The 60,948-nt window shown below is 41.9% G+C and overlaps 3 protein-coding genes and 1 long non-coding RNA gene across 7 annotated transcripts; 1 reads left to right on the top strand and 3 right to left on the bottom strand.

The window, feature by feature from the left end:
- Positions 1-1,885: 1,885 nt before the first annotated feature.
- On the bottom strand, positions 1,886-9,548 carry LOC147228071 (putative ATP-dependent RNA helicase DDX5). Its single transcript, XM_086156278.1, has 13 exons — positions 9,378-9,548; positions 8,358-8,529; positions 7,695-7,791; positions 7,459-7,592; positions 7,191-7,256; positions 6,853-6,994; positions 6,521-6,681; positions 6,137-6,309; positions 5,697-5,807; positions 5,463-5,524; positions 5,280-5,339; positions 3,612-3,833; positions 1,886-2,682 (listed from the first exon to the last, which is right to left on the bottom strand). The coding sequence occupies exons 1-13, from the start codon at positions 9,416-9,418 to the stop codon at positions 2,240-2,242; spliced, it is 1,884 nt and encodes a 627-aa protein (XP_086012404.1). The 5' UTR covers positions 9,419-9,548; the 3' UTR covers positions 1,886-2,239.
- A 235-nt stretch (positions 9,549-9,783) lies between these two features.
- Positions 9,784-16,713, bottom strand: LOC147228070 (uncharacterized). Its single transcript, XR_015106887.1, has 6 exons — positions 16,577-16,713; positions 11,238-12,315; positions 10,945-11,052; positions 10,708-10,848; positions 10,126-10,180; positions 9,784-9,998 (listed from the first exon to the last, which is right to left on the bottom strand). It is a non-coding gene; the product is annotated as an uncharacterized LOC147228070 (long non-coding RNA).
- Positions 16,231-23,212, top strand: LOC147228069 (mitochondrial glycine transporter B-like). 2 transcript variants are annotated; one of them, XM_086156285.1, is made up of 9 exons: positions 16,231-16,262; positions 16,601-16,702; positions 17,960-18,043; positions 18,707-18,831; positions 19,263-19,347; positions 19,861-20,040; positions 20,439-20,607; positions 21,062-21,225; positions 21,329-23,212. In XM_086156285.1, the coding sequence occupies exons 2-9, from the start codon at positions 16,619-16,621 to the stop codon at positions 21,449-21,451; spliced, it is 1,014 nt and encodes a 337-aa protein (XP_086012411.1). In that variant the 5' UTR covers positions 16,231-16,262; positions 16,601-16,618; the 3' UTR covers positions 21,452-23,212. The 2 variants fall into 2 exon arrangements, with proteins under 2 accessions (XP_086012411.1, XP_086012410.1); XM_086156284.1 differs by having other exon boundaries at positions 16,252-16,262; positions 17,957-18,043.
- A 1,920-nt stretch (positions 23,213-25,132) lies between these two features.
- On the bottom strand, positions 25,133-51,795 carry LOC147228068 (myosin-9-like). 3 transcript variants are annotated; one of them, XM_086156270.1, is made up of 43 exons: positions 51,692-51,795; positions 47,397-47,587; positions 46,821-46,961; positions 46,547-46,703; positions 46,391-46,418; positions 46,088-46,181; positions 45,752-45,772; positions 44,232-44,324; positions 44,086-44,149; positions 43,827-43,925; positions 43,563-43,706; positions 43,272-43,367; positions 43,084-43,160; positions 42,119-42,313; positions 41,572-41,745; positions 41,259-41,432; positions 38,854-38,968; positions 38,472-38,662; positions 38,059-38,180; positions 37,882-37,951; positions 37,632-37,792; positions 37,437-37,545; positions 32,831-32,962; positions 32,132-32,338; positions 31,910-32,047; positions 31,699-31,822; positions 31,385-31,556; positions 31,088-31,300; positions 30,738-30,882; positions 30,461-30,667; positions 30,268-30,372; positions 29,820-29,972; positions 29,433-29,681; positions 28,768-28,980; positions 28,441-28,653; positions 28,167-28,328; positions 27,894-28,022; positions 27,237-27,325; positions 26,980-27,103; positions 26,612-26,820; positions 26,374-26,482; positions 26,081-26,253; positions 25,133-25,916 (listed from the first exon to the last, which is right to left on the bottom strand). In XM_086156270.1, exons 2-43 carry the CDS (start codon positions 47,580-47,582, stop codon positions 25,802-25,804), a joined length of 5,892 nt encoding a protein of 1,963 aa, XP_086012396.1. In that variant the 5' UTR covers positions 47,583-47,587; positions 51,692-51,795; the 3' UTR covers positions 25,133-25,801. The 3 variants fall into 3 exon arrangements, 2 of the variants coding, with proteins under 2 accessions (XP_086012396.1, XP_086012395.1); XM_086156269.1 differs by lacking the exon at positions 51,692-51,795 and having other exon boundaries at positions 47,397-49,243; XR_015106885.1 differs by lacking the exons at positions 25,133-25,916; positions 26,081-26,253; positions 26,374-26,482; ... (1 more) ...; positions 26,980-27,103; positions 51,692-51,795 and having other exon boundaries at positions 27,306-27,325; positions 28,171-28,328; positions 47,397-49,243.
- Between the last annotated feature and the right edge of the window lie 9,153 nt (positions 51,796-60,948).

Below are 60,948 nucleotides of genomic sequence, written 5' to 3'. Positions count from 1 at the left end.
GAAATAGCACCTTTGCCATGTTGGAAATAATGCACAAGCAGAGAGCCCCTGGGTGGAGCACTGGCTGTACTGAATGTGGACATTAAGCCATTCTCTAATGAGGAATGTGATGCCATAAATCAGTGCAATGTGCTTCTGAGGCCATTAACTCGGGTAACAATAAAGTTTTCAAGGGAAAGATTGGTATCAGGGTTCAAAGTGATCCGGCTGGGCAAAATACTGAGGCATTTTATTGCCCGTCAGTGTGGCAAAATGGATCAGGGCATCGCTTCCATTCTTTCAAAAAATGTTATCAATTCATTGAAAATTCACCGAACTGAAAAAATATAACGCTGTCTCTGGCAACAATCTTGGACATAAGATTCAAAACAAGTGGGTTTTGCAACCTCACAAATGGCAGTGGAAAAGCTCACAAGCAAGTGCATCAGTCTTCTTGGTGCAGACTCATCAGCTGAAGAACCTGTAGAGCGTGATGTGGGCTTTACTGGACAGCCAGGTGGATGCCTGGGACCAAATAGGAAATGCCACTGCCAGGGTAGAAATCCAAAGGTAAGAGAACCAAGTGTTCATAAAGTGAGCTGGCTATATTTTTCCATCACGCATATTTTTCTGTCACTTAGGTATCTGAAGGAGCCATATTTGCCTCATGTAGAGGATCCACATAAGTACTGGACAACCCGCTCGATGCTGTATCCATACCTCCGGAGAATGGCCTGCGAATATGTGCATTCCATTGTCATCAGTTCCTCATGGAAGGATTTTTGTTATAGGCTGGTGAAGTGTTAATGAGGAGTCAGCTCAAGCAAGCAACTGCAGAGTTTTTTTTTTGAATAAAAACTTATGAAAAAATCTCCAACTTGTTACTTTTTAACACAAGCAAGTCCTCAGCATGGTAATTGAAAAAAATTACTGTTAAAAAAAAAGGACATACACTTGTATAATCCAAATTAGTTTGGAAAAAAGAAATTAACATAGCCTTTTAGCTCTTGTCAAAGGTGGAAAGGGAAAATACTTCATTATAGTGATAAACCTAAAACAATACACTTATACTGTAATTGGTAAGATTTAAACAGGACCTCTTCCCCTTGATTCACACCAGCTCTTGATGCAAATTGCCCTGAGTTCACCACTAAGTATCACTTTTTAGTTCCATCTGAAGCCCCACTGCTTTGGATCTTTTCTGGCCCAACTTGGTGCAAAGCCCCAAAGCTTCTTGGGACTTCATCTGCCCATCATCCATCCTGTCATTTGCCAATTGTAATGAGTCAATCACAGACCTCTGAAGAGTGCTAAAGAATAAAATGAGATTGAAATTCTAAAAAGTCTTCTTTATGTTTTGATATCTATTGTTTTTAAATAAAATGTAAAAAAAGAATAAAATAAAACAAAAGAATGTATTAACTCACCCTCTTCAATCATAGCTTTTCAGGTAATTAAATAATCATACACACTGGTACAGCTGCTTGGGCTATGAACATGTCGGCTGACATATTTTGTGCACTACAATTTTCAGCATATATTTCAAAGTAGCTTTTCTAATTCAAAACACAAGTGCACATAACCATTAAATTAAATAAAATAAAAATCACAACTCAGGATTGACGTTGAGGTTGAAAATTGGTGAAAAAACATTTCATAACTGGACTTCCTGATTTCTAAATTATGTACGCAGTTACACCTTAAGTAGTGTTTTAACTGTCGGTAAGAATCAGGTCCATTTCCACTTGAACAAAGTTCCAAAAACATGTTCAGGACCTATTTTCTGTCTGGGTCAATACTCACCCAATTATCTCAAATTTGTTCATGGACTATCTTCATCACCCTTATTACCTGACTACGACCTACCAAACCCAGCCCCAAATTGATCCAGCAAGATGACGAGAGGTTTTGAATTTCTTTTTATTTAAAAAGGACAACACATGCCCTTTTCATGTAATCCTCATTAACATCAATTTAACCAGACCACAAACTGAATACACTGCATTGCCTAGTAAAAATAAATTACTGAGGAATGTAACAAACAGTCAAGGAAAAGTGCACCAATCGTAGTTACACGATAGGAGACGTGCCTACGACTCCATATAATGCTCTGGGTTTATTGAACTAATTTCAACCCTGCTGTGAGCAAAACCAAGTTAAACAGTTCAAAAGGATAATAAGAAGAAAATGATTAAAAATCATCACTGTGAGATTTTGAGACTTAACAAAAAAGTTGGTTCCATGTATTGTGTGTACAGATCTACTGAGGGAAGGGTGGGGGTATGGGATAGGGCACCATTGGTGGTGGGGGTGGTGGCTGTTGGCCCTGTGTCAGCGGTGGCTGCGAAGTGAAAGGGAATGGGTGGTTCATTCCATTCTGAGAGGCCCTCTGCATAGCGCCGAACTGAGGAGGGCCCTGGAAATTTTGGCTACCAAAGGCTTGGTTTGCTGGACCAGCAAAATTACCCTGTCCATTACTGTTGTTGTAACTGTTACCGTAGCTACCACTAGAGTTACTGCCATTACCTCCGTAGTTGCCGCCATTTTGGGCCTTATTGCCACCAAAGGCCCCCTTCAGCCCACTTCCAAACCCCCTATCACTATCCCTGTAGCTACTACCACCAAAGTTGTTGCTCCTCCCACCTCCAGAATACCTATCCCGACGGTCATCTTTGTAGCCACTTCTCCCCCCCCTTCCACGACCTACAGGAGATCAAGATAAAAAAAAGACACAGGTTGTTTCAGACCGTTATTTCTGCTATCAGGGTTCAGGTGCAGGTTCAGATCAGGACAAGGAATCAAACCCCCATTGAGGCAATGCATTTCCAACATAGCCAACAACTAGCTTCTTATATCGTTTATTTTCAAATATGGGTGTTTTATTGACTGCCAAAGCACTTAAAATCCCATAAACATTCAAGAATATAGTACTTACCCAGCAAGCAGATTTATAAAAAGGCAAGGAAAAGCAATGTATTTGATCTTGCTGATTGTTCCATATTTTAGCTACAGCATCCTTCTCTGAATTCTGATGTCTAAGTTTTAAATGAGATGAGATGAGAACAACTTTATTAATCCCGAAGGAAATTGTTGTGCCAGAGTTTCAAGTAAAAAAAAAACCAAAACATAACAGTAATAGATAATAGTAGAAAGGAGGAATTATAAGAAATATAATGAAATATGAATTGTCCAACTGTTAGCAGTAACTACAAAGACTGAAGATTCCCTGCGGCTGAGGGAAAAAGAATTAAAAAGTCTGATAGCCTCAGGTAGGAAAGACCTCCTGTGGCGTTCAGTGGAGCTCTTTGGTGGTATCAAGTCTACGACTGAAAGAGCTCTGAATAAAATTTGAGAGGCTTTTTCAGTTCTAATGATCTGTGGGGAGTTTCAGAATACAACCGAGAACAGTTATATTCAGAAGCTCTCCACAGTTTATTCGAACGGAAGAGGCCTCTGAAATGGGGAGTGAAACGTCTTGAAGTGAAGAAATTCAAGTCCAGTTGCCAGGACAAGAAGATTTCAACAAGAAGTCAATACAACCTGGATGACTGAGAACCTCCACAGACATTAGCTTATTAATTGATCAATTTGAATCATATAATTAATAGATATTAACACAAATGTGGTTTTACCTCCTCTGTCCTCTGCCATTTGGATCAGCTTAGGGTTTATGGCCTGGTTGGCCTCGCGGAGCACAGAGATCAGGTCGCTGGCCTGTTTCATGTTGTTGGGGGTAAAGAAGGTGTAGGCTGTGCCCGTTTTTTGACTGCGGGCAGTGCGTCCAATGCGGTGGATATAATCCTCAGAGGAGTTAGGGTAGTCATAATTGATGACAAATTTCACATCCTCCACATCTGTGAAAGTGTTGCAGTGTGGCAAAACAAAACATGGAGGCCAAGCGGAATTTTGCACACCACAACAGCCAGATCAAAGGGAAAAATTAGCAACTTTAACAGCTAGGGGAAGAAAAAAAGTTGGTTAGCCTGTGGAGGAAATGTGTTAAAGCAATTTGGCATAGTGTTTACATCTAATCCATGGGAATACTACTGTGGGAAGAGAGAAACGATGCACACTCCGATTGCTTACCATAATCAAAATGATCCAAAAGACACTCACTCGCTCTCCCTTTGTTACCAAGGGAGAAAACAAATAGATTTGTCTTACCATTAAGGAGTATGCATTCACTAGTCCTTTCCCAATGCAGCGAAATCCCCCACAAATTGTCAAGTGACATCCAGGAGCTTCTACGCAGTTCGGCCAGGAAATGCACTGGGGCCACCTCATGAGCCAATGTAGGACCATTCAGTGGTACATTTTTGCAGGTCCATTTTACCCAGTACAGTCTCAAAAGAAGCTTGATATTAAAAAGGCCGCACTGCATGTCTTGCCAAGACCAAATAGACCAGGTACTAATTTGACAGGGGGCCCTTCAAACAAAAATGAAAAAGGCCCAAGCACTGAACTCTGTCAGACCCCCTCAGCAAGCACAGAACACTGTCCCCCCACCCATCCCTCATCAGTCTCATCAAGGCAAGATCTCCCAAGAAGCCAGTGTTCACTTGAGAAAATGTCTCTCGTTGGCAGGTCTCGACATGACTATAAAACACAGGCGAGGGAGGAACTTTAGTTTGAGCTGTCTCACTCTCTTACTCCTCTCACTAGATGTTCCCACTATACCCCTAAAACACATGTGCCAGGTCTCATTAATTTTCAGAGACAAATACAAGATTTCAAACTGCTCTCTCCATTTCAAGAAATCCAGCACTTTGACGGGGAAATAAAAAACTGAAAGGTTACAAGTACCCATGCTAAGTGATACAAGCTCCGAAAAGTAATAATTGTTCCAAATCTCAAACAAGTGACTTGCAATACAGCGCTCTCTAACACAACAGCATGCAAGGCAAAAGTCACAGCATCAAGCATTTCTTTCTTTCTTATTTTAAAAAGTTTGAGTTGGAAACAGCTGGATGGCGTTTGTCAGGTGAAATCCATGGACAGAGAACAGATGTGTCATGTCAGAGACAAAGGCTTAGCCACATAGCCTTTTGAAGATCACTGGCACACAAGAGCTTTCACCTCTCTAGGCCCACTGGGTGGCACACCAGTTGAGCACTTCCAAAATGTCATCCTTCTCCCTCTCGAGGCCTGGGACTGTCATGCCTAGCCCCTGCCACAAAGACTCCACCTTAAGGTGAGAAAAACTCAGAAAATGCATAGAGAAATTAAAGAAAGCAATACCACTTTCTTTAAAACAAGTGTAACACTGATAGAAAAGTAATGCTAGTCAAAGACATACTGACCTAAGCCACGAGAGGCCACATCTGTGGCGATGAGGATAGGAGCTTTACCATATCTGAATTCTGAAAAGAGGGGCAATATTGAATTGAATAAGGTAAGAGCATAAAAAATGGCATTTTTAAGTATGCCCTGTTAATCCTTAAAAAAACAAAAGTCTACATTGGTAACGGGAGATGAAATCTCACCATTTAGGACCCAGTCCCTTTCCTGCTGACTCTTGTCTCCATGAATACCCATTGCAGGCCACCTGTAACAGAGTGAAACACAGCCAGCTCAGTGTAACAAATAAATGCATGAATGTGATCAAACAACAGTTTGGGTTAATGGTGTCTATTGCTTCCATTAAGTCTAAGCAAACCTCAACATAAAAATCCTACAAATACTTATGACTTTGGTGAAGAAATCATTTGGGCCCTTACCCATCTCTCCTCATCCTCCGAGTAAGCTCATCACAGCGCCTTTTGGTTTCCACAAAAATAATGGTCTTATTCTCCTTTTCGCTCATTATTTCCTCCAGCAGACGAATTAGCCTGACAGACAGAGAGAGCGACTATTAATATATGGTTGAACAAAACGTTTTAAGATATAACATTTGTTCCAGGTCATAGTCAATTCTTGTCAAAATCTTATTGTAACAACTGGACTTGACTTTCTTCCCTTGAAGACGTTTCAGCTCTCAGTTCTGGCTTCAGAACTGAAGAGCCACTCGTATAAAAGATGAAACGTCTTAAAGGGCAGAACATCAAATTCAGTTGTTAGATAAGAAGAGTTTGACAGGAATTGACCATTAAGGGAAGGCTTTTCCAATAATATAAGCTGAACTACAGATGCTTTTGACAGGTAGGATTCATCTGTTTACTTGTCCTCTTTCTCCATGTCACTGCAAACATCAACTATCTGCAGGATGTTGTGATTCGCACTGAGCTGCAGCGCTCCAATATTGATCTGAACATAATCCTTCAGGAAGTCTTCAGCCAGCTGGCGAACTTCCTTAGGCCAAGTAGCGCTCCACATCAGCGTCTGGCGGTCCGGCTGATGAACACAGGAGGGGAAGTCGTCATGCTCTTGGAACTTTGAAGCGATGCAATGCTTACATTTCACACTATAAAAATAGCTATCAAATACCTGGCTTTACTAACTGAGTTGAATAAATTATATTTGTCGAATGAAAAGCTCAAAGATGCCAACATTCACTCTGAGATTTTCTTCACACTGACAATTAATCTCTGTGGATGGTACTTACCCGGATTTGGTCCACGATCTTGCGGATCTGAGGTTCAAATCCCATATCCAGCATGCGGTCAGCCTCATCCAGGACCAGATAGGTGCAACGACGCAAATTAGTCTTACCACATTCCAGGAAGTCAATGAGACGACCTGGGGTAGCGATGCAAATTTCAACACCTGAAATACAACAGAAAATATTTTCTTGTAAATTATCATTATATATATCTCAAAAGTTATGGTTCTGATATGGTTCTTAAACAAAGCAAACTAGTCTTTGGTAACTGAACAAATGTTTAAGAGGAGATGAATTGAGTAACACTGAGATAAGGACTAACAGTAAAATTATACCCCTTTCAAGATCCCTGATTTGAGGTCCTTTGGGAGCACCACCATATATGCAGGTTGTTTTGAGACGGGAGGCCCTGCCATACTCAGCAGCGACTTGTTGTACCTGCTGGGCAAGCTCACGGGTTGGCGCTAACACCAAGCACTGGGATACAAAACAAAGGCATATCAATGAGATCATATTTTTTTTATAGTAGCATTATAAAGGCTGTGCAATTCACAAATCTTGAAAGAAACTTGAGTGATAAGGTTTAAACTTTCCCTATTTAGGAACAGTTGTATAAAGTGGACCCTGGTATACACACACATCATTACAGTACATTTTTTTATAGTGTACTTACGATTGGACCGTCTCCATGCTCTAAGAATGGCTGATGTTGGATGTGCACAATTGCAGGCAAAAGGTACTAAAAGAAAAGACAATGAAAAATTCTTAAAATTGGTTTTAAGTCAGGTTTTCAACTAAACATTTGTTCCTACATGATCAGCTGGCTTGTTATTTTAAAGTATTCAAATGTGGGTTTGAAGGGCCTTGAGGACTAAACAAGGTGATGTAATTTTGTAGTTGAGAGGAAACATTTTCCATAATAAGAATTGAGCATCACTCACTGCGAGGGTTTTGCCAGATCCAGTTTGAGCGATGCCGACCATGTCCTTGCCACTAAGGGCAACTGGCCACCCCTGGGCCTGAATTGGGGTTGGTTCTGTCCAATTCTGTTTAACAATAACATCCATGACATAGCCTGAAAGAAAAGTTCAGTTAACTCATTAACTGAAAGATGTAAAGATGTGAAATTATGTAATTCTGAATTATTTGAGTCGTGGGGGCAAGAAATTTGGCTAACTTGGAAATGCTGCTTCATGGAACTTCACAATTGGTTTCGGGCAATCTCTGCCTTTGACTGTAACTTCTTTATTTCTTCTGTACTGCTCTACCTCTTGCTGTATGTTGGATTTTAAAAGAAAGGGAAAGTTAAAAAAGCCAATTCAGATAGCATAAACAATGCCACGCATGCAACCCTCGCAATAGATCATTAGAACGTTTCAGTGGCTGACGAGTTTCAATACACCAAAAGTTAATGCTGATGGCACATATTTTACATACTTTATCTACATCGACTGAATCAGAAAATAGGGCTCAAAACTTATATGGAAACAATAACATCAACTGCTGCAAAAAATACACTTTCAGAAATTATCTCCTCATATTTAAATGTCAATAAAAAGTAAACTGAAGAATTGTGTTGAAGAACATTTATTTTACAAGAACAGCATGTCACCATTTCTGAGAAAATTATGCCAACAAACAAAATAAAATGACAGAATAAACACTCTAAGGGCCCAGGGTAGTAATCTAACTCCTGAGAACATGCACGATTATAACAGATATAAAAACATACCATTAATGAACAATAAATTACTCTATAATACACCTTGCATGAAACAGCAATCAAAGCACCAAATTGTAAGAGTTGTAATGTTCTGTCTAAAAGCAGAAATAAACTTACAAGTGGTCTGTGAGTGACATCAGGATGCTCCTGGTAGAAGTTCTTTTGAAACTTTGGAAGCTCGTCGAGGTTCCAGTGCTTTTTTCGCAGCCTGTCACCAGGGTTGCCAAACTTTCCAGCTCCACCTCTATTGCCTCCTCCACCACCAAATCGAGGAGGTCCACCACCATACCTTGAGCCAGGCATAAACATGCAAAGCACAGAGTGCAGGCAGACAGGGGATTTGTTGTAGGACGTCGGATCAATTCCAAACGGTCTCATCAGAAATAAAAGTCACACAAAAATATTGTTGCTGATGAGTGTGTTGTTATGGCGTTTTGGCTTGAAGAATGCCTGGAATACTGCACGAATTAAAAGAGCAACTTTCATGATGCTGAGGAATATCAGTTCCGTTTACATTGACAGCATAAAATGAGCCAAATCAATGCCGAGAGCGGCTCAGTCGTTCGCCCCCGCACATACTGTTTACATAAAAGACTTTACTTGTACTACTGCTGATTTATAGATAACAAACATTCTGTCAGTTTGTCGAGTTAGCTAATGGGACGGCTTTCATTCTGACAGGACGTTGTGGATTCGTTTGAGAACTTGATAGCCAATGCTCTAAGGAATCCAACAAAGCTAAGAACGTGTTGTTAAAATACCTCTGCAACCATAATCTTTGACTTGAACGTGTATCCGCATGAAGACACACCACTGCGTCATATGTTGAGATTATAAGGCTGCCGTACAAACTGCAACTAGACGCCGACCTAAACCGGTTGCTCACTGCCATTTTACCCTCAGTCGCCACAAAAAAAACGGTAGGATATTGTGTGCAAACGAGTTATAACCCGCTCATTTCGTTCTCTATGTCAGAATGCATGAAGACAGTTGACCGTACTGTGACGACTATAACAACAAAGAAATAATGTCCAAAGCTAATGTTAGCAATGGTAGCTGTGGCACTAGCAGCAGTTTGCTAGCGAACGATAGTCATTTCAACAAACGTTAAGAAACAGCGACTGTCTCTCAACTTACCCCCGATCCCTGCCACGATCTCTGTCTGAAAACCCCGGCATTGTGTATCAGACTCTGGTAATGAAGACGGATCTGTCAAATTCCCTTCAATCGGTCAAGAAACAGGAAATAACGCTAAAGACGATACCGAGAAATTAAAAGAAAATGCCGACAGACAAAAGTCTGTCTTGAAAGACGGATATGACGTCACACGAGGCGGATAACATATTAATGCGCGCATCACGCCGGTCCAATCGGTTAACCAAGTACTATTTTATTGTCACACGTCAATGCCTTACGTGTGCTCCAGTTTAAAATAAAGCAGGGAGGAAAAGAAGATTAGATTGGCGTATGCCTCTTTAATACACACATGTAATCACAACTTTATTAAAATGTTGATCAGGGAACGTTCATAACAACAGCTGTTTTCAAAAAAAGTTTTATTTACGATCTGTGTAGTGTTATCGCATTGAAGTGCTGATAACACAGTACGAAAAGATGTGCAATGTGGAACATGGCGGTATTCAGAAATTCTCCACTTGGGTATTCATTTTGTTATTGTTTTATTTGTCTTCTTCCTCTTTGACCTTTGGGGATGGACATTTTGGGCCACATGTTGTTACCTGCAGTGATGTAAGAGCTCTATCAAGAAATCCACACATTTACGGTCAACGAAGCAATCAAAAATAAAAACCTGAACTCCAGAGATATATTTCTTGAGTATTTTTGCCTTTTGTAAAATGACATGAGTCTTATGGAAGGTACTTACTTGTAGTTCAGACGTTTATTGTCTCAGCACTTCTTACATTGCGAAGACATTTTTTCTGCGTCAAGAGATGTTTTATAATATGGGTAAAGGAAAAAAAAAATCCCGTTACATACATGCATAACAACAAAAACGATGTCCAATATGTGAATCATTTTTGTAAGTGTAAATGCAGTACATCAATATCTGAAACATAGCTTATGTCAGCTATGGTGTTCACAACGACAGTGAAGAAATAAATGCGATTTCCTGATCATCTTTTCAAGATACTCTACTTTAATATATAAAAACAGGTTACCGGAGTATTAGAGCTAATCAAAATAAAGATGGTTAGAATATCAAAAAAGAGTTAATGAATAAATCAAAGTCTAAAGGCCTTACATTCTTTCAAAAATAAAATACGTGAGATTTTATTATGAATTTGATGGCATACATTTGGCCGATATGTACACCTCTCCCTATCAAGTTGTCTGTTTGACAATAATCATTTTAAAGTCATGTTTCACTGGGGCATTTTTACATAAAACACAGTTAAAAATTCTACAGCATGAGTAAAACTGATAGAATAAACAAAACTTTACTCACCAATATTCTTCAAAATTGCATCACTTTCCTTATTTAGTTCACTGTTACTGGCTTTTAACTGCTTGTTTATTTCATTGAGATCTGTGATTTCTGTTTTTAAAAGCCCTCTCTCTCTTCGCCAGTCAGTTTGGTCATTGCTCACTATTCAAGCACATTAGGAAAAAAAACTCAGTATGTATATAATTTTAACAGTATGATGGTTGTGAAATATATGCATAAAGAAAACTGAAAACTCACGCTTGATTGCTAGACAAATTATCCCAATAAGAAAGAAGAGACACAGCCCACTCAGGAGCACCAAAAAGATTCTGATATGATTCTTCTTTCTTGAACTGTTTGCGACGACTTGACAGAAGAGTAAATAAGTAATTAACACTTGAGATGTGACAGACTTCCATGGAAATAATTAACAAATTAATAAATAATAAGTAACAAAACACAGTACTCTTCAGCACAGTCTGCATGATTAAAAGGAGTACTGACCGATGTAAAAATAAAATGTCCATGCCTGTGCTGACTTGGGGTCTTACCTGATTGCTGAGCCTCTGCAGGTTCTTGTATATTTGGAGACATGCCCTCCACCCAGGGGTTATCATGCACCTTTAAGCTCTCTAAGCTTACGAAAATATCGATAAAGTCCTGATGACCGTGACCTTTCTCGATGCTTCCAGGCTCAATATAAAGGTCCTCCATTATGATTATCTTCCAGCTAACTTGGATAAAAGTTTGGACTTATTGCTCATTAAGAAATTGACTACAGTGTGAACAGACTGGCTTTTGAGCGTAATGGTTTTTTGTTTTTAAAGAGACTAGATATACTAATGACTGCATAAAATGGGAAGTGTAGAAAATTAGGAAGTCAAACATTTTTAGGAGGAAGAAGGTGGAAGAAAGGCAAATGTGAATTACAGTAAGGTAAACGAGCAGAGCTACTGTTCATGAATTTTGATTATACATAACCTTTTATCGTGACAGTATTTTTAAACTTAAGTCTTTAATAGACTGACATCTTTATTTTGATGTGGGCTTCAAATTCACAGCCTTACATATGAGAGCAAATCATTAAAGGCAAATATAAAGCTTTTCGTTTTACATAATTTAGTCTGACACCAGTTTACACATTTGCATGATCAAAAATGCTGACAAAATGAATTGTGTTGTTTTTCTCTGTGTTTCACAATTAACAGCCAGTCTTCCCTATTTAGGTGGTTGTCTTAAAATGTTTCCATAGCCTCTAGGTGGTTTATACATGTCTTGCCACATTTTGAAGCAATTTCTCACACATTTATTTTATTTATTTATTCATTTTAAAATAATTTCTTGTTGAATTTAGGACTGAAACTGTATTTTTACAAATGTTTGCAGTTGTAGGACCTGAAAACTTCCATTTAAAGAACATGCAAATGGTGTAATGTAATTAAAGCATTTAAGCAGTATCCTCAACTCTCACGCGCTGAAGGAAGAGGGGGAAGTTCCGTTGATGCATTGCAGTGCAGCTGGATCTGCTGCTGCTGTTAGGACTCATAGCTGCTCTCTGCATCTGTCTGAGTTACTTTAACCATGTTTCTTCTTTACAGGTTGGCCTCACAAAATCTCGGAGGGAAAAATCTGAATGGAAAATGAAAATGGTCCTGTTTTACAATACTGACAGCAACAGCCATTACAGAGAAAATCTATTTTCAGGTTCATGTTGACAACCTGGCACACGAACTGGAGCAGTTGTAACAATCTCAGTGAAGAATGAGACTCACTCCAGAAAAGATTTGAAGAGAGGACCAAAAAGAAGAGGACAAAAGATCTGGGAGGAATTATAGGTAACAATTTATTTATTAAATTGAAGAAATAAACACATTTTTTCTCCCACTTAACCCTACGATCAATTTAGCATCTTCAGTTAAGCAACAGATAGTTTTTGAAATGGGGGGGTGGGGGGTAGAACCCTGAGAGAGCTCAGGGAGCCAGGGGGAGGACATGTGATGGGATTAATAGAAATCAGGCAGCAGTAATTAGTGGCCAGAGGTTTCAAAGTAATTTTAACTTCCACTGAATAAAGGGAATGCTGTGCCTGTCCAGATTTACAAATATTGAAATTCTGTGTTTAATGGTAGACTGTAACTAAATGATAATATTTGTGATTCTTCTTCTATTGCTGAATGTTTAACATTTCCAATTATCTGGTGATTGTAATCATTTTTGCAAATGGACAAAAACAGCAAAAGGGTGTTTTGTTCGAAAAAAGTTTTTAACTGAGCTCTAAAATTATTAGCAAAATAAAAAGGTCCATTGTGTTGCTTGTGATCAATAAGATTAATTGTGAGATTATTAACAACCTCAGACAGTCCCGCTATGACAGGCCTGGCCAACCTGTGGCTCCTGAGCCGCATGGGGCTCTTACGTTCATGTCGATTTTTGTGTTTGTGTGTTTTTACTTGTGCAATCACATGCCGCTCCAGTGTTCTCCGCACACAGCAAAAAAAAAACAACACACAAATACAAGAATCGACATGAACGTAAGAGCCGCATGTGGCTTGGGAGCCACATGTTGGCCAGGCCTGCGCTATGATAACTGCAAAACAATGTTGTTCAACAATGTAAGAAACAGTCAGTTAAACATGCGCGTGGACTGATAAAAACGTTGTGGAGTTGGATTTTATTTGCCTGTTGTAGACCAGCATACTGTTATGTTGTATTTCTATATATTCATAATTACGGGAATTTGTTGTACAACTTGTATATTTTGTTTTTGAAACACTCTCATCGCATGGTGAAAATTGAATACCACAATCATTTATAATTACAATTATTATAGTTGGTGGTATGTTATTAAGGAATACATTCATGGTAGTTTGGAATTCAGTCGCACTGTCAGAAGCACCATCTGAAATTTGTAACAAAAAGTTATTATTTAATAATTCTTCCTTAATACTTGCAGTTATAGAGGCTAGTACTAGTGTGAGAATGTTCTTTCTCATAATAATAATAATAATAATAAAAATAATAATAATAATAATACATAAGAGTTGTATAGCACTTTTCATGGTACTCAAAGACGCTTTAGAAGTGAAAGACAGAAGACACAGGACATACACACAATTATTGGGAAAGGCTGTAGGTGTTGTAAGTGTATATATATAGTTAGGGTTTTGACAGAATGTACTCTGTCGTTGTCTGAGTAAAACACAAAATTAGGCATGGTTAACATTGTTAACTCAGTGCTCTGTTTCCTTGCCTTCTCTAGCTTTGGGACACATTAAATCATTTTATAAGTGAAATGAAATACATCTGATGATTATTTGCTGTTTAGGTTTTTTCCCTATCCTCTGCATGCTCCAAGGTAAATTACTATCACATTGTCAATAAAACAAGATTTAGTGTACATAGTTTTGTGTAATCCTGAGCACATGACCTGTTAAGGGCCAGCATGCTTTGGAGACTGAACTGTCCTGCATGAACAAGCACAATATTCATTCTGCCAAGCATTTTTAAAACTTTTTCTTCTTCTTTATTCTTCTCGGCTACTCCCTTCTGGGGTAACCACAACAAATCAACCTCCTCCATCTAACCATGTTCTCCGTATCCTTTCCTCTTACACCAACTAACTTCATGTTCTCTTTCACTACATCCATAAATATTCTCTTTGGTCTTCCTTTAGGCCTCCAGCTTCAGTTCCAACAATTCCGACCCCAGCACCCTTCTACCAATTAATTCACCATTCCTTCTCCGCACATGACCAAACCATCTCAGTCTGGCTTCTCTGATCTTATCTCCAAAACTTCTAACATGTACTGTTATCCCTATGATGGATCCTTTTAGTACCATAAAATCAACTGTCTCAAAGTCCTTTACGGCTTGTTTTGACAGGTACTAGATAAACTGCTATTATCGTCTTATACAATATGACAGAGGGTCTTGTATGTTTAGATGTTTCTTGCATCAAATTCGAACAAAACAAATTCACATTCCAAATACTAAAGACATATGAGAGAGGTTTTGGACAGATTTGACAAACAGAGGAGACCTCAACAACTCCGTCTCAAAATGCGAAGTTTAGACTGTCTCTAACCCATTGCTTCTCAAAATAGTGGGGCGATGCTGGGGGTGGGGGTGTTACCAAGGGGAGCATGCTGATGGTGTAGTATAAACTCTATGGCAGACCTGGGCATTTTATGGCCAGCGGGCCACATCTGGCCCATTTTGCTTTTTTTATCTGGCCCGCCAAACTATTTACTTTGAATATTTGAATTATTATTTTCAATTAATATTTAACTTAGAAACTCCTACTTTTTTCCCTTTGTTTAATTTCTATGGATGATTACATACAAAGTAATGTTTGTACATTTATATGATTATTCATGATTTTAAAGTTGAAATAAAATGCCCCCCCCCAAAAAAATCAATATTTAAGTTACATTTTTCATTTCCATTACACCAAGTTGGCCCGTGCATAAAAAAATAAATAAGAAATGTGGCCCAGCAGCCAAAATAATTGCCCAGACCTGCTCTATGGTGTAGGGTTTTTTTTTTTGCACCGACCACACGCATATAGCACAGAGCAGGAAAGATGGAGTGCAGCGAACAACCCTCAAGAGACTCAATGGAAAAATATTAAATACAGGGATGTTAAGAAATAAATATACTGAGACAAACTAAGTCATCCGAAAGCTAAGACGAGGAAATATAACGAAGCGTATGTAACGATTGGCTTCACTGTGACTACGGTGGGAGACGAGAAAATACCCGCATTTTTACTGTGTCTAAAAATGTAGGTAGCGGACAGCATGAAATCAAATAAATTAAGGCGTCACGTCAGACATTACACCCCTACTACACTGATAATCCGCATGAGTTTTTTCAGCGAAAAAGTCTCGAATATTGACAACAATCATTCCGCTTTGTGAAAGCTACATCAGTAAACCAGCGAGCTCTGTTACGTTAAATGAATACATTTTTAAGTAATTCTTTGTTGCAAGTTAAGATTGATATTTCTCTCCCCCCCTTTTCTGTGATGTTAATAAGAATACAATGTTCTGCAGAGGCGCACATACAACAATTTTACAGACAAATTATACTATTTATGGTTGAGGCAGAGAGTGGTGGGGGCGCGCGAAATGTTTTCTTCTTCCTGTGTAGCCGTAACAGAAAATGATTGAGAAACACTGCTCTAAACTATAGGAACATATGTTTGAAGTGGGTAAATCAAGTTGGGGTAATAGGCACTTTCATCGCTACGTACGAATGTGCACGCAAGCGGCTCAGCGGAGCTGTCAAGAGCACGGCGATGTTCGCTGCAAATTCACACTGGAGCTAAATGGACTTTCGGACACCCTAACAAGTGCAAATAACTTGCCGTGGTCAAGTGTAGTAGAGTTGGACTATTCTCATTAGGCCACCGGAGGGAGTTTCCTCCCAGACGTGTATACTTCCGTTTGAATGTACGTAATCGTCAATCTGAAACTAAAACCTACAAGTCAACGCAAATAAAGGAGACATGGAGTGTCTGAAGCGGGGCGCGCAGTCCATCACTTCTATCAATCCCTAACACACTTCAAAGTCAGGTAAGTTAAAAAGAACAAGCCCGACACGCTAGCTCGCTAGCCACTAGATAACTGTGGACCTAACAAGAGTGAAAGGTCGGTGGTATTCTTCAAAACAGCACGGAAGGCGCAGTTGACGTTCTCAGGCGTTTGCTATTAAAGTAATAAACCCCAGAGTAGAAGTATCACTATTTTGCAGGTCAAATAAACGAACGACTGGACAGCAGTCAGTTAGCTTGTCCTTCGCCTTATTTACAACGGCTGACAGCTAGCATAAACTAAACTAGCTTCCATCGCAGGAGACCTTTTTAACGATTTTTTTAAATACGACGCACCTTCACGGTCTTGCTCTGTTGTAGGAACGTTGGCTTAAATCGATGAGAACCTACACGACAGCATCAGGGGGAAAGGATCCTGACTCGCACGGCTCTGCGTCTACGTCCGAGATGGAGTTAGCAGCGGTGAGTTCACCTGCTGCTTCTCTTCTCTACGGATTCATACGATCACTGACAGTGAATTAATTTTCATTAACATTTATTTTTTCCCCTGAACGGACTGGTTTTAGCCATTGCTGGTACAATCACATATTTGTTTTTTTTTCATTTCTTTTTTGAAGCCCACCGGGTGTCCAATCTTATAGTATTTTCTTAATACAGCCAAACCATCGGTGAGGACCGATTAGTCCAATTTGATGTCCCGTGATGTACAACTTCTTGACTAGACATTTATTGCAATGCTAAACCCAAGAAAAAAAATACGTTGATTATATACAGCGTGGCTTTATGGATGTGACATTTGAATGTGATTTCCATGAAGATCACATTGAATTTTCACAAAGTACTGTGTTTAATAACACGACTCACAAAGGCATGAACCATTCAACCATAAATATTTAACCTACCGTTAACAGCTGGGAAATTTACCTAAACTTGATGAAGAATGGACAATAACAATCCCTAACCAGATCAACCAATTTTGTTCAAATTAACTAATGTTATTTAGTGTCATGCCTCTCTCCATTCCAAATGACTTACAACGGCTTCTCAAAGGAGCAAGGATCAACATAAGTGTTACACTTCCTCTGAACCTGTAACTGCTCCCCTCTGCTCATGGTTCATCCAAGATAGCTTAAATGCTACAAATTTAGCTGATGTTGTGCTCTGTGTATGACTGAATGTGACAATAAAGGTGTCTCATTCCTTTTTCTTTAAGGCTGTTAAACATCTGATGGTAGCTATGCAAAATCAAAATCATCAACTATTTTCCTTTTAAAATTCAGTTTTATTTAGACTGTTAAGAATAGAAAGGATAGTTTGAAAAATAAATCTGAAAGTTGCGTTAGCAACTCCCTCAATGCTACTGAACAACTCAAACATGAAAATAGATGCGTACAACATACATTTCCCATGACCCACATTTTCAGTCCTCAACAACCTACGCACATACACAGACACACGCAGCCTCTTCATGACTCATGCTATTTGACAAAGATGCAGTTTAGCAGAAAGGTTTGCAGAGGGTCGAGAGAGAAATGCAGATGTCTGAGTATGCCTCTGACAAATAAAGATAGAAAAACATAGCCTGGATTAAGCTCATCAGGGGGATGAAGAGAATTGTGATTTTGGCAGGAAAGAGATGGATAGGGTTTGTGGTGGGGTGATGGAGGTTGATTTCATGATATGCTGGTTTATCTCACGATATGCAATTTGTACTAGCAGCATAGCAGAGACAGGAAAGTGAATGAGGGCAAGATGCAAGAAAAGCAGGATTCTTCAAGTCCGACTCAGACCATCTTGGGAAAGGTAGGGGCATGTGCCAAATTTCTGTATAGACTTTTCATGTAACAAAAGCATAATAGATCAATGTTGAATTTTTTAGTTTTGCTATAATCAAGGTCATCACCCATAAACTTTTTTCTATGTTGAAGAACAGTTTTGTTTAAAATGCTGTGAAATTTAATGTCTGTTCATTTCTGTGTATCATTTTGTTTGTCCCTCTTTCCATGAGGGCAGATGGAAGTACATAATGTTGAGTCTGAATGCTGAGTATAATTAGTCCCAAGCTAAATCACAATATCACTTACGAAAATTCATATTGCAAATCATTTTAGAAACTGTGTTACAATGTTCGTTTGATTGTCTTAATGTTGTGGCTCGTGACATGTACCGTAATCCATGTTAGTCATTCCTGTCATCACATCACAGTTGTTGCTAGTGGTGTTAAACAGGACCCAGGAATTATTGTGGTGTATGTTGTTTAGTTTCACATGATGATTTTTACACTATTCCTCACTGTCATTTTTTATATTTATCCATTTAATCCTCAGAATTTTTGTTTTTCATCTGGCCTCATTCTCTTTCTGCTACTGTCTTTTCTGAGTGGTTTTCTTTCCCTCCTTCACTCTGTCCTCTCTGCCATTGTCCTTTCTATTCTTCTTCTTTGCTCTCTGTGTCACTGTCCTCCAGACTCACCCAGCTCTCAAAGCCTTTTTGTGTGGCTCCCTCAGCGGCACCTGCTCCACACTCCTCTTCCAGCCATTGGATCTGGTCAAGACACGACTGCAGACCCTTCAGAACCATGCCAAGCCAGGGTATGTGAACATATATGCACAAACAATGCATACACAGTGTACATTAGCAAAAATCTGTGTCTTTCTGTGCTGTTTTTCAACTTTGACAAGACCAATATACTTATGGAAGTATATTGGTACATTCAGGCAGGCAGCCTGAGTGTGATATGAGCCTCATTGGAAAAATTTGTTTTCAGCTGCGTCATGTAAACTGTCAGGCTTCTTGTTTTTACATTCCTTCTCCAAAGACTGACCACGAAACTGTGTATAATCATTTTGAAATTATTTAGAAACAGTATTATACAGGTCTAAACCAGTTTCCATCTGCATCTTTTGATATGATTGTTGCCTTAACTCACAATTCCTTCATCTTTTGTTTGGGTTTCATGGTTTCCATCACTTGTAAATGGTTATACTTTGAATTCTGAAGGATATCACGTTTCATCTTGCAGTTCACCAAAGGTGGGAATGTTTACTGTTTTCATCAATGTAATCCAGACTGAGAAATTCTTCAGCCTGTGGAAAGGAGTTTCACCTGTGAGTAACCCGCTTAAACAGATCTACTCCCACAACCTGCTTTTCGCCAATTTATTGAACTCACTTAATGATGGGGTGATGTGTCTGTTGAAAAATTATCCTCTCAATATATTTCAACTTAATTTTTTTCCCTTTCATATCTGGCAATAATTTTCTCCACGGTCACATGAGTTTCCTCTGGATCCTAGCTCTCACCCATAGTCCAAAGACATGCAATAGTTTCGTTGGAGACCCTAAATTGCCCACATGTGTCCCTGCTACCATCTGGCAACCAGTCCAGGGTGTAACCCCCTGTAAACCCCGAGTGCAGGCCAGGTGGTGCAGATAGATAACTTCCCATTCAACTCGATTTATATTTCAATTTCTCCTAGAAAACAGGTAGTTTCTTTGGCTTTCAAAACAAAAAAATGAAAAAAATAAAAATATATTATAATAATATTATAATACTTAAAAATACTAGAACAAACACAATGAGCAGATAATGAGAGTGCTTATTTATTTTCCCTTTGGCAGTCATTTGTGCGCTGCATCCCTGGGGTGGGCATCTACTTCAGCACCTTCTACTCCCTGAAGCAGCAATTCTTTCTGGATCGGGTGCCTAATGCTGGCGAGGCCATTCTGCTAGGAGCAGGCGCCAGAACCGTAGCCGGGGTCTGCATGCTGCCCTTCACTGTCATCAAAACACGCTTCGAGGTGAACGTCTGTTTCTTTACGTGCCAAGGTTTTGATCTGACCGGAGATGTACTGCTAGGTTTTCTATTTTTGTTTTTCTGCTTAATGTCTTGTCCTCATTACAAGATGGTGGAGAGTCAGGCTGGTGGTGTGGATGCCACTGCTTCTGCTTTAAGCTTTTCTCAGTATGGGTAAATGCTGAGAAAAGCATGGAAAATATTCCCAGAAGTGGCTTTTTTTTGTCATCTAGTGATGACAGAAAAAAAGAACAGACACCTTTGAATGGCCCTTTGAACATAAATCCATTTTGCATTACTAATTTAGTCATTTCCATATGAAAATGATCAACTTGAACACCAGCACATCCATGCCGCAAAATTACTGGAGAAAGCCCTTTAAATTTTCTTTTGCTGTTCCAGAGTGGGCGGTACAACTATGTGAGTGTGGCTGGGGCTCTGAAAAGTGTGTATAAGACAGAAGGAATCAGGGCTCTGTTTTCAGGGCTCACTGCCACCCTGCTCCGAGATGCCCCCTTCTCTGGTATTTACGTCATGTTCTACAGTCAAGCCAAGAGGGTGCTGCCTGCAGGTAAGAGTAGGCCAGTGCAGAAACATCTTTTTTTCTAGTGTAGTCAGAGCCCAAAATTTAGAGAAAATTGATAATATACAGCTTCTCTGTAGTGTCACACTAGCTACTTGAACAAGTGTTACATGGTTTAAAAACATTGAAAGAACATTAAAATGCAACATGCAGGTATTTTTTATAAACCAATAAATAGGATCCAGGGTACAAGTTATAGTTCAACAGGGGATTTTACACTTAATCATTTTGTAATTCATATAAAATGATAAATTAATTGATCCATTTCCACCACAAGAGCAGCATTTGATCCCATGTTTCCTGCTATTGATCATATTTTCGATCCCTGCAATTTAAAAAATGTCAATGAGGTATAGAGAAAGAGATTATGGAAACGCGACAACAGGGAAGAGATTTCCTCCCCTAAGTTACCTTTTAATAGTGTTTTTTTACTTTTTCCTAGAGGTGACCTCCTCAGTTTACACCCCCCTTGTGAACTTCAGCTGTGGGGTGATGGCAGGGGTGTTGGCCTCCCTGGTCACACAGCCCGCAGACGTGGTGAAAACCAACATTCAAGTTAGCTCCTCCTATCTGAGCACATTAGACGCCATTTACTACATCCATCGGGTGAGTACCGAAGTTACTGCACAGCAGTACCGTTAAGGTATTTGTACTAGTCTTTTATACAAAGTTTGCATATTTATGCTGACCAGTTTTTCCACTTGTCTAGGAGCATGGCATGGCTGGTTTTTTTCGTGGGGCTGTTCCAAGGTCTCTTCGTCGTACTCTCATGGCTGCCATGGCCTGGACTGTCTATGAACAGCTGATGGCTAAAATGGGCCTCAAGTCCTGAAAAGCCAAAGTGCAGCTATAATAGATCAGGCGGGAATGAAATTTGAGGAGAGAATGTGTGTATGTGTGGGGAAAAAAGGAAAGTGCGAATGGTTTTGACTTAATGTGCATCTTGAGCCAAATGTAAAGATGTGCCTGTTTCACTGTATTTGTTCAAGGTTTTGATGTAACGTCAAATGTCTTTCTATAACCAAAGTCACACTCATTGCTGTGAAATTAACTTTTTATTCCTTCTACTCTTGGGGCGTTCAGCCCCAAGAGTAGCGACTACTGCAAAACAAGGAAAATCCCCTCACCTAGGACTTATAATGCTCATTGGTTAGTATTATTGCCTTTCACATGATATGCAGGAATTACTCCACAAATAGGCGTAACTCTCAGCCAGCTTCTCTGAACATCTGCCGAGGTTAAAAGTTCTGCTGAGAGTAAAACTGGCCTCTGCCATATTTCTCAAACACAATTGGCTGAGAAAGTTCTCATGGTTTATATTTATCAAAACAGGAGTTATCAAGGCCAGCTCAGACAATCAGGTGTGTTCACAGAGATGCATTATAAAAACTAGTCCTCGTTTACTGATGGCAGTAAAGCTGTTTGTTGCTGCAATACTCCAAGCAATGCTGCTCCAAGTGAAGGTAGGAAATGAAACACTTTGGACTTGTTGCCAGACGATCTCCCAAAGTATGTGACATTTTAGTTCAGGATATGACTTTTATATTTCAAATGTTTGCAATACAGATTTCAAGTTTTGTTTAAGAACTACAGTAATTTTACTTTCTGTACAGAATCCTTCTCCCATTTTGTAGGGAGTTCTGCTTTCAGCTTATGAAAACTTTTTGAAAATTAAGTCCATCAGCTCCTGTGATCAGGGAAACAATGCAGAGTGTGCTGGCAGTGCTTTTGGAGAATAATATATTTTGCAAGAGAAAGAATATATATTACATGAACTATTGTAATTACTAAAGTCAACAATTCCTTATCACTGGTGGAGAGACATGTCTTCATATTCTGCCTCTGACTATAGAAATTTGCTGCAGCCATAATTTTATTTGCACAATTTTATTTATTGTTTATTGAACTGAAAATATTTAAGTGTTAAAAAAAACAATGCTAAGATTATTAGTGGAAGGGTGGGAAGTGTTTAGTGATTCCATAATGCTATGTAAGTGATGGTACAGTATTGTATAAAAAGACTTAAAGGAAAAATGCAAGTCTTGTTTTACTTATACTGACAATTTCCACATCATGTAACAAGAATGACATCTGATTTTCCCCTCAAAGCTACGAACCTCACTCGAGGTGATGGCACAAAACTCTAAACGCCTGATCTCAGCACTGAAGCTAGCTTGACACTTAGAAGAGAAATCATTTCAAAAGTGAAGAGTCACTTGAGGAAAATCATATTTGATTTGCATTTTATTATGAAGGAAGCTGATGTGGGAGGTCCGTCTGTTAAAGCATCAGAGCAGCACAGATTGAATACTAGCCTTGCCCCCAAGATCTGCTGTACATAGAAACTTGGCCTGTTTTAGGGGGCCTTGTAGAGCAGATAATTGCTTACGTGGAGTGAGTGGAGATTTAAAAATATAAATTGTATGGACCTGTGCTCTTCAAATGCCCTACTCTACCCTGGATGTTCTACAAAGTAGCTGATCCTCATCACATTACCCATATATTACTCAATTTTCTGTGACTGAATTATAAATTGTCCAATTGTAGATTTTTTTAAAGGTCTGTTAAATTAAATTGTCAATTTTTAAAATGTCAATAAATGTCTTATTTTCTTTTACGGAATAAAATCTGCATCGTGCAGTCTTTGTATATTTTGAAAAATAAAAGGAGGGCAGAGCTGTCAACTGAAACCCACCTGGTGGTTAGCAGATACCAGTTAGGCCTGGCAGACCCTAATGTTTTTTTTAAGGGTCAGTTGGAAACAACTGGAAGACGCCCCTGTCATAAGAAGCTTCAATTTCCACCTCAAACAGAACTTCAACCATGTGCTAGAGGAGGCAGGGGTCATTTAGTCAGATTGGGCCATGGTCTGTGCCTCCATTGAGGGGGTAATGTCCCCAAAGCCATTGGTGGACAGCAGTAAGGGATGACCTCAAGCTGAAGCGGGAGTCTTATTGTGCCATTTTGACCTACGGGGCTCCAGTACCTAACAGGTACTGGCAGGCCAAGAGGGGTGCAGGTTTGGTGGTAGCTGAGGCTGTTAATCAGGGTTCTGGATGTCGTGGGGCTGTTTTGGCTGACACGCCTCTGCAACACCGTATGGACAACAGGGTCAGTGCCTCTGGCTTGGCCAACTAGGGTGATGTTGGTCTCGCTACTTAAAAGGGGGGACAAGAGTGTTCCAACACTCCCTAGGGGGTACTGGAGAGGCGGGTCCATTGGCTAGTTGAACCTTGGATTCAGGAGGAGCAGTTTGGCTTTTGTCCTGTTGCAGAACACGAGGCAAGCTCTATGCGCTCAGCTGGGTGCTGGAGGGTGCACTAGGGTTTGCCGAGCCAGGCTACATGGGGTTGTTGACCAGGTATTTGATAGTCTCTCAAGGTATCCTGTGAGGGGTGCAGGAATATGGGTTACTATATCCCTGCCATACAAGTATTTGGTCCCTTTGCAACAGTTGTCAGAGCTTTGCCAGCAGTAAGAGATTAGTTTCCAGTGAGGGTTTGATTCGGCCAAGGCTGCCCTTTGTCTCAGATACTGTTCATAACCTTCATGAGTTTAATCTCTCAGCCTAGCCAGGATGTTGAGGGAATCCAGTGTAGTCGCCACAGAACTTGATCACTGCTTTTTGTGGAGGTCATCCTGGTTGCTACATCTGTCTTATCTCCCGCTCTCACTGGGACAGTTTGCAGCAGAGAATGTAGAAGCTGGGATGAAAATAAAACACCTCCAAATCCAAAGCCCCCAGCCAGAAAGAGGTGCAGTACCCTCTATAGGTCAAGGATGAGACACTACCAAGTGGAGGAGTTTAAGTAGCTAGTAATAAAGGAGCAGAGCCACCAAAAGGCAACTGATCAGTCAACATACCTCCTACTTATGGTCACAAGCTACTGGCAGTGACTAAAAGATCATATACAGGCAGCATCTGGCCTCTCCAATGAAGATAGGGAGAGTGGCTCAGAGTAGAGCCTCTGCGCCTCCACATTCAAAAGAGCCAGATGGGAATTGGGAATTGATCAGGACGACTCCAGGACACCTCGTAAGGCCCTGGGGAAGACAAGGTACAGACTGGAGGGGCCATGTCTCTCAGATGGCCTGGGAACACCTCATGATTATCCTGAAGAGTTTAAAGTGGCTGGGGAGAGGGAAGTTGGGGTCTTCCTGCTTTGGCTGCCACCCTGGTGACCAGACTCATAAGCAACAGAGCTGGATGGAAATTAGTACTTGCACCTTGTATCAAAGTCAAACTTACCAATTTCAGCTCTTATTTCAATTAGAAAAGTCTGCATCTTCAGTCAGAGACAACTAGCAAGCAAAACTGGTCTTAACACAAAAACTCCATTACTTTTCAAAATGTACATGTATGAATTCAAGGCAACCGAAAGATGAAAGCTGTTTTGGTCAAAATGGTCACTTATTTTAGCTGAAGAGAGAAAGTATAAGAGACTGTAGCAATGAACTTCAACAAAACCAATACAACTGATAAAAAGGTCATGCACAAAACAGGATTCGGCAAGGTTTTATTTGTTTTATTGTAATTTCATTAAGGCATTTGTTAAAATAGGGAAAAAGCCTTAAGGTTTGGCATCAATTACATGTTCTTTGATAGCACAATGTTTAAGTGTCATACTTTATGAAGCCGGTATCAACAGTCACCGGGTAACTTGCTGATAGACACCCCATCTGCTGTGCAAAGCAAAAACATTACAGTGCAGGGTGACCCACAACCATTGAACTATAGTGTAAAATCTAAGAGACAATGCATCAATCAAGCAATGTTAACAGATGTTAATATTTGAATTGCTTCACCAGTATTCCCTCTGTGCAATTTTGAGTAAGGTGATGAATACCTCCAGTACAGTAATTTACAATACTGTGACCAAGTTTGGAACTGTATCACAAACCCCAGGGAGAGGAAAAAAAGAAGTCTTTGTATAAAACTATTATTTGCCTTAAAGAAAACCCCACCACAAATAAACTCTCAAGTTACAAAAAGGTATGCAGCAGAAGCACCAATATTAAGTACCCATTGAGTAGAAAGACCTGAGAAGTCTGTAGATAAATCCAATACAATTCTTTGGCCCAATGTGTAATATGGAAAGTAATAACAAGGCTATAGGAAGATTGTTTAAGAGTTAAAGACTGAGTTCTGAATAAAGCTAGAATTTGTATTGCTATTAGTTTTCTAGGCTAACTCAGCTGCAGGCTCCTGAGTCTCTCCTGGCACGTCCACATCCTCGTCGCTGTCCACACCCGAGCGGTTCATGGTGCGTCGTACATTAAACTGCATATCGCCACGTCTTCAGGAAAAAAAAAAAAACAATAAAGTCAGCTTTCCCCCCCAACCAGTTACATGATAAAGTTCAAAGACCGATGCATGAAAGCAAACCGTAGTCTAATAGATTGTAGCTTTCGAAAGTTGCATGTGAGTGAATACATTTAAATTGAAATGTAACAGGAATACCTGAGCTTGCTCTTCAGACTGCTGACTTCACGATTCATGGCATCTGCTGACTCTGTGGCATCATCCAACTCCCTCTGTAGCTTCCTGCGGTATGCGTTTGCTCGGGTTAGCTCTTCCTCTGACTCCTCGAGTTGGCGCTTCAGCTGACGCATGCGGCTGTTTGTCTTATCAGCCTGGGATAGAGAGTTCACTTAGTGCTGAAGAGCAGTAGTACATAACAGCAAGGGTCAAACCCCTCAATACAATTTTTCCACCCTCGGATTTTGGTCAGGGGATAATGATTCATGGTGTACCTGGTCTTTGTATTGCTCAGTGTTGCGTCGTTCATCCTCCACCTGTAACATCACCTCTTTTAGCTTCTTCTCAGTCCTCCGGGCCAGTCTGGAGGCCTGCTGGCGTTCCCTGAAATACATTGAAGAAGCTCATTTCTAAAACATTTTCCCTAAGATTACCTCTAAGCAATAGAAACCCCTATTTAAAACAGAAGATTGCAGTAAATATTAGTGTGGCCACAGCTTTATTGGTACTAACTTTGACTCAATGTCCAGCTGCTCCTCCAGCTGAGTGATCTTGGCCTCTAAGGTAGCAATTGTAGATTTATACTTTGACTTGACTGTTCCTTCCAGCTCCTGTAGCTTCAGCTTTAGCTCCTTGTTCTGGCGATCCAGTTGGGAACGAGCCCCTTCCAGCCGCTGGGAGGTGTTGCGTTCTGAGCCCAACTCGGTGGTCAATTGTTCTGCCTGGTGGCACAAGATACATTTTGAGCAAACGCCCCAAGTTACCTTGGGTCTGACTTTCTGCATTCGCAGTTAACGGCATCCTAGTTCCTGACAATAGAAACCATTCATCTGCTCTAATAGACAAATGGTTAACACAGCCAAGGTTCTGTGTGTCCTTACTTGCAGGATGGATCTTTTCATGCGGTCATTGACCATCTCATTATTAAGCTGCTCTTCCTCCAACTCCTCAGCCAGCTCGGCAATGCGGGCCTCAAGCCTCCTTTTCTCTTCCAACATCTGAGAGCTGTGCAAAAAAAAGTATAGAAGCCACAAGTAAAATACATTGCTTCAAAAGAAGTAATTTTAGGTTTTATTTACACATATGAAGATACAGACATTAATATCACATTGCTGACAGACAGCAGTTCAGTTCATACTTCTTAGTGTTGGAGTTATTGATTTCATCTTGGAGCTCATCTCTCTCACTCTGTGCCTGTCTCTTGACTCTCTCTGCAGTGGCCAGATCCTAGAACAGGTAGAAGCACGCACACAATAAGTCTACACGGAAGAAATTTTTGTGTCTGTACAAAACTGCATTTAAAGCAAAGTCAACATAACACTAAATGTCTGTTATATAAATAACTCGTGAAAAAACAAAGCACTCCCAAAATGGAGGGGAATGGCAACATTGCTCGTTTTGCAGTATTCATGATTCTTCGACTTGGGAGATACAGTGCACACCTAAACCTGGAATGTCTCAAACTACAATGTTCCTATTTTGAAATTTTTTTAAATTGTCACTGCTTTGAGAGCTCTACGACTCATCTTTTTTTGAAAGAATGTTTTTTCATTTGTTTTACTTGGTAAATTATATTTGTACAGTCTGTTGTGCGATATGCATCTTCCTTTAAAACTGCATGCAAGGACATCCTTAATATTAAAGTAAAAAAAAAAAGAACATTTTACTCTTCGGCTAGATTAGAGGCCCTCTGCTATACAGTACCTAACCATGCAAAATACACTGCTGTTTTTTGCAATTCAAGGGGAAGTTGTCCCCCTTCATATATAGTAAGCCTCCTCCTTTATGTTCAAACCTCTTGCAGGTGAAGTGTGTCAGCCTCCATGGCCTTCAGCTTCTTCTCAGTCTCCCTTGCAACATTGACCACTTCATCTTTGGACAAACGCAGCTCTTCCAGCTCTCTTGAGTGCTCTTTCATTTGAGCCTTGATGGGGAATATGAAATCAGCAATGCAGTGGTTAGTCGTGGCAACTAGACTGCAGTTTGCCCACCGTTACAATTCGAACAACATGCATCACTCTAAAGAGGAGGCTAAAATCTCGTGTGAAGGGGCATGCTCATGTTTCACCTGCAGTTTTTTCAGCTGTTTGAGTGCCTCATCCCGGCCTCTGTTGGCAGCATCAATCTGGAGTTCGAGCTCTCCTAGGTCCATCTCCAGTTTCTTCTTTGATGAGAGGGCCTGAGAACGCTGCCTGCGCTCATCTTCAAGTTCAACCTCCATTCCACAAACCTCAAGGAGAGAAACAATGAATGATGTGGTTACTTTGTCAACTGTTTCACAAATTAACTTCTTTTGCACAAGATATTCATTCTACTTTGTGCGAGGAGGTAATCTCCTTTACCTGTTTCACCAGCTGTTTCCTTCTCTCCTCTCCCTGCTCATCCCTGGCTTGCAAGTCTCGGTCAAACTGTGCCTTCATGGCCTGCATGTTGACCTCCAGACGCAGTTTCGCATCTTCTGTGGCCTGCAGTTCATCCTCCAGCTCCTCTAACTGCACTCGCATCTCCTCCAGCTGTTGTTCTATGGCACGCTTTGAGCGTTCAAGCTCGTGGACCTTTGGAGAAAACATAACCAAGCCTATCGTCATTAGAAGTTAGAACAGAGCATCACATATTCAGTAAACAGCCTCTAAAATCTTTCCGTGCAACGAACAATGCTGTGCTCTTACATTCTTGCCAACATCGTCCTTGGAGGATACCAAGTCTTCCATTTCTGCTTTGAGAACCTTATTTGTCCGATCCAGTTCGTCCTTCAGGTCTGTCATGGTCTCCAAATCGCGGGCAAGAGTGAGTGCCCTGGTTTCCTTTTCTCTGGCCTCAGCCTCAGCTTTGTCACGCTCCTGTGCGTTTTGAGCGGATATATTTTTCTCCTCCGCCAGCATCTACAAAGGAAATGATAAGTTTACATTAAATCACATTCTATAAATTCTATCAACCAAAAATTTAACTAGGGAAAATAAAGTAGCCAAGACTGCAGCAGAATTAGAGGCTCAAAAACAGGTATAGAGAATGTCAAATAAAACTTACCCATAGCTTTCATTTGGCAAAACATTTCACTATGCAAAATCATTTATGAAAAAAAAAAGGAATAATCTTAAAAACAATTTCCCTTAATGCAAGCAAAGTACCTGGTTAAAAGGTAAAAAAAATTACTTCCATAAATCTAAAAAAAAAAAAGGAAGAATTTAGCGCCTCATTAAAAAGGACGGGAAAGTCACATGAGATTTGTGTTAAGGAATTTCTTTAGTCGCCATACCAAATTTCATGCATTGTGACATTTTAGGTGTGATGACATTTAGAAGTTACATTCTAGCTTCATCACAAGCTGTGATACCTGATCGAACTTCTTCTGCTTCCTCTCCAGGTTGGAGACAATTTGCCTGAGATGGTCCTGGTCCACCATCAGATCATCCAACTCCTGCTGTAAACGGGTTTTCGTTTTGTCCAGTTTGTCATAAGCTATAGACTTCTCCTCTAACTGCTGCTGCAGGTTGTCCATGTCACGCTGAATCCGTTTTCGGGTCTCCTCAGCCATTTCCAGGCTTGCAGTCTCTTGTTCATACTTTTTCTTCATCTCTGTCAGCTGAAAAAAAAAATACAAACTATGAAGAAGCAAATTAATGAGTTCTATAGTGTAATGGCTGGGAAGGACAAGATTAAAAGGTGCAAACAGCGATACATCTCTGGCAACTGTTTAGCACATTGCACTCAGTAGACTGACCTGGCACTGCAGTGCTGAGACCTGCTTCTCCACAGTTTTTTTGCCCTCTTCCTCTTCCTCCAACATCTCCCGCAAGTTATTCTGCTCATCTTCCATCTGCCTGAGCCGCGTGGAGAGTGAGAGCTTCTGGCGAGTCTCCTCTTGGAGCAGCTCCTGGGATCATAATAAAGAAAAAAAAAGCCTTAAATATTCTTAACCTTTGAATAATAGGCTGCTTTACTTGATTGCCACTCAAGTTGCACCTCTACATGCCATGTCACAGATGTTAGACAACTTCTTTTTAAGTCTAAAATACAGAAAACATGTCATGCAGAGGTTGCATTGCACTGAACTCACATGCCCTGTATCAGTTGCAGGTAAAAAAAAGGCATCAAGTCATTACCACCAAATGCGGCCAGGTTATTACAGATCTGAGATAGAAACTAAAAACATGCATTGACATATCCACCTGCGCATCTTGTAGTTGAGACTCTGTTGAAGAAAGGTCCTTGTTGAATTTGATGTTCTTGCCCTCTGCTTCACTCAGAACGCCGTTAAGGTTGTCAACCTCTGACTAAACTCACAAAAAGAACACTATTAAAAACAAAGACACTCTTCAGATACATTAACCGCTCTGACTTTTTAATAGGTTTGCATCATACCTGCAGTTTGGTCATTTTGTCAGCCAGTTCCTGCCTCTGCCGTTCTGATTCTCCAAATTTGACCTGTAGCTCTTGAACTTGGGACTCTGCCTTCTTCCGACGGTGTTCAGAATCTGATTTGCCTTGTGTCAGGGTCTTCATCTCAATCTGCAGCTCATTCCACTCGCTCTCCAGGGCCTGCTTAGCTTTCTCGACAGACACTTTGTTCTACAGAAGAGAGACTATTGAAATAGGCGGTCTTCACTTTTACTTGACCTATCTTGGATTTAAACCTTACCCTTTTGGCTTGTTCCAGCTGTTCATTGAGCTCCTCGAATGCATTGTTATGTTTCTGTCTCGTTTCAGCCATTTGTTGCTCATGAACTTTGGCTTCGTCTTCCAGTGTCCTCTTAAGTTGAGCAACCTCAGTCTCGCGTTTGGACCTGAAAAGAGGTTTTTCCTCCTGTGTCACCATGTTTGATCACTACTTTGCATGGTGCAACCATTCTGTTAACTTTGTTTGAACAAGAAATAATACCCAAATTTTTCTTGCGATTTGACTTCTTCATGGATTCTACCAGTTGATCTACTGTATAATGCAACAAAACCCTGCACCTCAAACGTCACAAATCCTTAACAAGCGCCCACCTCAGCTCTTGCTGTGCTGCAGTTGAGTCCAATGTGTCCTCCAACTCGGTCTTGAGGGCCTCCAGCTCCTCTGCCAAGTCCCTACGTTGTTTATCAGCTTTGGTGCGTGCCTGCCTCTCCAGCTCCAGATCCTCCTGTAGCTCTGATATCTGAGCCTCCAGCTCCCTGATCTTCTTCTGAGCCATGTTCTTGGCTGCAGCTTCCTCCTCTATTCTGTGAAAAGACAGATAGATAAGAGATGACATCCGTTCTGAGGTAGCCACCATTAGAAGTGAAAGGGCTAGGTCTGGAACGGACCTGGCAAGTGCAGAAAGCAGTTCTTCCTCTTTCTTGGCAAGCTGTGCTCGAAGTTCAGCGATTTGGGCCTGCAAGTCTGCAATCTGGTCACTAAGTTCTGTTGAGTCACCCTCAAGTTTACGACGGTTCTTCTCCAATTCTTGACGCAATTTCTCCTCCTTTCTTAGACGATCTAAAAGGTGAAAATCAGATGTTGCAAGTTATATTGATCGGCGAAGCGACAGTTATACCACAGAGTTTGCAATATTTTCTGCAAGAGTTGTCTTTTCTAGAGTTTACCGGTTTAAAAAAATGCATTACAATCTTAAACTTGCCCTCCAAATCTGTGATCATGGCTTCGTGTTTGTTCTTGAGTTTCTGCAAACTTTTGGACTTCTCTTCCTCCTCAGCCAGATTGGTGGTAAATTCTGAGAGCCTCTCTTCCAGCTGTTTCTTTTCCTGAAAATTGATCCAAGAAAGAAAACCAAGAGTTTCACTCAACAGTGCTGCATGGTGGTGCATGTGCGGATTCTAAGTGAATGGGACCTTGTTGAGTTTGTTGTTCTGGTCATCAAGAACCATCACATCCTCCTCAATCTTCTTCATTTTGGCATCCGTAGTGACTTTCTCCATCTGCAGCTTTTGTCTGGCTGCCTCTTCCTCATCCAGCTGCTGCTCCAGGTCCTGCAGAACAAATAATGAGTGATATTTAAAGTCACCTTAATTCAGTAGGTTTTCCATTTCATGTAGAATCACGACATCACTGACCGTGATGTTCTGCTGCATCTTTTTCCTCTCATTATTCATTTGAGTGACCCTTTCTTCCTCTTCCTCAAGACGAGACTCCAGGTCATGAAGAATCTCCTCCAGCTCCTGCTTCCTGGTGGCTAGGTGAGCTCTCATCTCCTCAGCCTCTGCACACAGCTCTGTCTCAGCCTGGAGCTGCTCCTGAAGGGCCAACTTCTCTGCATTTAGCTGATGAAGAGCAGTCAATGAGATTGAGGATTAGGGCTCAAAACCAAGACCTCTTGCCGCAAAATAAAATTCTCAGCCTTCTTTAAGATTCCCCTTATCCATTCTATTTATCTGGGGGGCCCTCAGGAATGCACTGGGAAGCTTAAGTAGGTACAGATCTTAAGAATTAATTCACGATTTTAGACTTCAGATTTGTCATTGGTGATAATGCAAGTGTACTGAATTCACATAAAATCTCTAAAAATTGCAACTATTTACACTGTTGAAGAGAGCTGATTATGCAAAAATATTTTTCCATCACAGTTTCATCCACAAGATACAAACAAAACCAATGTGAATTAGTGTAAAACTGGCCTTTAAGACCAAATAGACAAGTGAAAACTTTTTTGTATTTCATTCAAAGGGAGGGTTCTTCAATCACACAAGAGAAGGTCAAAACATAACCGGAGAAGAGTGTAATAGTTAATGTATAAAATCAGACAAGACTTGTACCTGCTGCTGCTTGGTTTCATATTGCTTGACCTGGTCTTCAGCTTGCAGCACCTTTTCCTTGGCCTTCAACAACTCCTCCTCCTTTGCAACCATCTCCTCCTCCTGCCGGGTCACTTGCAGGAGAGGCTTCACCTAAGAGAAAAAGAGACTGTAATTTTTAGATGTCAGAGAATTTCGATTGCTTAGGCTGAATGAAACTTTAAAAAAAAAAAAAAAAAAAAACACATCACATTGTAGGAGTGGCTTATCTGTGTATCCGATATCACAAATGTATCCATTCCATAAATGCGCAAGCCTTGTTGAAACCGATTCAGTGTTCAGGGGCCAGTAGCATATAATAGGATTAGTAGTTTTGGATGGTATCCTCAAGAACTTCCATTCCTAAAGGATGACGCTTTGTGTCCCTTCAGGGATAGCCACAGTAAATCTGCCCCCATCTAACCCTATTCTCTACATCCTTGTCACTCGCCAACAAACTTCATGTGCTCTTTCACTCTATCCACAAGTCTCTTCTTCAGTCTTTCCCCAGGCCTCCTGGCTGACAGTTCCAGGCTCAGCATCCTTCTACCCAGAAATTCACTCCGTCCTCTTTATGTACAGGTCCAAAACATCTGTCTTCTACACCTTTCCTTTGATCCTCTTCCAGCTTCCATCACCATTGCAAACAAGGGCTTCAGAGCTGATCAGACACAGTCCTACCTCCACTTTGAACTCCTTTAGAACACCTGAACCACACCTCAACACGATCTTACAGCTGTCATTCATGTCCGGCACCATGAACTTACTTCTCCGCAGTTCCTCTCTTGGCACTCTTGCCTCTCTTTTTTTTCTGGATCTACAAAGAAATACCCCTCCGTGAGCTGCCACATTACCGTGGTGGAGGGGTTTGCATGTCCCAGCCTCGGCAGTTTGATCCGCGGCTGCAGAAGCTGGCTCTTGGAAAATGGAATGTCTCCTCTCTGTCAGGGGAAGGAGCCCCAGCTGGTGCATGGGGCTGCGAGATTCCGACTAGATATAGTCGGACTAACCTTGACACAGCATGGGTCCGGAACCAAGCCTCTCTTTATTCTGGAGTTGTCCCTGGTGAGAAGTGCCTGGCAGGTGATATTGATTGCCCCCCCCCCCCAGTCTCAGGGCCTGCACGTCGGGGTTCAACCCAGTGGATGAGAGGGTAGCTTCCCTCCGCCTTCAGGTGGAGGGACAGGTTCTGATGGTTTGTGGCTATGCACCAAACAGCGCTGCTTCCTGGTTAAGGATATGGCCGGAGACATCCTGTCCACTGAAGCTGACTGCCTCAGTCGCTGGAAGGAGCACTTTGGTGAGCTCCTAAACCATCCTCCCCTACCAGAAGCCCCCACCTCCACAACAACCCGGACTGTCTCATCTCCCCGGTCACCCCAGCCAAAGTGAAGGCTGCCTTGTCAAAGCTCAAAAATGGCAAAGCCCCTGGCCTATGTTCCATCACAGCTGAGATGCTGAAGGCCAGAGGTAACATCATCATCCTTTGGCTCACACAAATGATCAACCATGTATGGGTCACTGAGTTGCTGCGTGATGACTGGAGGCGGGGCATTATACTTCCCTTCTGGAAGCATAAGGGCGATCAGCTGACCTGCAGCAACCACAGAGGAATCACCCTCCTCTCCATCCCCGGAAAACTATTCACCCGCATCCTACTAACCCGTGCTCTACCTGCAACCCGAAGCAGACGCCGCCGACAGCAAGCCGGCTTCATGACCAATCGGTCCACCACAGATCACATCTCTGCCCTCCGGCTCATAATTGAAAAGGCCCGGGAGTTCAGGAAGGACTGGCACCTCTACATCGCCTTCATCGACCTAAAAGCAGCCTTCGACACGGAGGACCACGGCTCTCTGGAATATCCTGACATCCCTTGGAGCCCCGGCCAAAATAACCACACTCTTTAGGCAGCTCTACCCAGGGGCCAAAAGCTGTGTGCCCGTGATTGGCCGGGACTGAGTGGTTCCCCATCAACAGCGGGGTGAGGCAGGGCTGTGTTGCTGCACCAGAACTTTTTAATTGTGTCATTGACCATCTGATGACAAAAGTCTGAGTGGATCCCTGGGGTCCCCATAGGCAGCTACACCCTCAGGGATCTCGAGTACGCGGATGACACCACGCTGTTCAGTGAGACCGCTGACCAGCTTCGTGAAGCCCTCCATGTTTTTGATGAGGAGTCCAGGAAACTCGGCCTGAAGATAAGCTGGCCAAAAACCGAGTTTATGCACGTAGGAGAGGGACCTGATCCACCACCACTCGTCTTCGACGGCACCCCTGTCCACTTTGTCTCTACCTTCAAGTACCTCGGCTTGATCATGTCAAATAGCGGAGACCTCAAAGTTGAGATTGACTGGCACCGTGCCCTTGCGGCGTCAGTCATGCAGTCCCTGTGGAGACCATTGTGGTGCCACTGGCACATATCCTGGATGACAAAGCTCTGGGTCTAAAATGCCTCAGTCATCTCTGTCCTACTCTATGGCTCCGAAACCTTGACGCTGAATAACACACTGGCAGCCAGGCTTGATGGATTTGACTCCAGGGCCCTCAGGACATTAGAAGGAATCAGCCGGACCCAGCATGTCACTAACAAGACCCTAAGATCAAACCCAGCAGCCCCCAGCATCTCGCCTCGCAGCAATGCGGCGAGTTTGATGGTATGGCCACATCATCCGCTTGCCCGCCGAACATCCCACAAGCATCATCTTGGCCTTTAATCCCCAGCCAGCCAGATGAAGACCCAGAGATGCCCCCTGCACCCGCTGGCTTGAGGACCTGCAATCTCCGATGCTGTGGGAGGATGCCTGTCAGACCTGGCAGACCCAAAATGTAATGGGAGGGTCTGCTGGGAATGTCTAGCAGAGTCCAAGAGTTTCAACTCCCAACTTTGGCAGAACTACAACTACGTCCCGAGGGAGGCGGGGGACATAGAGTCCAAATGGGCCTTGTTCCGTGCTCCCATTGTTGAGGTGGCAGACTGGAGCTGCAGCTGTAAGGCAGTCGGCACCCGTCGGGACGGCAACCCTCGAACCCGCGAGTGGCCTCCAGCAATGATGAATGCTGTCAAACTAAAGGAATCCTATTGGGCCTTTCCAGCCTGTGGGGCTCCGGAGGTAGCTGACAGGTACCGGCAGGCCAAGTGGCATGTGGCTTCAGTGGTTGCTGTGGCAAAAACAAAGGCATGGGAGGAGTTCGGGGCAACCCTGGAGAACGACTTCCGGTGAGCGTCGAGGAGATTCTGGTCCACCATCTGGCAGGTCAGGAGGGAGAAGCAGTGCTTCGTCAACACTGTACAGTGGGAGACGTTTCCTGTCAGAGTTGGACTCTGCCAGGGCTACCCTTTGTCACCGATTCCGTTCATAACTTATGGACAGAATTTCTAGACGCAGCCGAGGCATTGGAGATTTTTTTTGGTGGCCCCGGGATTGAGTTTTTGCTTATGTGGTTCTGTTGGCTTCAGACCATGACCTCCAGCTCTCACTGGAACGGTTCACAGCAGAGTGTGAAGCAGCCGGGATGAGGATCAGCACCTCCAAATCAGAGACCATGGTGCTCAATCAGAAATGGGTGGAATCCCCACTCCGGGTCCGGGAAGAGGTTCTGCCCCAAGTGGAGGAGTTTAAGTATCTCGGGGTCTTGTCCACGAGTGAGGGAAGGATGGAGCGGGAGATCAGTGCAGCATCTGCAGTGATGCGGACTCTGTACCAGTCTTTTGTGGTCAAGAGGGAGTTGGGCCTAAAAGGCGGAGCTCTCAATTTACCGGTCGATCTGCATTCCCACCCTCACCTATGGTCACAAGCTGTGAGTAGTGACCAAAAGAATGAGATTGCAGACACAAGCGGTCAAAATGGGTTTCCTCCGGATGGCCAGACTCTCCCTTAGAGATCGGGTGTGAAGTTCGGTCATCCAGGAGGAGCTTGGAGTAGAGCCGCTGCTCCTCCACAGAGAGGAGCCAGAGGAGAGCATCTGATGGGGATGCCTCCCGGACGCCTCCCTGGGGAGGTATTCCGGGCATGTCCATCTGGGAGGAGACCATGGGGAGACCCAGGACATGCTGGAGAGACTAAGTCTCCAGGCTGGTCTAGGAACGCCTCGGGGTCCCCCCAGAGGAGCTGGACCATGTGACAGGGAGGTCTGGGCCTCACTGCTCCAGATAAGGGGAAGATAGATGGATATTCATTGTTGTTTTGTTGAGGTGTGCATTCTTCACCTTCACTGTTGCTTGATGTTGCCCATTGTCATCCCTGATGTCTGCGGTCTATCTGCTCTCTATTTATTCGTGGATTTTTTTTTTTTTTTGCAGCTCCTTCTGACCTTATCTGTATTGCTGCTCCCTAATGCTCACCTATGTCCTCTGTTTAGTTTCCATTACCCTTTTCCATAATTTCATTGTATGGCTCTACTTTATTCCTCTGTAATAACTCTACACGTCTCCCTTAAAACAGACAAAAGAAAAACAATCCACATTATCAAAACTAGTCTAGTGCATACAATTGTGTCAACCAGCATTGTAAAGCAAACACCAGTAAATGGTGTGAGTGAACCTTAATCAGGCAAGTGTTAGTGACAGCCTTCACAGAGTAATTACCTTTGTGAATAGTCTCCACCACTGCCAGTTCTTGAGTTTTAGGTAAGCTGCACAGTTCCTCTGGATAACTTTCATGGCTGTCAGCTGCTGCTGTCGCTTGGCAAAGGCTCTAAAATTGGAAGAAAAATGCAATTAATTAATTAATTTACACTGATGACTAAAACAATACTACATGATCAATCAAAATTTTCATACTTGCGGGCTACATATCCTCTGCACCAGGCCTGGAAACTAATAATCACATCAGTGATTTTCATGTCGCGCTCTTCCTCCAAGTGAGCCAGGACTCCTGCTCTGAAGAACACTTTACTCTGACCGATGCGGTACAGGTTGGGGTCCAACTCCAATGCTTTTATCTGTAAGGAAGATGGGAAAAGAACTCTGTAAGCTCTGGTGGTTGAATCGTTAAGATTTATCCTGAGCAGAAATTAAATTTTGTTCTTACCATTAGCACACAGGCTTGCTTGCCATCCATAAAGCCCTTTGGGATGGCATTTGGTGTGAGGATTTCATACCTAAAGAAGTAGAATTAGAGGTGCATCATTAAAATTTATCAAGTAGCTGGTTCCCTTTTCCAGGTTATTTCACTCATTACAATTCTTTATTCTCATATCGTGTTTACCGCTGTCTGAACTCCTGAAAGACAATGCGGTTGGGGAAGCCTTGTCTGCAGATGCGTATCCCTTCTAGGACTCCATTACACCTCAACTGGTCTAGCACCAGGTGGGGCTCCAGTTTACCAGCCTAAGTAGAAACAAATAATATTGAACTTTTGAGCATGTTTTGTTTCTTTTCCTTTAACATATATTGCCTTGTTACAGGTTAGGTTTGGATGAGTGAACTGAACAAGTTTGAAAATAACTTTCTTGTGGATTAATGACTTGCTTGGTCTTTGCGACCAAAAGGATAAAGATCCTCCACAGTAGAGGCTCAGATACCCTTTGTCTTAATAAATTTGGACCTGCACTACACAGCCTACTTTGCCAACCCTTCAGATTCTGTTACTGAGGTGTCTGAGTTATTTCAAGTTTCTACCTTTTTCTCATGGTTAGGGATAATACAGCGGACAAAGTTGGGGTTGGTGTTTCGGAGAGTTGCCATCAGGTTACTCAGCTGCTCCTTGTACAGCTGACCAACAGTACGAAACATGCCTTTACGGGTCTTGAATGCACCGTGCATCGAGTCGGACATTCCTGCCACCTTATCCAGGCCAACAATACGATCCACTGAGGACAAAAACGATAAATCGTGCATTTTTCGTTCATTAAATTTCCTACGATAAAATCTTGGTTCTATAATACAAATGTTGTCAGCACGTGTTCTGGTTCAATAAGGTTTTCATTTTCCATAAATTCAGCTCAAGATTTACACCCATTTACTAAAATGACAAACAAATAAGGCATTTCATTATACTCACTGTCTCTCCACAAGTCCGCAGTGAACTTGTCCGTAGACTGGTTGAGCAAAGTGGCCACACATTCATTCAAAGGATCCATGTTCTTCATCAGCCAGGCATCTGCTTTGTAATCAACCTGCAGAGGGAGGTTAAGGTGTTATACCTAGCCTATAATCAAGGATTGGAGCTGCATCAATTTATGATCAACTCTGCAAGTGTGAAGTGCACACTTCCCTCCAATTCAAAAAACACATGACAAAGACCTGTGACTTTTCTAGATCATAGATTTTTTTTTCCATTAAATATAAAACTACTGGTCTAATTTCAGATTATGCCTATCCAAATAAAAGCATATTAAAAGAAAATTTAATCCATGCTTCCCTGAGACAATCTGTCAAGGTTTGACAGATATTGCAGAAGAAGTTGTAATAAAGAGCAATAATCTCCAGCAAGGGGGAACAAGCCAGTTCTTGAGTTGGCCCAGATCATACAGAGAGTTGCACCAGGAAGGGCATCCAATGTACATAAAACCTTAGACTAGCAAATCAAACTTAATCAACAACAACATCAACTGCTAGTGGTGCAGATAACTGACAGTGTTCTGGAGGAAATCAGGCTACTGTGGGTTAAAAAAAAGGGGAGGTATGGCCATGGGCAGAAAGAGGAAATTCAACAGCATTGGACTGAGAGTAGGTGGACATGATGCGGAGGAGAAAGCTGATAAAATGTGTATTCAGGAGACCAGCTGGAAAGGTAGCAAGGCTGGAAGCAACAGATGTGACAAAGAACTGATGCATAGGTTTGGTATTCAGGATAGGAAGAGAGGCTACATCTGGTGGAAAATGTAATCTGGAGATCAGTGACTGCAAAGTAGTGGCAGGAGAGAGTGAAGCAGGACAGTATCAGATAGCGCTGTGTAGGATAAATCTGGTGGCAAGTAAGACGAGGCCAAAAAGGCAGACACTGACTGAAGCCGAAATAAGGAAAAGTTGTGGGATTTAAATGAAAAGCATATCTGATCAGGGAGATAGGTAGCAGAGCACTTTGTGTCATCTGTTAGAAAAGGAAATCCAATTGTTTTCAAATGAGGAAGTGCAGGAGTTTATACAGAAAAGAGGTTAGCCAAGTAGAAATGTGACAGCGAGGGGTTTAAAGAGTAAACGGAGATACAGCATCAGGCGAAGGTAAATGTTGAAAAAGGTCAAACAAAGGGTGTACCTGTTTAACAAGGAGGGAGAGACTGATCTATGTAGGTTGGCGAAGCTGAGTGATAGAGATGGGAAGGATATGCAGGTTAGGGTGATTAAGGTCAGACAAATTTATTGATAGGTACTGGAAGTGTAATGGGAATAGTACTAAAGATTCTCCTTGTTCATCAACTCTTCAGAAAAGAGCAGAAGAGGTGACCATTGTGGACCAAAAAGTAGAGATTACAAAAGGTGAAGAGAGGACGGAAGTGAAGAGAATGAAGTGGAAAGGCAGTTGGTCCTGACGATATACCTGTGATTTTATTATCGTTTTATGTACCTGATAGGAATATAGATCAAATAGAACGATAAGATCTTGGTAACTGGAGATCCCTTTAAATAAACAAGCTGTTCAAAATGACCACTCAACAAATACTATGAAACATTTCAAACTATTTTTTCAAGTACAATGTGTGTTAAGGGAATCCAATACACTCTTATCCTTGTTTGTCCCAGCTCGCACACATCCTGCCTATTTTTATTTTATTCATTGCTATTTATATTGTTGTTTAGTTCTGGTTGTGTATTTTCCACCCTCACTGTTCCTTGATGTCACCCATTGTTATCCCTGATTTTGTTGTCAACTGTCTATTCGTGGATGTCTATTATATATTCTTTTTATTTGACATTATAAGTGTTACACTGCTGTGACAAGGGAACCCCCCTCCCCCCCACACACACACGTTTGGAAAGGAGAGGAATGAATGTTGACCACAGCAAGACAATGCAGGTGTGAATGAGAGGGACCAAGTGGAACAGAGATGTAACAGGAAGGGTGGAGATTTTTAAGGACCTAGGGTCAACAGTCCAGAACAGAGTGAGGAAGAGACCTGATGAAATGAGTACAAGCAGGTTGAAATGGAGAGAGTCACAGGAAAAAGAAGTGTGTGAAGAGTATCAGCCAGAATGTGAGGAAATATCGTAGAAATTGGTGGCGAGACCAGCCATTATGTAGGCTTTACAGACAGTGGCATTAAAAAGAAAATAAGCAGGCAAAGCTGGATATAACAGATGATGTTGAGTTTCTCTTTGGAAGGGATGAGGATGGGTAATAAGCCCAGAGGCACAGCATATGCTGGATGTTTTGAGATAAGTCAGACAGGCTCTGGGTATTTTTTCCCCCTCCCAGGTTTATATAGAAACTTCAAGAAACTAAAAGAAATTAAATTAGGTATTTACCTTTCCAGCATAGTGAATGATGCAGAAATCAACATCATCCTTGAGTTTCTTAGGTTTCTGGAACTTGCTGTTAGATCCCTGCTCTTGAACCACCTTCTCAACAAAGCTCTTGTCCGTGGCTTTTGGGAACCAGCATTCCTCATCTAGGAGTGCCAAGATGCCTGGAGGACCAGCCTGTTATGAGGGGAATGAAAACAGTAAGTGCAAGAGTGACATTTTTACTCTATTGGAGATGCAAACTGAAGTCTCTACTTCACACTTCTGTTGAGCGGTCAGCTGTTCTTATACTAAGAAGCAACAAATGACATCCTACAGGTTTTTCAATTAGTTCGATGCAGGGCTGCAGGTCGAGGCCGAAGTCGATGAAACTCCACTCGATCCCCTCCCTTTGGTACTCCTCCTGCTCCAGGATGAACATTGTGTGGTTGAAGAGCTGCTGCAGCTTCTCGTTTGTGTAGTTGATACACAGTTGCTCAAAGGAGTTCAGCTACATGGTGAAAATGAGGTAGATGGCAATGAGTGTACAGAACATCTTTAATATGTACAACTGCAGTGTTAGAGATGTGCCAGTAATTGTCACTATAAAAGCCACAGGATGCAGTATCAGCATATTTAGACAAATGGGTTATTAATTTCTGTCACACGGAGTCTGGAATGTGGAGAAAAAAGACTGACGATTCACTCTGCCACTCTGAGTCACTCTGCTTCTTGAAATTAAGAAGAATTGGAATGTTCGAAATGAGGTGGCACATATGGGCTCAAATGGTTTCTGCTTACATAAGTAAATACAGTTTATTAAACATTACCAAACATTATGTGGAGACAAATTATATCATCCCTAGCAGGAATTAATGGCTCACCTCAAAAATCTCAAAGCCAGCAATGTCAAGGATCCCAATGAAAGAGGCTCCCTGTCTCTTGGTCTTGTCCAGGGCCTTATTGATTCTCATGACCAGCCAACGGAACATCCTCTCGTATGACGCTTTGGCCAGGGCTTCGACAGCAAACTCTGCCTGCTCCTGGGTCTGGGCTTTCTGGACATAGTCCCTGCCAACCTGGTAAGAACAATCCATATTTCATGCATTTGGCTCACTGACTGGAAGTTATTTGCAAACTCTAGTAAGCTATCCAATGCCCACCATAATACAATGCCCATCATAATACAAGTCTCATATGCAAAATATTGTTTCTGTACCAGATAGCTGCAAGGCTCCTCTACTGTAGGAACCTGAACGTTTTAAAATGAAAAAAAATCTCAACTTGCATACTTGGTTAAAAAAGTCACCAAGATTAGAATTAGAATTCTTACAGAATTTTCACAGTAGCCATTTTCAGGTTTAAGTGAGTAAACCAGTTTCCAATCATTTTATTTTAAATGATGCAGACAATGCATATAATAAATCACTATTATACTTACACTAATGGGGAAAAAAGGCAGTTAAAGGCCTTATCCCGTGAGCTAGTTCGATTAGATCTGATAAAGTTTTCAGTATTATTCTGACGGTTAAACCAGACATTACTGGATACATACTTCTGAGGTTGAACCCAGAGGAGCCCTGATTACATCAGGTCTAGGATATCTTTTTGTATTACCGTATTGAGAAGACTTAATAGAAGCCAAATCTTCATTGAACAGTTTTATAATACATCTTAATTTTTAATATTGACAACTACATTTTGCGTTAACTCCTGTTGAGTGCATCACTGACCTCACTTACAATTTGAACCATTAAATGTAATGAGTTTGCCATTTTTTGCGTTCTAAGAAACAAAAATATAATTAAGATCATATCATCTGACAATGCATACACATTCTTTGGCAGACCTTGATTCTAGGTGACAGGATAGCTCGTGTGAAGTCAGTTACGTTGATTCCGAGCAGGTGACACACTTTCTGGGCAGCTAGGTGGAAAAATATGAGCGTCAGCTTTGTAAAATACAGATGTTTAGAGAGGCCTAAGTTAAGACAGCATGTACTGGGGGGGGGGGGGTTAAATTAATGAAGGAGTTTACCTGTGTTATCAGGCATGGAGGCCTGATCGGAGTGTCGCTCCTTCTTGAAAGTCATGTTCCCCAGCTGCAGCACAGCAGACACTACCTTTAACAAACCTGGAAACAGATGAGAGCTCTGTCACGGGAGAGGATTAATACATATGGTATGGACATATACAAGAACAAAATAAATAAATAAAAAAAAGCATTAAAAGCTGAGGAGCAGTTTAACTGAATATTATCTGCATTTAGCAAATTGAAATGTCAATTCAGTTTTTTTCCCCTTTCAGCAAAAAAAAAAAAAAAGTTTACCAATTCTCTCCTCTTCAGGGATGCTCATTATCTGAAAAGCATCCATGGTCTCATTGAACAGATCCTTGTCCTGCTGGCCAGGAATTGTAACATTTCCATTGGACAGGAAGCGATATTTACTGTAATCTTCCAGACACAACTCAGCTGGATTGTGAAGAGGAGCAGACAAAGTTATTTGCAAAACCTCTTAAAATAAATAATTGAAAACTTTTGAAAAATGTGTCCTAATTCTTGAGTTGTGTAAAATAAATATTCATTTCTCACAGCGTAGTTTGTCTCCTGCTCCAGACAGCATGTAGTAGAAAATATGGAAGCTTCTCTCCTCTGGAGCTTGTCTAATAGCCCGAGACTTCTCCAAGAGATCTGGCAACATGTTAGTCAAGGCCATAATCCAGCACAACTTTTAACTGCTAGAAAGATTATAGGAATTTCATGGAAGAACTTAGAAATTTCAGCAACAGCAGCTTTTGTAGATTGAGCAAACATCATTAGAAGCAACTTGTTTGGGAAGGAGAAAGGATGCAGGTTTCAATGTTGGCTCCAACAATGTATCCATTGACGTCAAAGTTGATTCTGATAAATTTCCCCTGCAAAAACAATTCTTATAAATAAAAAAACCCACATACATAATGTTATTTAACGGTTGAATTACATTTCGGTAGGCCTTACGAATCTTGAAGAGTTGTCATTTTTGACTGTCTTGGCATTGCCAAAAGCCTCCAGGATTGGGTTTGCTTGCAGTAGCTGTTTCTCCAGTTCACCCTGACACAGAGGATGAGATAAGAGCTAGGCAGACTGCAACAAACACTGAACATGACTGAGCACACAATCATGTATATTCCCTTATAGCTGCAAATTTATCAGTGATCATAGAAGCATGACCTCTGTGAGTCTTGCACATTCCAGCACATATTTGCATAGCACAACAAGCCCACGCAAGCACGCTGTAAAGACTGTTCCCCATCCATGCAAGCACAAACATGAGCACAAGCAGCAAGCAGGTCAGCCAACATTGCCCACGGGAAAACAAGTGATGTGTTAGCAGCATAAAGAACGATGGCAAAATCAAAACTGTAACAGATGCTAAAATAGCTGCTAGTTTGGGTGGAACACTTCATCAGGTAAAGATACGTGTTAGTATCTCTGCATTTTTAGCTGACATAAAATATTATGTCTAAGTGGTTCGTTGAGCCAGTTTCCTTCATCAGCATAGGACAGAGGTAGTTTAAGTCATGTTCAAAGCTAACAGCAGAGTGTACTGTTGGAAACAAAGCTTTACATTTTCAATGTACCTTTGTTAGCCTGATGGCAGAATCTGGGTAACACCATCCAAAAATTTGTTTACATTGAGTTTTTCAACCAATTCAAAATAATAGGTCTTTAGGTGGTCTTAAGAGAAGTTTACTGTTGGGTTTTAAGATGAGGGGCAGATATATCAATTGTTTCTTGTTGTCAATCACAATTATAGCCACTTATATTCAGGGGTCTCAAAAAGATTGCCAGATATATTTTAAATTGCCAAAAATTGCCTCACTTTCCAAAAAAAAAAAAAACTGCAGAGAAATGGAGAACAAGCAACTAAAATTATGACAAAATATCAGTTGACATGTTAGTGCATGTCTGAATGACTCAACGCTCTGCTGAGAGATGAGCACTGACCAAGCTTTACCATGAAAGTGAGAGATGGGGGAATGTTTTTCGTGATATGTCAAATTTAAACATCTTCACAGTAGTTCATAGAAAGAACAAAGGCCAAACTTAAAGATTTGAAAAGTTTGTTTTTTTTTCTACATTCATCGTAAGCTACTGATGCTGCTTGTCACTCACACACACACACACATCTATTTTGGTTACCTGCAATGACCACAAATCCCCAGTTACATAGCAAAGAAGACAGCCTGGAAACCAGTCTTTTTTTCATAAAATCACTGAGGTGCATTTAAGAGGGAGAAGTTGAACTAGCTGATGTCAGATGAACTGCAGATGAAGAAGCAAATTCTATGAAGCAGACCTGCTCAGGCGTTAACTATTACAGTTTTCACTACTAGATATAGTCATTCTCGAATCCTGCAACAGAGATCAAGCATTGATTAGAATTTCCTTTCAGCCCAGGCAAAGACAATTGCATAACTTCTGTTAGTTGAGAAGCACATAGAGCCAGCCATGCTTACTGAGTCGGGTTAACTCACATGTGACAGTACTACACTCCCCTGGAGAAAGGTAGAGAAAAAGTTTACTTATACTAAAAAAAAACAAAACACTTCAACACCTAAATGCTTTCATGACGAGGCAATCATCTGGTAGTTTTTTTTTTCAAATCTACAAAACCGTGAATTGATTGTTTTCAAACAAACAAAAAAAACAAAACACAAAAATCTTCAAAGCATCTTTTACAAGAAAACTGTTTGCTTGACTTCCACAGGAAGACATTACAGACATGTTCTGGCCTGACCGAGGAATGTAGTCAACATTTTCAGGAGGACTGCATACTATTGATAGAGCAATTTACCAACAAGGACACTGACCTGATCTTTCTTTGACTTGAATGAAGAGGCAACATGTGCGAGGTACTGAATGACCTTCTTAGTATTTTCTGTTTTTCCTGCTCCTGACTCTCCTCTATATAAAAAGGCAGTACAAGAATGAAACAAGATATCTGCTATTAGAAAGACAGAATTTCTGATAGCATACAGATTTATTTATTTTCTTATTATTTTTCTTAACTTTGGGGCAACTGAAAGGCAAAATAAGCTTTACAAGAATTGTGTAGAAATGAAAAACACTCCATTTTTTTCTACCTTGAATAAGACAAACAAAGAGCAACCTACGTGCAAAGGATGGACTGATCCTCACGATCTGAAACAAAATTAGGGAACAAGATATCAGACAGCCCATTCTCATCGGATTGGAAAATTAGCAAGTTGACCTTGCCATTCTTGATATTAAGGAAAATTATAAAAATAAATTAAATATATTAAATGTACCCTGCATCATGCTTCTGTAGGCTGTGTCTGTGATGGCATAGATGTGGGGGGGCATCTCATGTCTCTTCTTGCCTTTGTACATATTCACTATCTCCTCAGTGTAGATGGGCAAGTGCTTGTACGGATTGACCACCACACAGAAAAGACCTGAGTATGTCTGGAGTTAACATGAAGACAAGGAGTTAAAAACCAGAGGCATTTATCTACAACAAGAAACTGTGTAAAGGTACACTTTACAGTGCAGATACAATAGTCTCCACTCCCAGTCACTCACATAGATGAGTCCAGAGTAGTATCTCTCCTTGAGGTTGTGCAGCACCGATGCTTCGTTCAGACAGGTCAGTTCTGCCATATCCTCCACCTTGTTAAACTTGGGGGGATTCATCTTTTGAATATCATCCTTGTTTACTTTCACCTGTAGTTTGTGAAAAGAAGAACTGTCAGGAGAGCTTACTGACTGTAGTGTCAGTAGAATTCTAGGTTTTGAATATTTCTACAATTTAGGGGGGGAAAAAAAAGCTAATCAATCATGTTTTCTAACAGGTTACAATCACCCTGATGTGAACGGGGATGCCCACTTTTTCCTAGAGATCATGTAATACAGATTATCTTGTGGGGGCAAGTATCTATAAGTGTCACAGCTATCCATTGTTATCCTGAATATTGGGATGATAAAACTGAATAATTTTACACGTAATCTTTACACTTGCCAATTCAAAAAAGTTAATATTCATTTGATGTTATTAGTTAATAGCACTGATGTGTTTGTATCAATGGTTTAGAGGAGACTAAAACTACAGTGCTTGCTAGAAAATTTGACTCAGGACTGGTGGGAAGTCCAAACATTAACCTTTTTGCCAGAGTCTGTCAGCTCCACTGTATACTCCTCGCCCTGCTCTTCCTTGATTGAGCCGGCCTCAAAGCCCAGCTTTTCTGAAGGGACCCACACCAGCTTCTTGGTGGCCCAGTCAGCCTGAGCCAGGGGGTTGTTCATCCCACTGCGGTCCCCATATAGGAACTTGTCTGCGTCCGTCATGGTAGCTTTTAAAAAAAAAATAATAAAGTGCAAATTGTGCATCAATTAAGGCTCTAAAGAATGAATATCACTTCAAGAGTAGAACATTTTTCAATGCAAACCTGTGTATACTGAGATTCTTGAGTAGAAAACACACTTAACAGCACAGACTGGTCAAACTTTGTAGAATTACAAAACATATGGATGACTGAAGTCTAAACAAAAGTAAATCTTATGTAAATAATTGAATGCAACATTTTGACCGAACACCCTCTTCTCCTTCACAATTCGCATGCACGCACCTTAAAAAGCTGCTGGTACTAGATATCAAAACAGGCTTTTAAATCACATAAATAGGATTTCGGTTATTAGACCAGATTAAAAGTTAGAGGTGCAGGAATTATATTGTCCATACAGAATGTCAAATGCAGGGTAACTGAAGACTAACTGATTCTGAATAAAATGGTTTGAGAAGAGACTCCTGTGACTGACTGGGACTAGTCCAGAATATACCATGCCTCCTTACCCAATGTCAGCTGGGATTGCTCCCTACCCAAATGTGCAGGATCTGTGGCACAGACAATGATCCAAGTTGTTGAACACAGGAATTTACAGAAAAGGCTTCAATGCTATACTTTCTCATTTGTTAGGGGAATTAGCATTTGTCAAATTCTTCCAGCTGATGTCATCAAGGTTATAGATTAATTTGAATACCATATCAGAATCTTTTAAATCATGTGGCATAGATTCAGTAACTTAACATGCCATAATTTTCAGGGTTTTTTTTCTCTATATTGGCTGATAAGAAATCTAGATCTGCATGACAAGTTAGACTTTTACATAAGAAACTGTCTGAATCCAAAGTTGCTTTTCAACAAATGATCAGGAATCAGATATCCTATGCTCTTTCAACATTTAGACAGTACAGACAGTGATATCAGAAGACCAAGTAAACTCTAACCAAGACCCTATGGTTAAAAGAGATTACCTGTAATGACCAATACGTGGCTTTTAATAGTCAACATTTTGTTAATACTAGCTGACTTTACTTTGACAGGAGTCTCTGAAAAATACTGCCTTTAAAAGTGACAATTATTGTATTTTTTGCACAAAATTGTTGTACATTAACTTAAGTGTAATGCTTGTAATCTCGTTGTTTTGATCTGATCATGGAACCCATTGCCCCATGATAATGTTCCAATCTCAGTGTCCTGCAAAGACAAAGGATATTCTGAATGAAATCAGCAAAACGTGACATGAGAATAGAGCTGGATTAGAAAAAAAAAAAAAAAAAATCCTGCCTTTTCTTACATTGAAAGACATGTACTTTTTAAAATCAGAAATGAAATGTTTAGAATGCATGATAATGTAGAAATTCATCTGCCTTTAAAATGTTCAAATGACAGTAGAATGCATCTGATAAAACATATCGTCAATTGCAAGCTGATCAATTTTTAGATTTCAATTACCGTATATTTAGGCAAAATTAAAGATATCATGGGCTGTTTTCTTGACTTATCAGACCAGAAAACCTATTAATCACAAACATACAAATTGTTTCAAACAAATTAAAAATTACAGAAATTAGACATCTTAACTCTATTTCCATGATTGTGTATTTTACCCCAAGCGAGGAGATATAAAAAAAAAAAAAAAAAAATGTCAGGACTACGTCTGCCCAGATCCCTCCCTTTGCCAGCTCAGGAAAATTCCAAATTCCCCATCTCCTTTTCCCAGGTCTTTGGAAATGGTTGCCGTGAGGACAATACTTGGTAGTATGACAGACAAGGCGACAATCTGAAGCTTCTCTATATCTTTGACCATTTAGAAACCATGTTCTGTGATAAACCCCTGATGGAGGCTGGTGCAGAGATACTGTACAGTCAGGAATGTTGGAAGCAAGTCTAGGCACACACAGAAATGTAGTTCTAGAGCCACGCCTTGTATGTATCTGCTCAGTGTGCTTTATCCAAAAACCTTTGATAGTTTAAGCTTAAACATTGAGGGATGTTAAATTGTTATTTTCTTTGCACCTCAGGGCAGTATACCAATTCTGAGTGAGCGCAGGATATTTAGAGAGCAATATTGACCAGTAAGAAATCTTGAAGTCCCATCCAGTTCCAACAGGCTCTGTTATTCAATGTCTTTATCTAACTGGGCAGGGTGCTTGAGGAAACATTTCTAAATTACAGTTGTGGTGACTGAGTGAATTTTAGTTCTAAATTTTCAAGTTTAAAACTTGAGAACGTAGGAGACACTTTTAATAAATCTTTTAAAACAATCAAGAAAATCTTCAACAGCTTGTAATTAGTTAGAAAAAAGAATTCTGGATGGTTTTATATTATCCGTATATGAGCCATGAAATGAAAAAGATGACAAAATGTATAAAACAAACAAAAAAAAACACTAGCAACACAGTCAGCATGAAATAGCAATTTTCCATAAATACCCTCAAAGATAAAAAAAAGGTACTATACACACACATGAACACACTCTAAAACTTAAATGAAAAGCATATTTTATCATTTAAAACAGCTGCTTTCTCTGAGATACAGGGTGAAAGAATTCATAAGTGTGTGTGTATATATACAGAGCAAGGGATAAAGGGATGAGTGCACAAGGTGTAATCTGTGTCCCTCCTAAGTTAATTATGTGCTCAGACTCCTGAATATCCCAGGGGCCATAGGATAAATAGGCCATCCTGAAGCACAAAAGTTTGATCATCACGTGAGGCTTCACTGGTTGAGCTCAAATGTTTTCCAACTTCCCCCCCCAGAAATTGCAACAACAGCTTCTGACGTGTTGCAATGCTGTGGTCATCGACAGACCCGACTACTTCCTTCAACCAGAACAAACCGTAGAATCATAAAGAAGAAGCAAGCATTACTTGTCTGCATGGACATGTTTGATCTGGAGCTTGTGTTCATCAGTAACTCAAGTATCCTGCTGCCTCATGTTCTTGGCTACCAATCAATCCCTACTTTACCAGGCTTCCATGGCTCTTACTCAAGAGGTAGCGCATATCCCTGCAGAGCCACTGCCCTGCCCTCTGCCTTCCGAGTGGGAGCGGATGGGGTCAGGAGCTGATGGAATAGGCACGCTGGTTCAACAGATTTTAAAATGTTCAAACTCTGTCCTTAAAAGTTGCACAATTCTTGCCCGCACAACTGAACTTTCAGCTTCACGCTGAGGTGTACAGAGTAGAAACAGCATGGACGTTTTCACCATAAGAAATCTTTTTTTTTTTTCTATGTGCTTGATGAAATTGTTTAAGGGGTGGATCTAAAGACACTGGACATAAATCCACATTTTAGATTTAAAGCTCCAGGTCCAAGTGGACATGAAGTAATGGTTATCAATAAAATCAGAGGATCAACATGTGAAATGACATGTTAAAGAATCTTAATTTATTGTCCTGCGAAAACCCAATTGAGACACCTTAGACTATTGAAACGTTACTGAAGATGGAGCAGATTCGGGACTGCAGACATTGCCAACAGAAGAACATCAGATGTAGGAACATGCGTGTTTGAACTAAAAGAGGACGGTAGATTTTGCTCAGCTGTCTAGAGTCACGATGAGTCAGGTCTGTCTTGCAAAATGACTTCTTAAGCTAAGTCATCCACTTGGCCAAACCTCTTCAATGCATAGATCAATTTTGTATCCCCAGGCGAGATCTACCGACGCGGGGCGTGTGCAACGATGGGAACTACCTGACTAACCACCCAGCCATATTGCCGTACACCTCACATTCAAAACTCTATAAAATAAAAGGAACTCTCTATGCCTGTCGGCTATGTCATTCACAATACAAACCTACAGATAAATGATCCACCCCACCCCGAGAAATAGGATCCACAGAGAACCTTTAAAAGCCTGTTCGGCGAGAGTTTTTGTCTGTAGACTCGACAGGGGAGAGAAAAAGACGAGTTTTGTCTCAAACGTCTATCGGACAGTGAGTTTGACAAAGTCATAGTTTAGTTTTCACGGTACAAGACACCGACGCGCGAAATTATTGAGGTAAGTTCCATTGCTAATTAAGTCATCTGACCAGGTGCACACAACTCCGGCTAATGAAATTATTCATTCGGTTTCAAAATCCTTTTTCGCTGCATCGACACACAGCTCACCTGGTTTTCAGCTCCAGGCACTAAAGGTGAGCTCGGTGTCTGGAGGTTTGTGTTGGTGTCAGGCAGACGACTCGGCGGGAGGTTGTTTCTGCTCTCTGTGCTTCGAGAATAGAAGTCCCATACACTTCAAGCCTCCTAGTTTTATTTTTTACAGGTAATTTAAATGCCCCGCCCCCCCCAAGCGGTGCGTTTACGAGCCGCTCCTAAAACACCGGTGATTGAAATCCATTTGTGAGTAGATGGAATGCAAGGTAACTTTAGCGTCATGAAGAAGGGGCCAAAACAAGGACATTATGGACTCTTCTAGATATGATTACTTCATCTGAAAACGAAATATTTGAAAAAAATAAAAGTCGATCAAACAGTCACTCATACAATTGAATTTCGTTAGTCCCTGAAGGCAGCATATGTTGAAAGTGAATGTGGCACAGTCACTCATTTGATTGTACTGATCAAGTTTTCCGATGAGTGATTAATCAATGGAAAAAAAAAATAGTGTTATCTTATTCTGTCAGTCACGCTTCTCAGATTAGTTTCCCCCTAAACGTAATCAAGGCGGTACACGATCAACTTGAAAACCATGTTTTCTATTTTGATACACTTACAAAGAAATCTATATGGACAAGTAACCAGCTAGAAATAATGATGACATGAATTACCTTCTTATTGGAAAAGACATGAATGAGTGATCGAGTCATCAATGAAATAAATAAAAGTAAGAATAAAGTATTTTTAGTGCTTAATCACTTGTTGAGAGGATGTGTGTGGGGGTGGGGGCACAGTCATGTTCAAACCTGCAACAAGAGTCGGGGTGTGGTACTGCTGATGTGTCCTGGACTCCAAACGCATACCCAGCTAGTTCAATGAAAACATTTGAGTCCATAAAACTGCCAGTTGACTTTGCTCAAAAACACATTGTTTTATTTTTATCATTCTTTTTATGAAATATCATATATGGATGTCACAATAGTAGGGATTAACGAGGACAACATTACGATTATTGACATCAGTGTTTCATGCTTCAAACAAATAGAAGTGTCTTCCTTGTCAGTCATCCACCAATAGAATTTTCATGTAATTTCCTTCCATATATAGTCAAAACCAGAAGAAATGTAGCCAAACAGGAGTGTAAGCAGAGAGGTAACAGGAGGCGGGGTTTTTTGGTGTGTGTGTGTGGGGGGGGGGGTGTATTCTTTTCAAACCTAGCCATCACCCAGTCATGCTGCTGTTTGAGATCCGGCCCACATCAAAGATGGGCTGATAGAGCTGAAGAGGCAGCATGTCAAGGCATGAACAAAAAGGAGCGGGGCATACAGTCATTATCTCACTCTATCTCCATGCATTGCTCCCTACTAAAAGGTGGAATCGCATCACAATCCTCCCCTAATGCTCCTGCCAAAGAGAGATAAGACCTGATGACACAATAAGGACTAAAAAAATCTTGTTCTGAGTCACCTGTTGCGGCAGATACAGAAGCAGTTTTCAGTAACACCTTTGGATCAAACCCTTGTATATAATGATAATACTTTGCTGTTTCTATCTGACTGCTATACTGAAATGGATACTAGTATAACAAGACAATTTAAAGCAAAAAAAAAAAAATATGAAAGGATTTGCTGAAATCATCTGATATCACCTCCAAACTCCTTATCAAACATAACTATGTAACTTTTTTCATATTTCATAAGCCACAAAAATGATGTCAGGGTTCACTGCTGCTGAGTACCTTCTTGCAAGTGAGTTGCAATGAATTGAGGGATTATTGAAGCTGAAACATCAGCCCCCTGGTCAGACCCTTACAGAATTTAATACAATGTGTCTGTGACATTGAAATTATTGACTGTTGAAAAGACATAAGAAAAAGGCAAGAGAGAAGTATTTTACAAATTTTTGCTGGACAGACAGCAATGGTAAACTTTTCAAACGTTAAAGGGATTATTTTATATTTTGCGACAGATATTAGGTTACATTTAAGGAAAAAGGAACTGAAATATCCAGACTGCTTGTAGAGCAAAAAGAAATGTAAAAAAACCCTTAGATTGTGGCTTGTTTTCATTATTTCTCCTCTAAATATATCTGGACTCTTAACTTGTTTTTCCAACCAATATGTCCAGCCCAGAAAAAAAAAAAAAAAAAAAAAAAATTAGAAAAACTTGTTTCTACATTTTCATAAATGTTCAACATTTTGGGATATTCGTGAATTTTCTGATCAACTTCTCACAACAGATTACATATTTCTGGGCATTTTTCACAGAATTTGTTGTTGTTGTTACTGTTGGTGTTTTTTACAAAAAAATGTAGGTAACCTTATGTGCTCGAAATTGTTGCTGATTTTATAATGGTTTACTTTGGCTATTGATTTGACTTTCCCCCCTTCTCTTGACGAGAAATGGTAAAATTAAAAATATCAGTGACTAGGTTCCCTTCAATCAATGGTGCCTCATAATATTTTGACTGAGCAAAGATGAGTTTTGGCTCATGAATTCACACACAGGACATTTTAAGTCTGTGCGTGTTTAAGTGTTCTTGTGCGGTTTTACAATATGGATGGTGTGTAAACTGAATACAGCACAAGAAGCTGTGAGGCACCCTCATCCTGTTGGTTAATCTCTGTAGCCACAGTATCAGACTGTTGAAACAGAGCAAACAGCAAAGCTTTACAGCAAGCTTCCTGCAGTTTGCTGCAAATCTGTGACATTTATTCCCCATGACAGCCTCAGCTGACTGTGCACAAGAAATGCACAATCCTACAGACATAAGATGCTTTAATTAAATTGAAAAAGTGTACTTGGTTGCATAAACCTCAAGCCTGCAGCATGGCAATTCCTGCAGAAGGGGAACCATGAACCAAAGCAGTAGCTGTTGACTTTCATTCTGATTCTAATCTAATTTGCATGAAGGGCAAATTTTCACCACAATTAAGCTGATTGACACCTCACTGTTATTTAAGGCACTGAGATAAATTAGAACACCCAACAAGAAGGTACAGTTGCTGCTATACCTGGATGAAAACATTCCTTGCAGGTTCAAGAATGATCAAAAATAATGAAGCAAATATTTGGAAGCTATGAGGCAGGTTGTAGAGCACGTTAACCTCTATGTCTTAACAGTTATTTCCACTACAATCGTGAAGAGTGCGCCATCTGGTGGACAATTGCATTTACAGGTCGAATATTGCAACAACATTGTGATGTGCGGTCGCTTGGGAAAATACATACCAATAAAGCGATGGAAGATTCACTAATTTTTTTTTTTGAACATTTATTAGAACAATTTACTTGACAGAGTCACACACTTCTTCTTCTTCTTCTTCTCCATCTAACCCTATTCTCTGTATCCTCCTCTCTCACACCAACTACCTTCATATCCTCTCTCACTACGTCCATAAATCTTCTCTTTGGTCTTCCTCGAGACCTCTTGCCTGGCAGCTCCAATTCCAGCATCTGTCTACCAATATATTCACTATCCCTCCTCTGTACATGACCGAACCATCTCAGTCTGGCTTCTCTGACCTTCTCTCCAAAACATCGAACATGTGCTGTTCTTCTGATAGACTCATTCCTGACCCTATCCATCCTGGTCACTCCCAAAGAGAACCTCAACATCCTTATCTCTGCAACCTCTTGTTCTGCCTGCTGTCTTTTGGTCATTGTAACAGTTTCTAGTCCATACATCATCGCTGGTCTCACCACTGTCTTGTACACCTTTCCTTTTATTCTGGCTGAAAGTCTTCTATCACATAGTACCCCTGACACTTTTCTCCACCCATTCCAACCTGCTTGGACCCGTCTCTTCACCTCTTTTCCACACTCTCCATTGCTCTGGACTGTTGACCCTAAGTACCTGAAATCCTCCAGCTTCTTGATCTCCACTCCCTGTAGCCTCACCGTTCCACCCGAGTTCCTCTCATTCACACCCATATATTCTGTCTTGCTGCGACTAACTTCCATTCCTCTCCTTTCCAGAGCATACCTCCACCTCTCTAGATTTTCCTCTTCCTGTTGTCTGCTCTCACTACAGATCACAATGTCATCCGCAAACATCATGTCCATGGGGATTCCTGTCTAACCTCATCTGTCAGCCTATCCATCACCATTGCGAATGTGGCACACCTAACCTAGGATGACCACATTTATTGGGTGATTTATGTCAGTTACCCTGTAACAGTGGGGGAGCGGAACCTTCGTCTGTCTCGCTACACCGGGAGCAATAAAAGGTGGGCACTTCCGCTGTCTCCTTAGATTTGATGCGAGAGAGAAACAATTATACGCTTCTTGACTTCCGCTCTTCCACCTGCTTAACACAGGTAACATTTTTGCTACTGTGGTCTTCACACGTGGACCCGTAACAAATCTTAGGGGCTCGTCCAGGATCGGCGCCGCCGGCTGGTTAGGAGCTGATCCGTCAACTAAATCTGGGACTGACGCTGGAGCTGAGGCAGCGCCGTGAGCTGAGGGATTCCATCGAGAGGGACAAGAAGGAGAACTTGCCATGGTCGAGAGAGCTAGGAAGGACCTGGTGTTGTCAGGATCTCCTCTCGGCAGCCGAGAGGAGACACGGCTGAGATTAATTCGCAATCGGCGCCAGCTGCCGCTAATCAAGATCCCTATAAAGGGCAGCGGCACACTCTGCCTGGCGCCAGAGGATTGAGGATGTCCCAGACCCCTGTCTGACCGGACCCCTACCCCGTTACGACTGGACCCACCCACCCACCCGGCCGGCATAACTCTGACCCAGCCTGTGATCCTGCCTTGACCCAGGTGAGCCACCAGACCCTGTGTGTAGACCGGGAAACCCTGGTGGACCATCGGACCTTGACCCAGCCCGAGATCCTGCCTGGGACCCGTCCTGGTGAGACCCAGTCCTTCCCGCCTCCAACCTGCCTGGGGGTCTGTCCTGCCTGCAACCCGTCCTACCATACCTGCCCTTCAATCCAAATAAAGCGCTTTCAACCCAGATTCCTGCTCTGAGTTGTGGTTCCCTGCCAGAGTCCGCCCCCCCGCATCCGTGACCGGTGTGGGACATCAGGAAAAGCTTGCTTTCTCTATCAGCCAAGGAACTCTTCAAGCTTGCCAAAGATGTGCGTCCGGCTGCGGGACAAGACTGACCCGAGCTCCAGGAGGGATGCTTTGAGTACATCAGTGCGTTTATGTACAGTAAGCATTTACTTGAATTAGAGGACTGTGGAACGTTTGACTTATTGATTCAGTAGGACAATATTGATACTATGATTAAAAACAAATATCTCATATGCTGACAGAACAGAGCTAGACTCACAAGCTACCTGTGTTCCCCCCCAAACAATCCACACATCCCACAGCACAGATCATAGGGCGGGAGAGGTCAGACAGGCTAATCTAGCCCTGTTGCCTAGCAATATTTCTATCAATTTCATGACTCCAGTCAGGACTGTACCGGATATGCTGAGTTGCAACAGATGCTCAGCAGCTATGAGGAATTGGGTAAAAAGCTGAGACAGAGCATATGGCCATCGGCAGAGCAGGCTGCCTTTCAGCCCATAGCCTCAGCCTCCCACGAGGGGATCTTCTCCTTAAGAGATCTCCCCTACCACCAGAGGAGAAAGTCCAAGATACAAGGGGGTCAAGTTGGAGATTATTCATCGGACATCAACTACAATAATATTTGTAAGCAGATTGATGAAGGGCACCAAGAAGGCTTCCGTGACACAGAGATAGTCCGAGGGGTGCTGAGAATAATCAAGCCAGGGCCTTTTAAGGAGATGCTTATCAACAAGGACGACCTTACTGTGGTAGAACTCAAAGGATTTCTCCAAGTCCATCTGAGAGAGAAAAGCAGTACAGCGTTGTTTCAAGAGCTAATGTGTGCCAAGCAGGATGAGGGCGAAACACCACAACAGTTTATTTATCGGGTGATAGGGCCGAAACAGGACTGTACTATATGCCTGTACATGCATACAGTACAATCCAGCCACGGTTCAGGATGTTTTCCAGCACACCATTTACCAGGGGCTTGGAAATAAGTACAACGACATAAGGCGAGAACTGAAACCTCTCCTGTCAGGGGGAAAAGTAAATGACGAGCCAATACTACGCCACGTGGCAAGGATCACCAGCGAGGAGAATGAAAGGCAGAGACGGATAGGGTCTTCGCGTCGTCAGGCCTCCACTAGCCCACTTAGTGCACAGCTCCAGCTCGGCATCGCTCGCCAACGCAATGATGAACCAGAGAGCACGGCCGTCCAAACAAAACCTGACCAGATCAAACAACTAACAGATAAGGTCGAAGAACTCACTAGATTAGTAGTCTATGAGACAACAAAGCCGGCGACAACCAGTAGACCCTGTTCCCCAGGACACCCCAAATAGAACGGGAATAACGAGAGACAAGCCATTTGGATGTACTGACTGTCTACGACAAAACCGCACCGATTGTTGCCATTGTTTCTTATGCGGAGAAGAAGGCCACAGAGCTGCAGGCTGTCTAAAGAGACAGAAAAAGCAAGGAAACGCAAACTGGTCACTGCAGCGGGGGCCCCAATGATCAGATCAGAGAAAAAGCCCCGAAGTCAGTGGGTTAGTAAGGTGGGTGGTCAGGCGAAGCCTAAGAAGCAACAAGCAGGTGCTGTCCCGTCCACCACGTCCGAAATGACCAGTAACAGCCACCATGAGGCCACTGCTCTGTCCGTCATCGAGTCAGGCACCGGGCGTGGCGCTGTTGCTCGACTATTAGGGAAAAAGGCCCTAATTAAATGTAATTTGAATGGTCTGGCAGTAACCGCATTGATGGACACAGGTGCACAGGTTAGCATGATAAGCCGGGCCTGGAAAGAGAGATGCTTGCCTGATCTCCACATACTGCCACTTTCAGAAATCATTGAGGGAATAGATGAATTGAAAGTGCATGCAGTCACCGGGGAGCTCATCCCGTTTGATGGCTGGATCCCTTTAAGGATCAACTTGCCTGGGAGTAAAGACCCCAGTCTCTCTATCTGTACCCCAGTCCTGGTCAACAGTTTGCCCATGGACCGACCACTGATTGGATTTAATGTTCTCGAGCAACTTATCGAGGGGCAGCCAGAACAGTCACTCCCAACCCTGACCACACTGCTCCAGAACGCCATCTCAGTATCCCCTCAGAAACTCTGGTGAGCTTTGTTCAGACAGCAGAGTGAAGCAAACCCTTAGGACAGCTTAGAACAGGTGGGAAGGACACAGTTATCCCGGCTGGGCAGGTTTCTTGGATCGTGTGCCGGGTTCCTCCAACCATGAACCCCTCTGATCGCCTAGTGTTGTTTGAAGTAAATGAATGCAGCCAGCCTCCAGCACAGCTTGATGTAGGGACAGCCTTAATTGAGGTTCAGAACTCAGCCAAGCCTTATGTTAAGATAGCGGTCGGCAACAACACTAAGCACGATGTAATACTACCAAGGAAAACAGCCTTAGGCACTTTGCAGCATATAGGACGGATCGTGGACACTGACCCCCCAGGTCACTCCACGCCTGTTTTGGCAGTCAGTGAAGTCGCCACTGAGCCTAGTGAATCAGACCAGTCTCTTTGGCATCCACCAGTAGACCTCGCGCAATTAAAGGAAGAACAACAAGAAGTTGTTAGGAGAATGTTATTTGAGGAATCTAAAGCATTCGCCCGGGACGGTAACGACATTGGGTGTAATCCTAGTCTGCAGATGGCCATCAGTTTGAAAGATGAGATCCCCGTACAGAGAGCGTACACCTCCATCCCAAAGCCACTCTTTAGGGAGGTCAAGGAATACATTCAAGACCTCCTTGTGAAGGGGTGGATTGTAAAATCAAAGTCTCCCTATGCTGCCCCAATCGTGTGCGTGCGGAAGAAGGATGGCACGTTGCGCCTCTGTATTGATTATCGGCTACTAGACCAGAAAACCGTGCCAGACAGGCATCCGTTGCCTCGAATAAGAGACCTGCTTGATACACTGGGGGGAAACAATTGGTTTAGTATCCTTGACCAGGGAAAAGCTTACCACCAGGGGTTTATGGCTGAAGGATCACGTCATCTAACTGCCTTCACCACCCCCTGGGGGCTGTATGAGTGGGTGCGGATTCCCTTTGGTCTCTCGAACGCCCCTGCAGCTTTCCAGAGGAGCATGGAGGAGATGCTGAGCTCCCTTAGGGATGACTGCTGCATACCGTATCTGGACGACATCCTCTGTTACTCCCAGTCATTTGAAGCACACGTAGAAGTGGTTCGAAAAGTGCTCCAGGCTTTGCAACGTTATGGCGTGAAACTTAGGCCTGAGAAATGCGAGATGTGTAAAGCGGAAGTTCGTTATGTGGGGCGTTTAGTCAGTGCTGAGGGCATCCGAATCGACGCAAAGGACCACGAGGCTGTGCTGGCTCTAAAAACCAAACCCCCAGCGACCATAGGCGACCTGAGAAGGGTCCTTGGTTTTCTCAGTTATTACCGCTCGTACATCCAAGGGTTCTCCAAAATAGCACAGCCACTATATGAGTTACTGCAGGGGAAGGGCCAGGGCCATCATGGTAAAAGCAAAGGGCCCCAACTGCCATCTAGGACACCGATAGAGTGGGCTGTTAAACATCAGGCTATTCTGGAGGAATTGATTGACATGTTGACCCATCCCCCAATCCTAGCATACCCAGACTTCAACTTACCGTTCATCCTACACACTGATGCATCCGAGCGTGGCCTGGGGGCTGTTTTATATCAACAGTGGGTCACGTACTCTGACACCTGCAGAACGGAGCTATCACCTTCATAGTGGGAAGTTAGAGTTCCTCGCTTTCAAGTGGGCAGTGTGTGAGAAATTTAGGGACTACCTTTTCTACGCTCCACACTTTACCGTATATACCGACAACAACCCACTCACATACATTATGAGCACAGCCAGACTCAACGCGGTTGGTCATCGCTGGGTAGGTGAACTGTCTGACTTCCACTTCAACATTAAATACAGGCCAGGAAATAGTAACATTGATGCAGATACCCTGTCTCGCCTGCCAGTGGAGATGGACCATTACATGGCCGCATGCACAGAGGAACTGTCCCAGGAAGGTGTGAATGCAGTTTGGGAGGGGGCTGAAGTGGCCCAGAAGAACGAAGTGGCTTGGGTGCCAGCTCTCGTTGCTTCCTACCACGACTCAGTTTTGCAACCTTTCACATCTTTCCTGGAAATCTAACGGGATGTCTTGATTCAGGCCCGACGAGATGATCCCACAGTGGGGGAGGTCATGAGACTCAGAGGGACTACCACCAAACTCGCGGATAGCGTCCGGAGG

This window comes from Fistularia commersonii, chromosome 12, assembly GCF_037954325.1.
Source record: "Fistularia commersonii isolate RoL2024-O1a breed Wild chromosome 12, RoL_Fcom_v1.0, whole genome shotgun sequence".
NCBI classification, from domain to species: domain Eukaryota; kingdom Metazoa; phylum Chordata; class Actinopteri; order Syngnathiformes; family Fistulariidae; genus Fistularia; species Fistularia commersonii.
Note: the sequence above shows the minus strand (reverse complement) of the source record. Positions and strands in the feature narration are given on the sequence as shown.

Excerpts from the sequence above, each read along its gene's own strand:
- LOC147228071 (XM_086156278.1), bottom strand. The coding sequence starts at position 9,418 with ATGCCGGGGTTTTCAGACAGAGATCGTGGCAGGGATCGGGG. Across the intron at positions 7,593-7,694 it reads CCATGAAGCAGCATTTCCAA|GCTATGTCATGGATGTTATT; the intron begins GTTAGCCAAATT and ends CTTTTCTTTCAG. Across the intron at positions 7,257-7,458 it reads GATCTGGCAAAACCCTCGCA|TACCTTTTGCCTGCAATTGT; the intron begins GTGAGTGATGCT and ends CTTTTCTTTTAG.
- LOC147228068 (XM_086156269.1), bottom strand. The coding sequence starts at position 47,624 with ATGCACAATTTGCACTTTATTATTTTTTTTTTAAAAGCTACCATGACG. Across the intron at positions 46,962-47,396 it reads TGACAGACTCTGGCAAAAAG|GTGAAAGTAAACAAGGATGA; the intron begins GTTAATGTTTGG and ends CACAAACTACAG. Across the intron at positions 29,973-30,267 it reads CTCAACTACAAGATGCGCAG|GAGCTGCTCCAAGAGGAGAC; the intron begins GTGGATATGTCA and ends TTATGATCCCAG.
- LOC147228069 (XM_086156284.1), top strand. The coding sequence starts at position 16,619 with ATGAGAACCTACACGACAGCATCAGGGGGAAAGGATCCTGACTCGCAC. Across the intron at positions 18,044-18,706 it reads CTCAGACCATCTTGGGAAAG|ACTCACCCAGCTCTCAAAGC; the intron begins GTAGGGGCATGT and ends ACTGTCCTCCAG. Across the intron at positions 20,041-20,438 it reads TCATCAAAACACGCTTCGAG|AGTGGGCGGTACAACTATGT; the intron begins GTGAACGTCTGT and ends TTGCTGTTCCAG.